At 35.0% G+C, this 70,586-nt stretch overlaps 7 protein-coding genes, 4 long non-coding RNA genes, 1 other non-coding gene and 2 pseudogenes across 12 annotated transcripts in view; 7 read left to right on the top strand and 7 right to left on the bottom strand.

Moving 5' to 3' along the window:
* The first annotated feature begins 1,209 nt into the window (after positions 1-1,209).
* On the top strand, positions 1,210-3,937 carry LOC104701222 (THO complex subunit 4C). The gene is made up of 7 exons (XM_010416869.3): positions 1,210-1,416; positions 1,693-1,944; positions 2,730-2,879; positions 2,970-3,038; positions 3,127-3,317; positions 3,404-3,472; positions 3,553-3,937. The coding sequence occupies exons 2-7, from the start codon at positions 1,732-1,734 to the stop codon at positions 3,728-3,730; spliced, it is 870 nt and encodes a 289-aa protein (XP_010415171.1). The 5' UTR covers positions 1,210-1,416; positions 1,693-1,731; the 3' UTR covers positions 3,731-3,937.
* A 144-nt stretch (positions 3,938-4,081) lies between these two features.
* LOC104701221 (glucan endo-1,3-beta-glucosidase 2) lies at positions 4,082-7,248 on the bottom strand. The gene is made up of 4 exons (XM_010416868.3): positions 6,540-7,248; positions 4,806-6,059; positions 4,676-4,703; positions 4,082-4,395 (listed from the first exon to the last, which is right to left on the bottom strand). The coding sequence occupies exons 1-4, from the start codon at positions 6,640-6,642 to the stop codon at positions 4,242-4,244; spliced, it is 1,539 nt and encodes a 512-aa protein (XP_010415170.2). The 5' UTR covers positions 6,643-7,248; the 3' UTR covers positions 4,082-4,241.
* A 2,348-nt stretch (positions 7,249-9,596) lies between these two features.
* Positions 9,597-10,486, bottom strand: LOC147941377 (uncharacterized). Its single transcript, XM_087456637.1, has one exon. The coding sequence runs from the start codon at positions 10,484-10,486 to the stop codon at positions 9,623-9,625; it is 864 nt and encodes a 287-aa protein (XP_087312763.1). The 3' UTR covers positions 9,597-9,622.
* Positions 10,487-15,972: 5,486 nt separating this feature from the next.
* Positions 15,973-16,723, bottom strand: LOC104701218 (uncharacterized). The gene is made up of 2 exons (XR_753781.2): positions 16,556-16,723; positions 15,973-16,253 (listed from the first exon to the last, which is right to left on the bottom strand). It is a non-coding gene; the product is annotated as an uncharacterized LOC104701218 (long non-coding RNA).
* A 7,743-nt stretch (positions 16,724-24,466) lies between these two features.
* LOC147941376 (uncharacterized) lies at positions 24,467-25,526 on the top strand. Its single transcript, XR_015560847.1, has 2 exons — positions 24,467-24,562; positions 24,763-25,526. It is a non-coding gene; the product is annotated as an uncharacterized LOC147941376 (long non-coding RNA).
* A 5,739-nt stretch (positions 25,527-31,265) lies between these two features.
* On the top strand, positions 31,266-32,764 carry LOC104704653 (E3 ubiquitin-protein ligase RSL1-like; annotated as a pseudogene).
* Positions 32,765-35,466: 2,702 nt separating this feature from the next.
* LOC104701217 (uncharacterized) lies at positions 35,467-38,588 on the bottom strand. Its single transcript, XR_015562122.1, has 3 exons — positions 38,309-38,588; positions 35,708-35,991; positions 35,467-35,631 (listed from the first exon to the last, which is right to left on the bottom strand). It is a non-coding gene; the product is annotated as an uncharacterized LOC104701217 (long non-coding RNA).
* On the bottom strand, positions 37,854-37,946 carry LOC147941375 (small nucleolar RNA U36a). The gene has a single exon (XR_015563035.1). It is a non-coding gene; the product is annotated as a small nucleolar RNA U36a (small nucleolar RNA).
* A 260-nt stretch (positions 38,589-38,848) lies between the features above and the next one.
* LOC104701216 (copper transport protein ATX1) lies at positions 38,849-40,144 on the top strand. The gene is made up of 3 exons (XM_010416865.3): positions 38,849-39,094; positions 39,554-39,629; positions 39,809-40,144. The coding sequence occupies exons 1-3, from the start codon at positions 39,086-39,088 to the stop codon at positions 39,952-39,954; spliced, it is 231 nt and encodes a 76-aa protein (XP_010415167.2). The 5' UTR covers positions 38,849-39,085; the 3' UTR covers positions 39,955-40,144.
* Positions 40,145-49,069: 8,925 nt separating this feature from the next.
* On the bottom strand, positions 49,070-50,346 carry LOC104701215 (transcription factor MYB20). The gene is made up of 2 exons (XM_010416863.3): positions 49,919-50,346; positions 49,070-49,832 (listed from the first exon to the last, which is right to left on the bottom strand). Exons 1-2 carry the CDS (start codon positions 50,179-50,181, stop codon positions 49,226-49,228), a joined length of 870 nt encoding a protein of 289 aa, XP_010415165.1. The 5' UTR covers positions 50,182-50,346; the 3' UTR covers positions 49,070-49,225.
* A 7,830-nt stretch (positions 50,347-58,176) lies between these two features.
* LOC104704652 (subtilisin-like protease SBT3.17) lies at positions 58,177-61,260 on the bottom strand (annotated as a pseudogene).
* Positions 61,261-63,234: 1,974 nt separating this feature from the next.
* Positions 63,235-66,645, top strand: LOC104704650 (subtilisin-like protease SBT3.16). The gene is made up of 8 exons (XM_087456594.1): positions 63,235-63,606; positions 63,717-63,808; positions 63,923-64,020; positions 64,123-64,940; positions 65,029-65,324; positions 65,414-65,528; positions 65,627-65,804; positions 65,899-66,645. Exons 4-8 carry the CDS (start codon positions 64,434-64,436, stop codon positions 66,465-66,467), a joined length of 1,665 nt encoding a protein of 554 aa, XP_087312720.1. The 5' UTR covers positions 63,235-63,606; positions 63,717-63,808; positions 63,923-64,020; positions 64,123-64,433; the 3' UTR covers positions 66,468-66,645.
* LOC147941374 (subtilisin-like protease SBT3.16) lies at positions 63,490-64,286 on the top strand. The gene is made up of 4 exons (XM_087458495.1): positions 63,490-63,606; positions 63,717-63,808; positions 63,923-64,020; positions 64,123-64,286. The coding sequence occupies exons 1-4, from the start codon at positions 63,490-63,492 to the stop codon at positions 64,284-64,286; spliced, it is 471 nt and encodes a 156-aa protein (XP_087314621.1).
* Positions 66,646-69,400: 2,755 nt separating the features above from the next.
* Positions 69,401-70,586, top strand: part of LOC147941373 (uncharacterized) — a 5,377-nt gene continuing 4,191 nt past the window's right edge. The window contains exon 1 of the long non-coding RNA XR_015561184.1: positions 69,401-70,586. This exon is cut by the window's right edge and continues 1,169 nt beyond it. This is a non-coding gene — a long non-coding RNA (uncharacterized LOC147941373).

Raw genomic sequence — 70,586 nt, 5'->3', positions numbered from 1 at the left:
ACCATGCAAGAGTATGCATCTACGATGGTAAGAAACTATGTTGTGCCAAAAGAAGGAAGAGTGCGATAGCTTCCCAAACATAATTCTACAAATTCTAAAAAACCATATCATCTGTCTATAAATTCTCATGATTCTAAAAATATATAACATAAGCCTTCAATAAAAAGTAATATAAGCCTTAACACCTTTCAAGAGTTTTGCAACTGAAATAATGGAACACTACAAACCGGGTAAGAACAACACTCTACGCAACCATATCTATACCATGTAATCTAATTAAACAAGGTATAATATCACCAAAATATTTATAAAATCCAGATTATATGTCATATGTGCTAATAGTGTAATTATAATCTTCACTTTTTGTCTTACCAATGAATTTATCAAAAGTGATTTAACTTAGAAAATAAACTAAATTCAGATTTTTGCAAACACTAATTATTCTCAAAATAAAAGGAAATAAAATGATGTGAAAATGGATTTACCAGATTATTTTAAAAAAAATGTAAAACATTTAGATACAGAATTTACATAAAGGCCAACTCTATTTCAAGCGGTTTGAAACTCTAACTTGATTGTAACATGTCAATTAGAAAATATCATATGATGATTTTGATATGTTTTTTAAACTTTAGTACTCATCATAAAACTATTCATAACAAAACGTAGGGGTGGACATTTAGGTTCAAATAAGATATCTTGGCTTTCCAGATTTAGAGGTATAGTATTTGTTCAAGTATTTCTAGATTTTAAATTTGGGTCGAATTTGGATGGAGGATTTAAGGTTTGGATTTGGATTATTCGAAAATTCCCAAAACTCAAAATTATAATATCTAAATTAAATACGTACAAACTAGTCAAAAATACCTAAACTATCTAAAAACTTCAAAATATTTTTTACACAAATTTACAAACAAGTAGTTTAACTACCGAAAAAATTATGTGAAAAAGGATTTACTAAATTTTGAAAAAAAAAAAATTGTAAAACATCTAAGACTGAAAAGGCTAACTCAATTTCAAACTGTTTGAAACTGCAAATTGATTGTAACATGTCAATTAGAAAATATCAGGACGGTTTTAATATGTTTCCCAAAATCTAGTCCTTCTCGTGAAATTACTCATAACAAAACGCGTAAACGCATTAGCTGGCATCTTCCTTTTTTTCTGGTAATTGTCTAATTTCAGAAAAAGAAACAAAACGCCCCCTTTAAATCAAGTAAATTTACAAAATTACCCCGCTGACCTAGACCTATATAAAATTACCTTCACCTCTCGTCTTCTTCTCCCCTCTGTAACCCGTAAAAAAAAAAAAATCTCATTCATAGCTGTTTCCCCCCCTTCCTTCATCAAATTCTCATAACCAAAACAATCCCCAGAAAGCTTCGATCTCACGATCTGTCTTCTTCTCCTAATCTGGTAACGTTTCGATTCTTGATTCATCTGATTTTAGCTGATTGATTTTTCCGATTACGAATCTAGATCTAGGGCTTTGATCCATGTCAATGAACAATCGTGTTCTAGGTTTTATGAATCTGTTGCTTCGTATATTTTGATTTCGAGCAGTGAATACGAATCCGATGATCTCATCTTCCTAGATTTAAGTTTCTTTTTTCCGTATGTAATCGTGTAATTATTTGATTTGCTTTTATGGATCTTATAAGAATCTCATCGAGATCCTTGATTTGTGTACAGGTTTCGAAATAGACCTTTGAATTTAAATTCGGAGTGAAGATGTCGTCAGACGCATTGAACATGACGCTTGATGAAATTGTCAAGAGGAGTAAGAGTACAAGGTCTGCAGCTGCAAAGTCTGCAAAGTCTGGAGGAAAAGGGATTTCCCAACGTGGACGTGGACGTGGTGGACCTGTAGGAGGTGGTGGAAGAGGAGCTGGACCTGTTCGTAGAGGTCCTCTTGCTGTTAATTCTCGGCCGTCCATAAACAAGGCAAGCTCGAAAATCTTGATTGGAAATCTGAGTTTCTGTGTGCCACCAAATACCGAAGCATGCTATATAAACTTTAAGATGGATGGTCTCTAAAATGATGCATATACCCTTACTTCTGATGATTACAAGAATCTCTTAGCGTCTTCTAGTTTATGGGGGACAGTTTCTCTTAGAAAAGAATTGTTCCTGCAATTAGTGGTTTTTATTGGTTAAAATTCTGGGGACTTCTCGACCGGCATATGCATAGATGTGGAGAAGTTTTTGGTTGATATAGTTTTAAGGAGGAGCTCCTCCACTAAGCTAAGTTGTCCACATAGGGTTATCTGGTGTGCAACACAGGGGAAAAAGCTTGCAATATGTGTGGTTTTAGGGGGGAAATTCAGAAAATTTCACTTAACAGTAAATATGATCTATGATGGCTTATCCCTTTTAAGTGGGGGAGATTTTGCACTATGCATGAAGTTCACGATGGTTCATCTGGAATTTCTTCGGAGTGATGGCTGTCTCAGTTTTTGTTTTCATTGGTCCAAGGACTTCGTTTTTTGGCTTCAGAGACTGACTGATAACACCATTGTGATTCATATGAAGTTAGACAAAATTTGCATGTTTCCCTACGTTTCATTTCGATGGTTCTTGACTACTACTTCCTGGAGATCTTTGCTTTCACTGCTTTAGTACTTTCAGCCAAATGGGTGTTTTCTCCTCTTTGAAGCAATTTGTTGATTAATGTGGCTTCAAGATTCTACAGACCCTTTTAGCTGACTTTATCTGTTCTACTGGATTAGCTTGCCCGCAGGAAGAGGAACTTGCCATGGCAGAATCAGAATGATTTGTATGAAGAAAGCCTGAGAGCTGTTGGGGTACCAGTAGTGGAAGTTGGAACCACAGTTTATATTACCAACCTTGATCAGGGAGTGACGAATGAAGATATAAGGGTATAGCCTGACATCCATGTTCCAGTGCTTTTGTTGTTTTTGGTTCTGAGGAGATTCCTTAAATTAGTTTGTACTTCCTATGCAATCTAGGAACTCTATGCTGAGATTGGAGAGCTGAAAAGATATGCAGTTCACTTTGACAGGAATGGGCGTCCAAATGTAAGTTCTGTTTTCTTTTTGCTCTGGTTTTATTTGTTCTTTACTGCACTGCTGTGATATTTGACATATGATGTTCTGTGCCATACAGGGCTCGGCTGAAGTTGTATATATGAGAAGAAGTGATGCAATGCTAGCTATGAAGAAATACAACAATGTACTCTTGGATGGAAGGCCCATGAGACTGGAGATTCTGGGTGGAAGTACTGAGGCTGCTCCTGTTGCTGCTCGGGTTAATGTAACTGGATTGAATGGAAGGATGAAGAGGAGTGTCTTCATTGGGTATGTTGCCATCTATTGGTCTCTTTTATTTACAAGAGAATAGTAATGAGTTTGTGCTGAAGTGAATATATCACTGGTTCTTGCAGACAAGGAGTTAGAGGTGGGAGAGTAGGAAGAGGAAGAGGTTCAGGTCCTTCTATGAGACGCCCTGCAACGTAAGTGTTAAAATGAGCTTGCATTGTGGCGGATCATGCATTGGTTTTGTCATCTTATTCATATTGTTTATTTGTGGCAGCCAACAACAAAACCAACAGGGAGGTGGTCGAGGTGGGCTTCGTGGTAGAGGCAGAGGTGCCGGTGGTGGCAGAGGGAATAAAAGCGGCCGAGGCGGAAAGAAGCAGGTGGAGAAGTCGGCTGCGGACCTTGACAAAGATCTCGAAAGCTACCATGCTGAAGCTATGAACATCAATTAAGCAAAGCAAGACTTCACATTTGTCTATGTACTTTTGTGTTCTTTTGTTCTTGTCTCCTACTAATACCTCAGATGTGCTAAAAAGTCTGGTTTGGTTTGGTTTCGATTAGGATGCTTTGCTTTTGTTCTTCTCTTTTCTTGCTTCACTTTTACAGTTCCCTCCCTTTGGTTATTGAAGTAAAAGAGATTTAGTTTGTAAATGAAAAAAGCTCTTACTTTAGTTAATTCCAATTGCTAAATTGTACTTGAGCTGAATTAGGCTCTACATAATTTGTTTTCCTCCGAATTTGTCATTTTGTTTTCTTTTTAACATGTTCCAACAACACTTGCCTTATATCTAACGAACAATACGTAAAAAAATTAAGACCATTAAAATGTTTTCTTGTGTTTTTGTTGTGTACAAAAATTCGAATCCAACGCAAACAGCCTCAACTCTAACTCCAATCCCACCCTAAGAAAGTTAAAAGAACACTTCTCCGGAACCAAAAAAAAAAAACAATCTTATGTCCGAATCACAAGACATTAGCAACGTTCAAAACTATCACTGCGAAAATGCTCCACATACCCCGACTATAATACAACTCGTTCTGTATTCCAGAGCTCGTCGTCGAATTTGCCGATGGTGCTGTTATGTTCACTGACGTCCCGTTTCTATCGTTACCGCGACTGCAATCCAATAGAAAAACAATGATTAAAGATTGGTACCGTTCTTTTAAATCCGAAAAACCAAAAAGCTAATCTGAAGTGGACACGAAAACAAGTTTAAACACTTGGTACTTCCATGGAGGCATGGATATGAATGTACTTCCATCAACTTGCTTTCAAGATTTCTCAGAATATAAGTTATAACTGATAAAATTACAACCAGAAGCGAAACTAAACCATAACTAATGGAGTAATCGAAACCAAGATAAGACACAAGAGTTCAAGAATTAGGATGTTTTACCTTCCTGCAAACACACATGTACCATGACCTGCATTTGAAACAACCAAGCAAGAAGAGTTAGTGTTTTTGCTTAGTAATTGTCTCTAAAAAAATGTAATGTAATAATTAAATGAAGCTTGTTGTTACTTACTTGGATCAGTGGTAGTGATGCTAGCAACTCCATTGAAGTCACAAGCATCAGGATTATTCCCAGTCTGATGATAATAAGTATCAAAAGCGTAGTTAGCATGCGCTATCACATTATCCGGTTCATAACAAGCCTCTCCTTGCTTAATAGGTGAGCAATCTATCTTTCCAGGGCCACAAGCCCAATCAAGAGCTGCTTGAAGCATCTTTGGATCAGCACCTTCTCTTGCAGTACAGTAAGTCTGGTTCGTTGTATCGTTAGCTAGAACTGACCCCGAGTTAGTCAACCTAAGTATGTAAGCCGGTTCACCATTTGCATTAAACAAACCCCAATTCTTTTCTGATAAAGATCCTGGTTTCGTATCTTCGTTGTATAGCTCGTAAATGTAAGTACTCACAGCGATCCCCGGACGCTTAGGTGTTCCGGTTTTGTTGAGAACATGTCTTATGAGGTTGCTGTTGTAAGTGTTGGCGTTATCAAGTGTAGCATCAGGCTCATTGGTCTCACCTTTCGAAGGCCAGCCTGACTCGGTTACCAAAACCGGAACGTTTGTGAAGTTCAAGAAAGCCATAGCGAAGTAGGTCGCGTCAACCATTGCATCAAAGGCGTTTGAGTAGCGAACAAGTGTGTTGGCATCAACAGCTTCTTTGTTTGGAGGAATCGGTTTGAAGAGCGCGTAGTCTAGAGGAATCACGCCGTTCGACTGCATATAGTCGTAGTAAGGATACACATTCATCATCAGGTACGAGTTTGTGGACTGCAAGAAGCTTAGTAACGGGACGATAACCGGATTCAAAGAGCGGTTAAAGAAGGCTTGCGAAGGAGGGAAAGGGTCAAGGATCAATGAAGTGGATAAAGGAGTGGAAACTTTGATCAGACGGTCAAGATTTGCAGAGAGCAAAGCAGCGTGAACGTTCTTGATAGCACTGACAAGAACAGGTGCTGCGTTAGAGAGACTAGTTAAAACCTCTGAGCCAACAGAAATGGCGGTTATAGTCGTGGCAGGGTAATGAGCAATGACGTTACGTTTAACCCAATTAGCTGCTGTTGAGTTGGATTGGCCAATGCCAAGAAGCTGGTCATTAGGAACTGAGATGATAACTTTGATCTTAGTGTTTGCTAGAGCAATGAGCATCCCGGGGTCAGCGTCATATAGTCGGATATGTCGAATCTGTTGAGCTTTAAGAAGAGCAACAACTTGTGTTGGATGTGGCATATCAGAAAGATCAGTCCCTATGTTCACTCCAATATAAGCACCTACAAAAATTGATTTCAACAAGAAAAAAAGCCATTTAGCATCAACATAACAATTTTTAAATCTTATCCATGTCAGAGAATACAATACATCAAATCCATTAGAGAGATACAACAAGATATGGATTCCTAGACCATTACTGAACAAAACTGTTCTGTCTGGTCAACACAGTAGGCATTAAATTATTTTGTCTTGTAATAATTTTCTGGGGGACATTAAAAACAAAGCCCACCTGCTGCCAAACACATACTGCCCATTTAATATCATAACCTACCACTTTCTCAAACAGCACTCAATGATACAAACACATAGATAAAAAACCAAACAATACATACAAAAATTACTTTACATTAAGAGAGCAGCCAGATTCTAAAGCTAGAAGAACATAAAACACATGCAAAGATTAAAACTTCCAAATTTGGGACTAAAAGATTGAATCTGAAACTTCAAGGACCAGGATTGAAACAGATACAAGAACTCACCTTCGTCAGCTGGAGTAGGAGAAGGAGAAGGGGAAGGAGCAGCTGAAGAAAGAACTAAAAGAGAAAGAGACAGAAGAAGAAGAAGATGGAGAAGAGAAGCCATGGAAAGAGAGAGAGAGAGAGAGAGAGACTTTTTTTTTTGGAGAATCTAAGATAACCCAAAGAGACAAGAAACAGAGGAAGGGGCAAAAAGAATGGGTTTTGAGTCTAAAAATGTTAACTTTGTGAAGCCACAAAGAAAGGAATGAGGGAAATTGCGTGGGATGATGTATAGAGAGAAAAATAGGGTTGAAGCTTTCTGAGGAGAAAAAGGACATGAAGAGAGAAAAAAAGTTGGAAAATTTGTTGATTATATCGAAAGAGATAGAGAGAGAGAGACAAGACAGAGGTAACGGTGGAACGAACGGTTCAGATTTGATCTTGAGATTTCAAATGGTCAAAAATGAAATCTAACGGGTCTTGTAGATTGAATGAGACTTACACAGTCAGAGTGATACTGTGGCAAAGAAAAAGCCTAGAACTTTGGGTCATAATTAGTTTTTTTTTTTGGTTAATTACTTGAATATTCTTTAGTGTTTAGTTTTTGAGTATAATAGTGTGAAACATAGTACACGAGAAACTATGATATATATATATATATATATATATACATTTGGAAAAAGAAAAAAAATGAATGAATGTAAGTTTTAAAGAGCACAACTTTTGGTGTAAGAACAAGTTGTGTGCATTGGACAGCAAAATAAGATTGGTAACTACGAAATAGCCGTTGCCACTCTTTTGTTTGCTTCCCTCTCTCTCTCTCACTCCTCATTAGATTTTGGTACCTTTTTGTTCTTGCTTTTATGACTTATTCTGAAATTATTATCTGTTAATGAATTGATTCGTTTTCTTTTCCTCTAGTTGTGAGTTGTGTGACCCCTACGGTATAGAGCTTTACAAACAAAACGATGTATGTGTTTGGGATGAAGCTAACTTGATTGTGTATGTAGTTTTGTTAAATCTTTTGACGTTTATATGGTCTTATTGAATTGATTTAGAACCTAGTCTCTACAAAAATTAAATACTAAATATGAGGTGTTGGATATTTTTCCCTTGCTTTTATATTACACAAGAGTATTTTTTTCCTTTCTCCCCTTTGGGATAATTTTGAGAAAAAAAATTAATATGGTTTGTTATGGTGTTAGGAATGTAAAGTGATATTTTATTTTAGTATTTTCTCTTTACTAGAAAAATATTGTTCACTAAATTATCATGTTGTTAATATTTTTTGGTGTTGCATTTTACACTTGCAAATAACAAAATAACATGTTCCTTTGACTTCAAATTTCTTATAATTATATGTTGGTAACTTTTAATAAGAAACACACATCTGATATTTGGTAGATTGATTTTATTTAGTAAATTAAATGCACATAAGGTAAACTATCTTCACTGTCTTCTTTTGTTCGACAATAAAATTTAGATTGTCAATCAAATTAGTGCTTACATTAAAACTCTAGATCTTCATATATATATATATATATATATATATATACTAAAACTTAAAAGTCTAAACATATTGAAAATTACCACAAAAATAAGTTTATATCTTTCCAGTACATCATCATAGAATACAATAGCTAAGTATTCATTTTAATTCCTTACAAATTCTTTGATATTCTTTTCAATTGGCAAATAGTGGTCTTTTCTTTTCAAACAACTTTAATAACTTTTTGCTCAACTTTCGCTCAATTTACACAACCTCATCAATCAAGGTAGTCGAGAACGAAGCTCTCATTGATTTTGCATTAAAAAGAAGAATGTAAAAATCAAGAAATGTGGACTTCGTTTGGGAACCGCAAAACACTGTTCTTGATTTGAATCTGAAATATTTAATGTTTGACACACCTAATGTTTTTACTGATTATGTGATCTAATGTTTTTACTGATTATGTGCAAGTTTATCAGTTTTAGAGGTCAACACTTCCCATTGATATGAGAAAGACACAAAAATTTACCGCATATACATAAGACATATGAATGCTATGTTGTAAAGACTATCTGTTAATTATGGCATACGAGACTACATAAAAACATATTCTATATTATAAAACATATGAGATAAATAATTTCTCTTCTTTTTCCAATTTAATCATCATTCCACACATAACTATTTTGTTATATTCCTACCATTTATTTATATTATTTTTGTTTATGACCTTTTTTGAAATCGTGGAATCGGTTGAAATTATTTTTGTTAAACACAAATAAATATACCATTTATTTATATAATTTTTGTTTATGACACACATAAAGTGGAATTGATTGAAATCCTGATGGAATCGCGATTTCTAAAAAACAGAATTTGGAAGCACAAAAAAAAAAATTGAAGCGTCAAATATATGACCAATACATTTGTAATTGACTTGAATTGGTATATGTAGGTATTTTAATTCTGAGTAGAGTCCATAGTTATATGTTAATGGCGTTTGAATCAGAAGCACTTTTTTAGTCAAGAACGAGGGACTGGAATAAGAAACGAAGAAAAAGCAACTAAGATTTTTAAATTACACATGTAGCGTTTGTATTTCAGTTAACTTCAGAATTTGTATTTTAAAAATTGTATATATAAAGAAAATAAATAGAGACCTTGCCCTACTTCACTACCCATGAGTGAACATGGTAATATGCACAAACTAGACTAATTTCAGAAATAAATTAAGAAACTAACCATGAGTGAACATGGCTTATCGGATGAAATTTCCTTAAGACATTCTTTTTCTTCTCTTTTTGATATCTCTCTCCTCATCTATCTCCATTGCATCAACAACCATCCTCCCATAAATTTTGTTTCCTCGATCTCTCTCTCTCCATAGATCTAGGTTATCAAGTGTTCTCCTATGTTCCCTCTTTCAACTTTGGGTTTTTATACATAAAAACCACACCTATTTAAATATATATCCTTCGTTAAAACGACAACTTTCATTAAGAGTATATGATTATACATAGTAGTAGCTCATACTATCTAAAATGATCAATGTCATATAATACAATGTGAAAGAACCATTTCTCTTTTTTTTGGGACCAAAATGTCCATTTAACCTTTAGTCGACTATTTGAAATTTCAATGAATCTTTAGCCTTGCTACCTCTTCCTTTCTTATAACCTTTCAAGTCTTCAAATTTCTCATTTTTTCTATTCTTAGAGCTCTTGAGTAATAGGATCTCATCATTGTAACATTCTATGGATCCTTCGCTTATCTGGTCATGATCGATATCCTCCCTTTTATAAGGTTCTTCTGAATTTTCAGTTCGATCGAAACAATGATGATTGGATCCTTCCACGTACTCAATCCAATCAAGGTAATCTCTCTTTGAAGCAAAATCAGAAGGATATTTAGTTGATTTTTCTGATTGATCTACATGATTGCTTGGTTTAACAATACTGTCTTCATGTTGATGTTTCTGACCATTTTTGCTAGAACCATCGAGTTGGTCCACACGATTACCCGCACCTTTCCTAGTGGATCCTTCATTATGGTCTGTACGATCACGACCCCTAATCAAATCTTCAAGATGATCCATATGACCATTTTTAACTGAGCCTACAAGTGGATCCATATCAACACGATATATGTTTCTAATCGAGCCGTCATCAAGTTGTTCCTTGCGTTCGCGACCACCATTCCTAACCGAACATTCGGATACGTGGGATTGATCGTGACCATCCACATGAATATTCTTTCCATATTCCTTCTCATTTAACATCAGCTTACGATGCATGCACTCCATAATCTTTGTAACCTTAGGTGTCTCCTTTGTTTCATTACTTTCCGCACTTTCCGAGGAATGAATTTCGCAGAAAAGCTCTCCACCATCTTCCTCTGACTTCATGGATCCGTCTTGCCGGAGCCGGTGCTTATTGAGCTTCATATATTTCATCGAAAGTTTTTTGGTTATTTTCTTCATTTTCTTTTAATCGCAATAATTGATTTTTTTTTTGTCCCCGACACCTTATAGGGTAAAATATAAAAAAATAAAATAGAAAAGTGACAAAAGTTGTTTGTAAAGATAATGAATACCCAAAAAAAGTAATTCATTTTGTGTATTTGCTATAATTTAATAATAAAACACGGTTTTAACTTTTAAACAGAACACAATTGACAACTATCATGTCAAGATTTAACAAGAATTTACCACACAACAAAACTATGTCCTACGTACGTGCCAATTTTACCAGAATTTCAAGATTTTTTTGGCAACTACCAAAATTAGAAATGAAGATAAAATAATGCTACGAGTAATACATATTTTTTTTTGAAAATCTAGTAGTTTCCCCTATTTTAAGAATGTGAACCTATCTGGCTATATATGCATAATGTATAAATCCTTCCGCCACTTGTATACAGTTTTCTCTGTAGCATGAGTAATCTAGCACTATATGTATTAATCTGGTTACAAAACAAATAAACAATAATTTGTTACAACATATATGAACCAAACTGCATTCATATATTGTATGTATAAATTATTCTACAATACATGTATAATGCGCGACTACAGATATTTCACATAAAAACTCAACTATTTACATTTTTTTTTTGTTTTGGAATAGACTAGGTATTAATATAAATTGATTGATCAAATGAAAAGGAGTCGGTTATAGAATGAAATTTATAAAATAAAAAGATAATTAAACCAAGAAATATTATCTATTAGTATTAACTAAAACGTGGAGTTTAAGAAATTATAAATAATTTGTTATTTGAACATAATATATTATTATTATTTACCATATACTTTTTTAAAAATTCAACCAATAAAAAACAAGTGCATAATACAAATGATCATAACATACTAATTAGACATTAATTTTACATTGAAACTTTAGAAAATCAAATAAAATGAAATAAAGAAGAACTTATAAAGTATATAACAAGCTTAAACGGAAGGAGTATATATTTGCATGAAATGAATAACGTTCCCAAATTACATCAATCAATACAATGAGTAAAGAGTAAAAGATAAATTGAAATGGTGACAAAACAAATCTTGATAACTACCCGAATTCTTTTTTTTGTGCAACTTAGATTAGAATTAGACAGTAAAGTTACAAGGGGACGAAGCCTATGCGAACATTCCCGAACAGCAAAGTTGAAAGATAAAGCAACTAAAACACAAAGCAAAGCAAACATAGAGAAACAAACTTGAAAAAGCTTGATAGGGCACCAGGAGAAGTATTGAAACTAACTATCACAAAACACCCATGAAAGAAGTAGCAAACAATCAATACATAAACATCGACTGGATTAGAGTTAGTCACCATACATTGTGACGTTAAAAGAACTGCCTCATACACGGACAGGTTGACGCCGAAGGAGTATCCGGTGAATAAAGATCGCTGGAACAGAGCAGAGGCTGAGCCAACAGAGATAGTTTTTGGCTGGACGCAAACAGGTAAGGTTACATCAGAGAAGTATCTGATGAACCAATTCCGTCGAAATTGAGCAGAAAACGAACCAACAACGATGGTTCTCAACTGCAAACAAGAGGAGGCCGGAGAAGTATCCGAAATTTCTAACCTTGCAACAAAGTGGTTCAAGAGAATGACCAGCCTTAAGCAAAGAGAAGGGGACACACTGCTGGAGAGGTTGAGAAGAGGACTGATTCATCAACCGAGTGAAGGGGCCGACCCCAAATAAGAGGCCCACTGAGATGGATGAACACCTTCAGGGGAGCAGCGGGAGGGGGGAGGAGGAGAGATAACCACTCTCCATCGTACTCACTGGGAAGACGAGAACCATAGAGCAGCAACGACCGAGGTGAAGTGAACTCGTCATCTGGCGGATCTGGGGGCCTTGGACAGGAGGAGCCCATTGAAAGCAGGAAGAGCTGAACCAAAGTCATGGAGACGGAGACAAGTTTCGCCGGCGTCGTAGATCTACCGACGGGAGAAGAAGTGGATCGATTAGGCAGCGAGGAGGACGGTGGAAGAACACCGGAGGATGAGAAGGACCATATCTTCGGTGAGCGGCTGCCTCGGGCTTCGTGCCTGGGAGAAAAAAACTAGGGCGAACTCTCCATTTAACCCATTAATCCTGTAACCCGAATTGTTAATTATAATTCATAAATGCTCATTGTACAGTAATTTCATACATAAGGAATAAAGACATGTGGATAGTTCATTAATTAAAGACTTGAGCCAAGAACTGATCATTTTGACGTGAGTGGTCCATAGTTTTTCTCATTTAGTGTGATCAGAATGAAAGAAAAAACAATGGATTTTGTCATAAGGATGTGAAGGACGCCTATGGAAGAGGATCAGGGAATGGACAGTTAATATTGTTCTGTCGATGTGTTTTCCGGAACAATCGTCCCAACCTATTGGAATTCTCCTTTAATTTAGGCCGGAAGTTTCACCTTCTCAGCTATCATCAGGTCAGTTCTTATTACTTTTGGGATATACATTAAGAGGCCTTGACCATGTTCAATATCGTGAAAATAAATTCAAAGCAATTAGCTAAACTGATTATAATTGATAATAGATCTCAAACTGACATTACACAGCATATTGATGGAGTTGCTTACTTTGTAGTACATTCTATTGCATGTAAGACACTCTAAGATAGATCCGAAGACATAAGGAGTCAAAACCAATCATAAATACTGGATATGCACGTAACTTCTTGTTTTGGTACAAATAAAACCGGAAATGAATCTAGTAGCTTCATTTTGTTGGTCATGATCAGGTGTAGATCCTCGCTAAAAGCACATATTTGTCAAAATGTAAAATTAGTACCTTACATTTCTTTTTCTCTTCTCTTGTTTTGCAGAACATGTGAGGAATGGCTACTCCAAGTATTTACCTCTATCAAAAGCAATAAGTCATGGAAACCTGGAAGGTGTAAGGGACTTCCTAGATAACAATCCAGAAGCTGACGTCATGGATGTCTAGACACCTTAGAGACACCATTGCTCAAAACTTGTAGTTGTGGGCAACTAGACATTGTCAAGAAGTTGCTATTACAACGACTGACACTTGAACAAATTTTGATACCGATGGAAACGTAATCCCATTCTCCCCTCATGCCGCTCTTAGTCGCTGCTATGACCGGGAATTTGGCCATCACAGAGGCCTTTGTAAAAAAAAGCCCTTAACTCCCTGTGATTCCAAGCCGATTAGGGTGTGTTATACCCGTTTTTTTAAGCAGCTACTGTAGGACATAGGGAAATGACTTTTTTTTTTGTTTTGTTTTGCTAAAAAGTTAATATCATATAATGAAAATTTAGGTTTTACAAGGAAGAACCTATACGAGTGGACTTTGCCAAAAAAAAGAAAAAAACAAAGATACACTTAGAAAGCTTTGAGATACGAATTAAACCAAAAAAACCTGGTGGGCTTAAATCCAGAAGGCCATCAGATTTCGGAAATTCTTTCTTTTGCTCTTTGATGAGATGGAGCTGATGAATCTGCTTGAAGAGTGTGTGTGGCGGGATAATCTGTTTGTTGTGGATGAGGTTGTTTCTCTGTCTCCAAACATTATATATTAACGCTTGCCTTAGAAGTATCCGTAGAGTGGATGGAGATGAACGCTTACTTGCCTTTGCCCAGAGCAGAAGAGCAGACCAGTCTATGAAGGTAAGTGTTCCGCAGCTTGATCTTTGTAATACCGATTCCCATATGACTTTGGTGTACGGGCAATTCAAAAAATATGGTCTCTAGTTTCAACTACCGTTGAGCAGAGATGACAATTCATTGGAACTTGCAAACACCATGAAGCTAGACGAGATAGAGTTTGTAACCTAGTCGAGATTTGCAATCCAAAAGTTGAAAGCATGCTTTGGAGCTGAGCTTTTAAACCATACAAGTTTAGCCCAATCCTTCTCTAGCCCTCTAGGTCGTAAGCTGGTCGTTTAAACCAGTGGTTTGTGGTTATGTTTTCCACTAGGTTGTTAGTTCTCGTATGTGTTCCTGTTAGAACGAATATTAAGATGTTGGTCATTTGTTTTATTGATTTGTGACATTAGCCGGTTTGTTGGTTTATGATTATTTGTTTGGTTTTTGCTGGTTTAATTGTTGTTTTGTGGCATGTTAATTTGGGGAATTCATTAGTAATTATAGGGTTATTAATTAATAAATTAAAAAAATGGGTCAGGTTATTTTCGAAATTGTCAAAGTTAATATTGGTTTTAGTCTATAAAATGACCATCCATTGAAGTTCGAGTATAAAAAGGCATTGGATAAATTATTTGGGTTGATTTTGGTTGTTTTTCCGCCAATACAAGTCTATCAATAAACGAACCGTCTTTCATGTAATTGATACTCCCTCTGTATCACAATATATAATGTTTTAGGATTTTTACATGAATTAAAAAAAACATTTAATGTTTAGCCATAAGTGTATTTATTATTTATAATAATATATTTTATAACTATTAACCAATAGTATTTCATCAAACTTTTAAATTCTCATTATTTTTAAAATTTACATTTTCTTAGCATTAATTGATAAAAGTATACAAAAAATCATTTTATGTGATACAATAAAAAATACTAAAATATCATCCTTTATGATACAGGGAGTAATATATTCTGATATAAGAAATTCTTTTCTCCTTCTCTCAAGGCGATAACACAGCGAACAATTACCAAACTTTCCCCACGGGATATTTGCTTTTCGGGCGGCCTTAGCCGCCGGATCTCTTGATTTCTTTAATAATTGTTTACCACAACAATAAAATTTCTCCTTTGATGTATCCATTGTCACCAATTTCGTCTTTTGGTGGAAAATCCAATCGTCGCTTCTTTCCGTCAATCTGCCGTTTCTCCCTCTTTATCAATGGTTGTTCCTTTCGTTAGTGATTTCACTAATATTATCATATCTATATTGTGCTATCACCGGACAGTTGGGTAGAAAGATAAAGTGGTTAATTCGGATTGTTCATGGTGTTTTCTCCCTTAGGGAGCGAACTTTTCCTGCAAAAGCACATCGATATTGGCGTCGTAATATTGATGGTTTCTATCCGATGCGGTCTATGCTCGGTGTTTGTCTTCCATCGGTAAATTCCAGCGGTGGTTGTGTTTTGCAATTTTCTTCTCGGATAAAATGTCGGTTTATACCGACTTGGCCGTGGAGTAAGGGTCTGATAGTGATGCTATTTTTCTGTTCCTATGAAAGTGTCTTAACGGTTAATTGTAAACACACGGTACTGGCTCATGTTGTTTGATAAGGACAGAAGACACAAGGACAATGTTAAAGCAGCAGAGTTCCTATGGAAAAGCATAGTCATGGGCGTTCGGTTTAACCGGTTTATTCAGATCGGTTTATTCGGTTTTGCAAAAATTCGGTTTCTAAAAAATCCCACCGAATAGACCCGAAACAAATTTCGGTTCGGGTCGGTTCGGAAGTCGGTTTGTTCAGATCGGTTATTGACAAAAAATTCTGTTCCGAAGATGAACCGAATTTTTTCGTATTCTATTTATTCGGCTTTTTGTTCGGTTTACTTTTTGCAAGAAAAAATATTTACATCGCAAAAACCCAATAACAACAACCCAATTGACAAAATTAAAAGGCCAAACCTAATCAAATCTCAAGCCCAATCCAAATTACAATAAAAAAGCCCAAATCCATCTAAATCTAGGGTTTTTGGTTAGGCATCGTTTCTAGCTGGTTCCGCCGTGTGAACTGTCGTGAGTCTGTGCTTTCAAGTTCTTCACCCTCTGTCTCATTATTATCTACCAAACCGTCATTAGATTTACAAAACTCAGAAATTTTAGCATTAGATCTATGTAAACAGATGTAGAAATAAACAAAACAAAACAAAACGACCCTAATTAAAGTTAGGTTTTAAACTTTGAAATAACCATAACAAAGTAATTAGGATTTAAGATTTGAACTAATACCTCTGGAAAAATCCAGAAGAATAAAGAAAAGAGATAATAATCAGAAGAATAACAACAAAGCAATCGACTTGAACAAAGTTAGGGTCAGGTTTTGACTTTGAAATTGTTTAGAAGAATAAAGAAGAACAGCTTACCAATAGTAAATTAGAGTTTAACGAATTTAGACCAAAGGGATTCTTCTATTGACAACAAGAGATGAGTTGTAGAAGATATGATGGATTCAAAGGTTTAGCTTTCACCATTTTTTCGCAGAGAGAAAAAGAAGCAGCCGCAGGGAGAAAAAAATGAAGGGAATTAGGGTTAATGAAACTTTATTCCTATATATATTTCGGTTTATGTAAAACCGATCGGTTTTCCTTTCTTTACAACTCGGGCGCCGATAACCGAACCTTTCGGTTTATCCGGTTCGGTTTAATCGGATTCTGCCGATTGCTCAGGACTAATGTTAAGTCAAGATAGCCATATCTTTATTGGAATGTTTGGAAGGAGAACTGGCAATGTTGATTTTCTGGAGAAGATAGTGCTAATGGTTTATATTGAAGTCAAGTTAAGGTTTATGATATTTTCAAGGACATTGATGCGGACTAATTGGCATCAGAAAGTCATACTGCCAAGACTAGGTTCAGGCGTAATGGGTTTTACTAATACGATTAAGAAACAACCTCAAGGAAAAGAAAGGCAAAAAAATCTTACTGGAGCAAAAGGGTCAGAAGAAATATTACGAATACAGTAAGTGTTTTCGTTAGGAATAAGCCGTTTTCGACCAAAACACATCGTGAATATTTTTCTTTGTATCTTTTTCAGAAGATGGCGCACATAGTTGCTTGTGTAATAATTTATGTTCTGTAGTCTTGTATAACTTCAACTTTTTAACTTTGATATAATGGACTGAAATTAGCTGGAAAAAAAAAAAAAAAACCATCTTCCATCATGTGGCTGTACTGATTCGATAAATTAATTAAAAAAATTGTATATTTTTTTTAAACGGAAATGATGGTTTTTTCCAGTATAACTAATAATAAAAGATGTTATTATAGTGAAAATTTACAATTACATATTTTTTCGTTAATTTTTTTAGTTAGATTTTTTGTTTGTTATATAGTATTTGATATTATTAAATTCATAATAAAGTGTCAGATAAGTTTGTGTTTTATATTTAAGTTAGTTTAATTTTTATTTAAAAATAATTATAACTATATGCGGAACTGTAACATCCGCGAACCGAAATCCCGGTTTAGGGATTGCATCGGTCGATGCAGGTTGTGCATCGGTCGATGCAGGGTTGAGTTTCTGCGTTTTGACTTAAGTTAAACGCCGCATTTTGGATTAGGAAAACCCTTAAACTCGAGTTTTGTCTCATTAGGCGTGTTTAGCCGCTTTTGAGAGAAACGAAAGAGAAAGAGAGGAGTGTTCTTGGTGAGTTCTTGGATTGGAAGCTGTTCCTGTAGAGATCTGTAGCTGGGATCGTTGTAGGAGCTTCCTGAAGGTGTTTTCTTGTTGGTTTAAGGTTCAGATTCGTCTTGGCAAAGGTAAGTGCAGGACCATGGCTTATCTAAGCTAGAGCTTCTCTGATCTTCTTGTTTATGTGTTGTTAGGCTTGTTAGATGGTTAATTGGGACGTTAGGAAGCTTTCTTGTGGCTTGGGATCGAGTTTTGTGGTTGCAGGAACAAAGATCCGGCGAGAAGCTTTGGGGAACACGATGCTCGGCATGTTGCATCGGTCGATGCACTTTGTGCGTCGGTCAATGCAAGTGCGAGGACGGCGCGTAAAACCTTAGGGTTTTCGTGTTATGTCGAGCATGCGTCGGTCGATGCAGTGCGAGTGTCGGTCGATGCATCCCTTGTGTCGGTCGATGCATCCCCATGTGGTGTCGGTCGATGCATGTTGGTGTCGGTCGATGCAGAGTCCTGGTTTGTTATTTGTTGTTTGTTGATTATTGGTTGATGGTTAGAGATGTCTCTATTGCTTGTGTGTATAGCCTAGTAGATGGGAGGATCGCCTTACTGAGTGTTTATAAAATACTCCTGCATTGCAATTTGTGTTTGTGATGCAGGTAAAGGCAAAGTGTGAACGTGGAATCAAGGCAATGAAGAGGAGGATGTTCTAGGGACTCGATTGGATGTTGTCTGGCATTAGTAGGTTGCTAGAGTTGGGTCTTTAGAACTTGCTAGGTTGATGGTTTCTTGTTTCCTGTTGTTTGATATTGGAGTATTGTTATATTTTATTATTGGTTATTATTTATTGGATTATTGTTTGGATATTGATATCTGTTATTTTCGCTGTTGGTTGTGCTTGTGGTTAGGTGGCTAGTGGGTATGAGATCACTAGTTGTAGTTTATTATTATTATTATTATTTATTATTTAAAAAAAAGTGGGTCAGGTTGTTTCAGGAACAACATTATTATTAATATTTTAATATAATTTTAAATTTAGTTATGGAATATGTTTTGAAGACCAAATATTTTGATTGGGGAAAAAAAAGACCAAGTATTTTGTCTTAGAATATTTATGGATTAAGTTGATTATACAATTGCAAATAATGGTTCATGAATTTATGTCAAATGCAATTCCAAATATGTGAGACAAATGATAAAATTTATATTTATAACTGAATTTGCAAACATATTTGGATGTGTCAAATGTTAATTAAACCATCTCACCTTATGCTATTTAACCCACCATGTGTTATAAGGATTACAACTCATTCATTCATATCATTTGGAAGCTCTTAAAATTAATTTATCTCTTCAAAATAAATGCTTTTAATTTTTTCATCAATTAAATAGTTTTAATATATTTTTTAAAAATCAAAATAAATTTATACATTTTAAATATGTTAATTATTTACACTAAAGTAAAATCTTTATATATTAATACTGGGTAAATTAATAATCGCTATCAATTAATATATTTTTCGGGTCTCAAGTTGGACCAATGTAATTTTGGACACAATTTGACAATATAACAAAATAATATTTTTTTTCAAAAAAATTCTTTGTAAAATATATGGTATCATCAATAATATAAATTAATAATTATATAAAATTGTCAAAATATAATGATGATAGAGAAGCTTCTCTTCGGAGACAAACTGAACCTCAACGGCCAAACTGATTTGGTTGCGGTCAAGGAATTTCCCAGTGCAGAGAACAAAATGATATTTAAGACTGACTCCAAAGTATCAAAGTGAAAGCTGAAAAGGATATTTTTGAAAATGGGTATACTGGAGCGATTGATCGTTTGACTTGGGATGAAAGTACAGATGATCGATTTACAGTGAAGTCGGAATATGCTCTGCTTACTCAGGAGGACAGACCGCTACAGAATATGGAGAGTTTTTTTTTTACAAAGTTTGGCATGTTGTCGCACCAGAGAGAGTTCGATTGTTTCTTTGGTTGGTTGTGCAACAGGTTATCATGACGAATATGGAGAGACACAAGCGGGATCTTAGCGACACGAGTATTTGCCATGTTTGTCGCAGTGGTGAGGAGACGATTGTTCATGTGTTACGGGATTGCTCCGCTATGGAGGGAGTCTGCCGGCGTTTAGTTCCTTCACGCAAGCTGCAAGCTTTTTTTTACACAGTCCTTGGTTGAGTGGATTCATGACAATTTTTGTGATAGGATGGATCGTGATGGGGGAGCATGGGCTACTCTATTTGGGGTCACGGTCTGGTGGGGATGGAAGTGGCGGTGTGGGAACATTTTTGGTGATGGAGGGCAATGTTGTGACAGATTTCAGTTTCTCAAAGATTTGGCTAGGGAGGTGGCTTTAGCTAATAATGCTTTGCAGGAAGGAGAGGGACCCGGGTCGAGAGAGGTCAGACAGATTGCATGGGTGTCACCGAGTGAGGGGTGGACGAGACTAAACACGGACGGGGCTTCTTCAGGATAACAGAGGATGGTGGCACGAAGGCTTTTCTCTGAACATTGGTATATGTTCCGCGCCTTTGGCGGAGCTTTGGGGTGTATACTATGGGTTGGTAATTGCGTGGGAGAAAGGGATTACACGGCCGGAACTTGAAGTGGATTCGGAAATAGTGTTGGGTTTTCTTACGATAGGGATTAGCGATACGCAACCACTGTCTTTCCTAGTATGTCTGTGTTATGGCTTTTATCGAGGGACTGGATAGTTCGTATTTCTCATGTGTATAGAAAAGCTAACCGTCTTGCCGATGCGTTAGTCAACTATGCGTTTAGTTTACCATTAGGCTTTCATTTATTGGACTTTGGTCCAGATTATGTTATTTTGTTTATGTTGGATGATGCTTGTGGCTTGTCTAGCTCACGTAGTGTTTGTGTGTAATAGTTTTATTTTTAGTTGAATAATATTTGGGAGATCTCGTCTCCCCCTTTCCGACAAAAAAAAATAGTATTTTTAACAAATGTAATATGCTTTGAAGACCAAATATTTTGTATTAGATTATTTGTGGATTAAGTTGATTATAGTTACAATTGCATATAATGGTTCATGAATTTATGTCAAATGCAATTCAAAATACTGTTTGTGAGACAAATGATAAAATTTATCAATGAATCTGCAAACATATTTGGATGTGTAAAAAATTAATTAGACCATCTCACCTTATGCTCTTAACGTCATACATTTTAACCCGCCGTATGTTATAAGGATGGGGATTACAACTCATTCCTTCATATTACTTGGAAGCTCTTAAATTTATTTACATTTATGTCAGTTTATTATAACTCTTCTACAGGCACCGCCGGTGACTAAAGCTCATGGAGCTGGTGCTGTAGGCATCAAACAAATATATAAAATGTTAAGGGCATCATTTTCAAGAATTGTGCTGTGGTGCAGTAGTCAATCCCATTTAATTAGTCTTAGAGTTCTCCAGTTTGATCCGTTCCTAAGTCATTTTGGGGTTTTTTTTCTTTTATTAAATAATAATAGGTTAAAAAAAAAATTTGCTTTAGACATCAAAATCTATTGGGCCGGCCGTGCTCTTCTATGTAATCAAATGTAAGAAAACACAATAGACATTATTTGTTTTCATACAGTGTATACAAATATTTATTTTTTACATTTAAAACAAGACATAAAACAAAAATATTGAATACATGTATATATCTATCAAATACGTAATGTATCGTGTATTGGACAAGAAAGAAAAGCTTAATCAAAACTATTGTTATTCTAATAAAAAATGGCGAATTAGGTAGGTAACCAAAATCACAATTGAAATGAAGAATATAGCATGTTAATCGAAGACATTAAGTGACTGACCAAAAGGCAATGTGATTTTACCAGGTGACACACACGAAACTACACACGCTGCCACGATCGGTTTTATTGGGACGGTTCGTGACTGTCATGGTTATTCTGTGGGCCATTCTCATGGACCACCTTCGACTGGTTTCGCCCTGCCTTGGGCTCATCAGGTAATCGACTCGAGATCACAAGGATGGCCTAATCCCTTCTTCTATGTCTGATCCTCGATCAACGTCAAACACCCCAAACCTATCGAGTGTGTTTGCGTGACTTCTCCAAAGGGACTCGTCAACCCGAGTCCTGCACCCCCCTCACTGAAGCACGACACCTGCCCCAATCAGAATGGTCCCGCAGAAGCAACGCGACAATCACAAATTGTTCCAAGAAAATGGGTCGTGACAATGCGTTTAGAAAGAAACGAGAAAAAGACAGAGGTTGAAGTGAAAGTGAGGAGAGAGAAAATAATATAATTATTTTATAAATATTTTTTCTTTTTACCCTTTTTATTTGTATTTATGTTTTATGTTTACAGTAAATTAATTCAGATTTTATAAATCTTCTAAAAAAATATAACTCTTTTTTCTACATATATTATGATTTTGAATTTGGAAAACTGACATAAACTTACTCAAAAGAAAGTTTACCAAAAAAAAACTTACTCAAAAGAAAATTTATTGTGTACATAAATTACAAATAAAATAATATAAAAAAATAGTACATAATCAAGTATGATGGTTGAAACTGTGGTTTTAATGATGGTAGTGATGGCACAGATTGCTATGATGGTGGTAGTTGTAATTTGTAGTATATATTAAGATATATAGGAAATCTAACACTAAAATCAAACACAAATTAAAGAATAAAATCTTTAAAAATTTACAATATAGAAAATCTAAACTATCGAAATAAAAGCGTAGAACCGACATAAATTATGAGCAGAAGTAGTAGTAATAGTGGTGGCTGTTGATTGCCGTGTTAATTGCATGGAAAAAAATTTATCCTCTAAAAGATACAAAATAAAAAACCCAAATTATCAAGTTAAGCCGCTGGATGCCAAATAAAACGTACTATAATTAAATAGTATAATATGGAATAAAGCATAGTAGTGGTGGTTGGGGCGGCGATGATGAAATGGTAATAATGGTGGTAGTAGTAGTGGTGGTCGTGACAATAATGGTGGTAAAGATGTTAGCGTGTGCGATAGCCGGTGGTGATGTTAATGGAACTAGTGGTGGTAACAGTGGTAGCCGATGACTGCCGAGTTAAATGCATGCAAAAAAAAAACTATATCCTAAAGAATAAATCTAGAGAATTTTACAGAATTCTTTTATTTCTCTTTTAAACAGGGAATACAAATATTCCATCTAGATCTATTATAATATATAGTCGAACATATAAAAGAAAACAGTTGTGGGACAAAAAAAAATAACGCATACAGGACAAGAAGAGTATCATGTTCCAAAATATATACATCTATATATACATTTTGGGTTATATACTTTTATTTGTACTTATTTAAAAACTTATTTGCAAAGTTGATCCCTAACAAAATTCCAAATAGCATTACTTCAGATTTTGTTTCCTCAATATTTTACATTCCATTCCAACTAAAAAAATTACAGCAAAATCAATATGGAATCAAAAACTATAATATATTTAATTGTACCTTCTATTGTGTATTGAAGATATTTTATCTCTCAACCATTTGCAAACAAATAAAACAACACTTTGATTCCTATTTTGTTTTCCAAAACCTGTGAGTTTTGATTCTTAACGTAAGAAGAACTTCGATTCACATTTAATTAAATATTATAATTAATATATATATAAACTTAATAGATTTTTAAAATATTACGAATTTGTAAAATTGAAAAAGTTTAAAATACTATGTAATATGGTGATATAGTAGATGGGTTATAAAAATGACATGTTGGAATAAAAAATATCATTAAATTTGTACTAACACTGGTTAAATCTTTATTTTATTATTTGTCAACACTATTAATATTAGAATATTTGACATATAAAGTTAAGTTGATTTAACTAAGTTTGCGTAAAATAATTAAATCATTAGGAAAAATATGACTTAATAATAGCGTATAAATGACTTATTATGTATTTAAATACCTTATTTCTTGTTATAATAATTAAAAATCAAAATAGAATCTCAAACACTAAACAAAAAAAACTAAATATAACAAACAAATGATCATGAAGTATATTGCGGGTTAAAATTTTAATATAAATATTTAGCCGCACAAATGGTCGAAAAATTTAGTTATTCTTCTATTTGCAAAACATCCAATATTTAACAAACAAATACAATATAAAATATAAATAATAAAAAAAATTATATGCACGCGGTGCACCGTGGGTTAAAATCTATTATAGGTTAAATATGTAAAATAAATGAAACCGAATCCAAATTTGATTTAACAGTCCTAAACAAACTGTTGGAAATGTCTCGATTAGTTTAGAATGATATACACGTGATATCACTCAACTTAATTATATTTTAATTTTTTTCTTATAAATATCACCCATGCAGGTCTGAGCAGAAGTTCATGTGAAAAATTTCCAATAATTTAAAAAAGTATGCAAACATAATCGTACGTACATGTACGAATCTAGTTCATATCACTTGGAAGCTCTTAAATTTATTGATCTCTTCAAAATAAATGTTTCTTAATATCATCAATAAAAAATATATATTTAAAAAATCAAAATAGATTATTTATACATTTTAGATATGTTAATTATTTATACTATTAAAATTAATATTAAATTGTTTACCTTTTTGATAATAATTAACGAAACTTCATTTCACCCATTTCGTTCTCCAACGAAGCTATGTCTGATCCGCCGTTCTCCAACGATAGTATATATGGACCAGACTTTGATTCATACATACGTAAGATCTCTCTCTCTATATATATATAATCTAGATCTCCTGCTCGAAATTGTTTGTCTATAATCTGGATTAGCTTTCATCTGATCGATGTGTCATGGTAAAATAGCGTATCTAATCGTTTATCTGTTATAGCAAATCCCTTTATGATCTTATTTTAATATTTCCTGTCTTGTAATTGTGTATTTGTTATCCTTTCGCAGATGGTAAGACATGTGTCCTTTGGAACGTCGAGGACTACCCAATCCCTTCTGGTTCCGATGATCCTGTTTCCATGGGGAAGAAAATCAAAGCAAAACTCGTGGAGACCAAGTATCTTGGGGAAGTGTCAATGAAGGCTTACGTTGATACGTTGTCGGATGAATTGCAACAGAAATTCGATGATGCCGGTATCTCAGTCAGTCTCATACCGCAAGGTGAATGAATATATATATATATAATTTCATTACTTTTTCAAGGTTATTTATTTATTATTTGTTTTTTAGCACTACATTTTTGGTAGGGTTTGCATTCTCGAATCTCGAAGTCTACTCCGCTGATAGTGGACGCTTTGGGGTGGGCACTGGATAATCCTGCACCAGCAAATATGATTGTACTCTCAAACAACATGGCAGAATTTGGAACAATTATGCATTTTGAATGTATGTACAGGGTTGGTTACGGAATTGTTTTGCCCGATACTAGCTGCGGTTGGCTACCTCCTGACACGGATTGGCTACCTCCTCTAGAAAAGTCAACCTGGTTTTTGGAGGACCTATTTGTTATGAAGCGGTAGTGAGAGAGAAAAAAGAGAAAGAAAGAGGCCTCTAATTTCTAGGGAAAAGATGAAGGATCTTTGGGAGCTCAAAAGTTTGTATTTGTTGATGAGTTGGAACGTTCTTGATTAGTCTGCCAACATGTGGCCTTTTTATCTAGCAATATATGTTGAGACCTTGTATTTGCTAATGATAATTACTCGGTTTCTCTCCATTCCATGTCCATATTGTCTAAAGCCCAAAAGAATGTTTTTCTATTCCTATTTCCCATCAACATACTCACGAGAAAAAATAATTGTTGAATAGGTTCGCAAATCTTGGCTAATGATTATGTCCAAGATGGTCCCTATGGATTTTCATCAGAAGCAGCGAGTATGACTCATCTCGGTGAAGCTAGATGTATATATATATATAGTTAGTCAGTGGGGATGTTCCAGTCAATACTTCTCTCGCAACAGCTGATGCAACTCAGGTTAATTATCAGTGCTGGTCAATCTGTTTCTCATGATATGCCTTTTGTTGAGAATGCTGATGTCTCTATGCATGGAATCAAAAGCCTAGTCGGAAATGGAATTGAAATGAGTCATCATTTTCTTTTTGAGACTCCTAAAAGTGGAGAATGGGGAAAATATACTCTCACTGAGGCAAATAATTTAAGAATATATTCAGCCTGAAGGCTTAAGTATTGGTTGCATAAAGCTCCTCAGCCACACAACTCACATATGCGTTTTTTTTTCCAGAATAAGGTTAAGACACCAGACCAAATTATACTGATTAATATATGGCAAACTTGTACACATAGTAGGAAGAGGCATACATATACAAATAAAGAATAAAGTTTGTGTCTCATTCCGTGTTGTATTACATAATTTTTATACACTAGAAAAAGATCTTGAAATATCTTATTAACAATTAATGTACAATCGTAATCGTATCTTGTTACGTGATCACGGGGATCGAAGCTTGATGCGCAATTTACGGAGCTGGTTCCTCTCAATCTGCTAAAACTATCCCTCAAGTTGGAGCATGCAGATCCTGTATGTCCAAATTGAAATAGAACTGCTTGAACTCATGTTTATCCAACTGCTTTGTGAATATGTCAGCCAGCTGTGATTGACTTGCCACGTGAAGAAGGCGGATGTTTTTTTTGTGACGACTTCATCGCGGACAAATTGACAGTCGATTTCAACGTGTTTAGTTCATTCGTGGAATACTGGGTTTCAGGCTATGTGAATAGCGGCTTGACTGTCACAATGAAAGAGCATTGAGGCTCCGTGTGAGACCCCTAGAGACTGCAGAATTCGCTTCAGCCAAATGAGTTCTTGAGTTAACTGTGCCATTGCGCGGTACTTGGCCTCTGCTGATGAACAGCTGACAGTCTTCTGTTTCTTCGTTTTCCAGGATATAGGAGACCCGCCCAGTTGTATGAAGTACCGAATAACAGAGTGTCGCGTTAGCGGGCAGCTTGAGTAATCGATGTCACTCCAGTCGGTGATCTGAAATGGCGCGTCAGATCGTAAGAAGATTCCCTGACCTGGATTATTTTTCAAATAATGAACCACACAAAGTGCAGCCTCCCAATTATCCTTGCTTGGGTGTTGCATAAACTGTGCAAGGAAGTGAACACAATATGCCAAATCAGGTCAAGTGACAGCTAAGTAGATGAGTCATCCAATGAGACGGCGATACTATTCTGGATGTTGTAAACAAGGTGAAGTCGAGAGTGCTAGCTGATGAGCCTATTCGAGCGGAAAGGCCACTGGCTTCGCATCAAGTTATCTGACATCTGAGATGATATTAAGAGTGTATTTACGCTAACTTAGATACATGCCGTAGGAGCTTCTTGTGACTTCAATGTCGAGGAAGTACTTCAAGGGTAACAAATCCTTCATATGGAAGCAAGAAAAAAAATATTCCTTCAAATTTTCCATAAGTTGGCCAGTACTACCTGCGATTATGAGATCATCAACATAGATTAAAACATGAATCTGATTTCCCTTGATATCCATTGTAAACAGCGAATAATCATATAAACTCTGTTTAAATCCATATTCTTTAAAAGAAGTGGTCAATTTTGCAAACCATCATCGTGGACTCTGTTTTAAACCAAAGATAGAATTTCGTAGACGACATACTGACATGAAGCCTTGAACCCTGGTGGCAAACGCATGTATATTTCTTCAACGAGGTCACCGTGAAGAAACGTGTGATGAACATCCATTTTACAGTAGTATCCAAGAACAAACGCATTGTCCCCATTTTTGCGACGGGAGAAAAAAATTCGTCGTAGTCGATACCTTCGATCTGTTTGTTGCCACGCGCTACCAAACTCGCTTTGTGTCTTTCCAGAGTTCCATCAGACCGATATTTGAGCGTATAAACCCATTTACAACCCATAGACTTTTTTCCTTTTGGCAAATCTACAATCGTGAATGACCGATTGCGTTTGTGACCCTCAATTTCAGTGGACATGGCGTTGTTCCACCGTTCATCTGCCGAAGCTTGTTTGAATGATTTGGGCACCATACCAGAAGTAATCGCTGCTAAAAAAGCTTGATGTTCTGGTTAAAATCTTTCACAATCAACGTAATTGGCCACGGGGTAGAGAGATGTCGAAACATCGGTTGTTGTTGTCGTTTTGGAACATGTATGCACCACAATTTTTTTGACTTTGATCGATCTTGTTTTCTAACATTGACCTCGGCCCAGCCGTTCTGGATCCACAGGAACCAAAGGCACAATGAGTGGCTGTGTCGTCGGAGCTGGTGCCTCGGTCTGCCGGCGTGTGTTGTGAGATATCATTGTGTCGCTATCATGGAGAGATGTTGAAGACAAAGTGGCAGATGGGTTTGGTAAAGGTCCAATAAAAGATGGGTTTGTTACACGCCCAATAGTAGTTGGTCTTTGAGTGACAGACCCAACAAATGTGTAAGCTCGTGAATGGCCCACTCGACTTGCATCGTCCTCTTCGTGAAACAGAGTGGTTAAAAATGGCGACATATCCGCTGCCTCCTTTATTTCTTCATCATTAATAGAGGCATAAGGGAATTCCGTTTCACAAAACACAACATCTCGTGAAACAAAGAACTGAGCTTTGTCAAGGTCGTACAAACGTTAGCCCTTTTCCCATACGGGTATCCCATGCAAACAGAACGACGACTCCGAGAGGCAAATTTTTCACCCTTGTGAGACTGATCATGAGCATAAAACAGGCTTCAAAAGACTCAGAGATGTTCATAAGAAGGTTTGGCATTGTACAATCGCTCATAAGGAGTAGCCTCATGAAGAACGGAGCTTGGTATCCAGTTTATTAAATAACCCGCCGTTAGAACACACTATCCCCAAAATTCCATTGGTAAGTTAGCTTGGAAGCGCAAAGCTCAAGCAATATTAAGGATATGCTGATGCTTTTCTCAGTTCTCCCGTTCTGTTGAGGAGTTCCAACGCAAGACGTTTTATGCATTTTGCCTTGAGTTTTAATGAATTTACTCAAAAAAACAAACTCAGACCCATTATCACTCCTTATCGTTTGAACCTGTGTGTTAAACTGACGTGTAGTCATTGCTAAGAAATTCTTAAGCTGGTTTGGTTCCTCATATTTATTATTCAACAAGTGTATCCACACTTGCAAGAATAATCATCGACAATAGTTAGAAAGAACCGTGCACCGGAACAAGTGGGAGTCTTATAAGGTCCCCATAAGTCACAATGAATCAATTCGAAAATCTTTTTCGTTTTATTCTCACTAATCGGAAAACTTGACCGTGTTTGCTTAGCGCGGAGACATGTATCACACGCTTTATTCAAAATAGTAGAAGGAATAGCATGAGAAACTCCAGACAGCAGACCCACGAATTTAGCAGCTGGATGACCCATGCGATTGTGCTAGAGCTCAAATGACTTTGCATCTCTAACATCAATGGATGCAGCATACTCCATACTTCTAAAGTGAAAGGTCCCTCCCATACGCTTACCAACTCCCATCACCGTACTCGAAATACGGTCCTGAACAACAAGGAAATTATCAGCCAACTGTACTACGCATTCTCATCCATCAATTGACCAAGCGAAATCAACTCGGACTGAAGTTTCTCAACATAATAAACAGATTGTAGAACCAAATTTGGCCCAAGCCTAATAGAACCTTCTTTTACAGAAAGATGTTCTCTACCATATGCTAACATAACCCTAACCATAGCCATATCTTTAACATTCGTTAAGATATCTAGACGACCTCTTAAATGATGGGAGGCACCCCTATCCATGATCCAAAAAGGAAGAGAACACGTACCTGTCAATTATTCAGATTCATTGATCTTGCCGGCATTGAGAAGATTTTTAATGGCTCTTCATTGAGCATCACTGATTTTCACCTTATCATGATCATTATCAGTGACTACATAGCTATCATTCATGAAGCTCGGTGGAATGGCAACCTAAACAGCATTAGCAAATGTCATACCACGACCATGTCCTGCACCTCCGTTGGAACCTCCACGTCCACAACCTCAACTTGGTGATGCGCTAGAGCGTGGCATATTCCCCCCCCCCCCCCCCCCACCACCACTCCGGATATCCAATAACTTTGTAGAAACTATCACTTGGATGGCCAACACAGTATCTTTCTTCTCAACGAAAATGTTGCATAGCATGAACTGCGAATGCACTGACTTCAGCAGTTTCCTCACGACTATTGGTGTTGTTCTTCACCAAATCTTCTTCCTGGTAAACAATATTGTAAACCTCCTCCATAGGTTGAATCAGAATTCACGACAAAATAAACTCGATTGCACCGTTCGGTAAAGTGTGTATCATCAATTCCAAACAAGAACTGGTGTACCTTATCTTCTTCACGATCTTTTTCCTGAAGCGTGTCTAGACCACACTCGCATTTCCCGCACTTCCACATGCGTAGAGGACGATAGCTTGCCATGCTGTCCCAAATGCGGGTTAATTTCCCAAAGTAAGCCTCGATAGTGAGACCCCTTTATTTATAGCATGCAAGATCCGCCTTGATTTGTTGAACCCTTGGTCCATTCGTTACCGAGAACCTCTTCTTCAAGTGGTCCCACAGATCTTCTGCAATATTTCAATGAGAAATGTTGGAGCGCAGAACTGGATCGATGGACATCTTGATCCATGACACAAGCAGCGCCTGGATAGTCCACCAGTCTTCTACATCAGGAGATCCTCCGTCAGGTCGTGGGATTACTCCATTGAGGAAACCAAATTTTTTCCAAGAGCACAGAGATAACTTCATACCGCAAGACCGTTCATCATAGTTTGTACCCGTGAGCAAGGGGTGCGAGATCACCGCTCCAAGATTGGCAGCCACCGCTAGGTCATACGAAAATATGGTATGTCAGACCTCTGTTATCGTTATCGTCGAAGTAGTTATCATTGTCGGGTTTGAGGTCGGGTTCATCGGTGGGATTGATCCATCATTGGTGTTTGTCATTGTCGGGATCAATTAGTGTTTCAGAGAAAAAATAAAAGGCAAGATTATCTCTGCTCTGATACCATTAAGAATAAAGTTTTTGTGTCTCATTTGATGTTGTATTACAGACCGTTTATACACTATAAAGAGATCTTGAAATATTTAGTTACAATTAATGTACAATCATAATCGTATCTTGTTACGTGATCACAGAGATTGAAGCTTGATGCACAAGTTACAGAGCTGGTTCCTCTAAATCTGCTAATAACAAAAAAGACTGTTTGATCTCGATCTTAAAAGCAAGCATTCATTCAATTAAGTAGAACAGGGTTGTGAAATGCTTTAATCCAATTTCTTTAGCTTGTTAGCTTCGATCCGATTTCTTAGAGAGAAAGCTTTATTGAATTTGTTTCCTCCTTTAAACAAATTCATTGTGTGAAACTCAGTTTCTACAATCTAGTGTTTAAAGATGGTGATTTAACATGGGATGTGGTAAACAGAGCATCTGGAGCTAATGAGCCTAACTATCTTACTAGAGCCAAAAAAAGCATCAGCACAATCCGCAAGTAGAGCTGAGAAAAGGAAGAATATAGCCTCAAGCTCCAATCCAGCTCCAAGATTATTTCAAAGGTCATCTACAACTCCACTAACCTTGAATGATGAAGATGATGAGAATGAAATTGAAGAAGATTTCACAGGAGGAGATGAAGACACTCAAGTGGGTGAAGAAAATGTTGAGTAAGGTGATGAGGAGAATCATGAGATGAATTTCAAGAGTTTTAAGTTTAAAACTTTGTTTGGATTAGCTGTTTCTTTGTTTTTTTTTTCCAGTTCTCTGTTTAAAACTTTGTTGGATTGGCTTTTTCTTAGTTTTGTTTTCAATTCTCAGTTTTACTATCATTGGATTGTCTCTTTCTCTATGTTTCAAATGATCCATATTTAGACTCACAAATTGAGCAAAGAGATCATGATTATGACTAACCTGTACATTTTATTGTGTAGACTCGCCTCATGCAGCAAAGGAGGCGGGGAGCGATTGGCTCCTAGGCTCAAGGCGCAAGCCAGAACTTTTTAGCCTCACCTCGCCTCTCAGGTAAAGTTACACCAAACAAGTCTGTTATATCAAAACTTTTGGAGCAAGTGTTTATTCTTCAGACAAAATTCAAGTCTTGTCAGGCACTTGTTGTAAGCAGAGACATCAATTTTGTCATTAAGCTAGAAAAAGATGCCATAGCTTCCCAAACTAGATGGTGTGAAGGTAACTCCGAGTATGAGAGTTGTTCGGTCTACTACGCTTACGTTTCACCTAATGATAAGTTTGAGGTGCGTGACTGCTTCAACTGTATATGCGTTACGTGCATGAGGAAGTCGTTCTCATCCGAATAACTTCTACAAGGGAACACATCAATTTGCCCTTACTCGGATTGCGAGAATGATCTTATGCCAGAGGACTGTAAAGGTTTTGCTGATGTTGATGCTATTACTCTTATGATCTAGCGCAAGAAGGAGAAGACCATCTCCGTTAAAGACAGAGTCTACTGTCCCAACCCTTCTTGTTCCTTTTTGATGTCGGACCTCGGCCTCATTGGGCATGTACGCAATAATAATCCTCGGATATCAGAAGCACGCAAGTGCATGGAGTGCGGCTTGTGTTTCTGCAAAAAGTGTCATGTTCCATGGCACTACAAGAAGACCTACGATGAGTTCAAGAAGTCGGAGTCTTACCTGAAATCTGACGCGACACTTTTGGAGTCTTTTGTGAAGATACAGGGATGGAAAAATTGTTCCCAGTGTCAGAGCATCGTTGTACATGGTGGCGGGTGCAAACAAATGACTTTCAGGTATTTGAAATTTGTTATTGAGCATGGTTTTATATATTATGTGTTCAAATTTAACTTTAACTATCTGCCTTTTAATCCTGGCAGATACTGCAAACACGAATTTTGTTACACATGTGGGGCTGCATGTAAAAAGAAGAAACTGACATGTAAATGCTTGCGCTCAGGGAAATAAATATTGAAGGTTTGACTATATATAGATCATTCCAAATAGTTTATTATATAACTTATAAGACAAGATGGCTTGTTTTGATGATGTTGAAGATATTAGTGATATGCTATTGTGTGTCTGAGAGCCCAATGTGAATTTCTTTGTGAACACTCTAGTTTAGAGGAAATGAAAACATAACAGTGAGTTGAGTTGAGTTGATAAACAAATCATCAAAGATTGAAAATGATTTTTTTTTTAATTCGTCCACAGACAGCAGATTCTAGTGATTTAATTAGAAATGAGAAAAATGTCATCAACTTCATGAACTCACTCATTTCGGCCATGACAGGCCATTTTAAACATAATATTTCATTGACTTTCCATTTTAAACATGAGCTTGTGTTGACCACGACGAAGAAGACATGTCGTTAACTTAGTAAACGGAGCAATTAACTGGGGTTAATATGTCGTTAACTCTCTCTGTGAAGTGTCACAACGACATCGTTTTGTCGCAAATTGAAATCGCAAAAAAAACAATCAAAATCCTCAATTCCACCCCAAACCCCTAATTATCAGAACGACATCCCTAATTCTCAATCTCAAATCCCCAAATGCCAAAAGTGAAAAACAAAGGTTTAATTATGTTTGTCGGAGGAGGAGAAGGAGGCTCGGCTCAACCTCGAGATGAATCACATAGCTTAGTTGTCTTTGATCAAGCTACGTTAGATGAAGCTCTGCCGCGAGTCGACTCAGATAGTGTTGTCGGAGACGGAGTTCGAGCTCCACTGCAAGGTGACCAAGAATTACAACGCCTTTTCTGGAAGATAGCACGCAGCTACACTACAAAGGAGTTCACTGACCATATGACAGACCTCAAGAAGTAAAACCCTCAAGCTTACACATCTCTGCAAGCTACAAATCCTGTAACATGGTCACAGGCTTTCTTTAAGATCGGTACATGTTGCAATGACAACCTCAATAACCCCAACTAGATTTTCATATTGTTTCGTTTTTTTCTATGTTGTCTGAACCTCTATAGGTGTTGTCTCAGTTTTTTGTTTGTTCTCTGAACCTAATCTATATGTATTGTCTTGGTTTTTTGTTGAACCTTATTTGGAACATGGTTTGAATGATCCAAATGACAAAAGTCTTTCATTATCCAACTAGTATTACAAAGACAAGGAAGAAATATTACAAGACAACGACCGAACACACAAAACACATGATCAAATACACTAGTAACCAAGGACAAATTTCTTTTTTTTTTTCGTTTTACATATTAGGATCACAATGGCAATGGCACCAATACAAACACACACCAAGCAAAAAGAGCTCATAAACTTCCATTTCTTAGTTTCTCTTTTGTTCCACATTCCATCTTCCTTCAATTCTTCGATCTGGGCTTCCAAATCTTCAATCTTTTTGTCAATGATGGAGAATTTTGGTAAATCATCTACAACCTCCTCTTACACACTTTCTTCAACCCATTTAAACAAGTGGTCCTGAAACACAAAAACAAAACTCAAACCTTCAAAAACACTAAATAAAAACAATGCAACTACTTACATGTCCTCTCTTTGGACAGCGGAAGAAAGGTCTTCCTGGGTCTCCTGGGTCTCATGGGTTTGCTTGTGTGTTCGATGTGTAAAGTACAACATCTAAGCCACAATGACACTTCGAAGGAAACCGTGGCATCCACGGCCTCTGTTTTCACCGTACGATTGCCCAGAAATTGCAACTCATATTTGTAGGAGAATATGGAGATGAGAGTTTTCGATATGCAGATGAGAAATCAAGCTTAAGAAGAGAAAAAAATGTCGAGAATTTGGTGAATGAGAATTAGGGATTTTGGGAAAATTGGGGATTTTGTTTTGTTTTTGTAAACGAAGCGTGCAACAAAACGATGTTGTTGTGACACTTAACAGAGAGAGTTAACGACATCTTAACCCCAGTTAATTGCTCCGTTTGCTAAGTTAACGACATGTCTCCTTTGTCGTGGTCAACACAAGCTCATGTTTAAAATGAAAAGTCAATGAAATCTTATGTTTAAAATGTCATGTCATGAAGTTGGTGATTAAAATGGCCGAATATGTGAGTTCATGAATTTAATGACATTTCCCCAATTAGAAATCTAATTAATGCAGATTTTATCAAACAAAGAGTTTTTGTTATCATGATGTTCAACAGCCGATTCCAGTGATTTAGAAATCTAATTAATGCAGATTTTATCAAACAAAGAGTTTTTGTTATCATGATGTTCAACAGCCGATTCCAGTGATTTAGAAATCTAATTAATGCAGATTTTATCAAACAAAGAGTTTTGTTATCATAATATTCAATGAGCCTTCATATAAGGTACCCCTGTTCAAAAACGCGGCCGCGGAGACCAATTACGCGCCGGATAATTGCTTGGCGAAAGAGGTCCGCCGCGATTTCAGCCAAATCGGAGTAAAAATCGAAAAAAAAGGTTGGTAAATTTTGTCTTCTTTGACTTTAAATAGTATGATATAAGTTGGATCTATTATTTAGTTCTTGAAATGAGTTGAATTAGAAGTGAAATCACTGAAAAACAAGTTGGAAAATGAGTGGCGCCATAGTTTAGGGTTGCAGGTATGTTGATGTGCGGAGAAGATGATGCCAAATGACCACTTTGCCCCTCATTAATAAAATTGACAAAAAAAAACACAAAACTCACTTTATGAGAATCGAACTCAAGACATGTTGACTGTATGTAGTCACACAAACCACTGGACTATGATTAAATCTTTCAAATGTTATACAATTGTAATCTATTATAGATAAAAGCCCTAAAACTAGTCCCCGATTAATTCCCGATTTAAATCCGATTTTCCGATTAATCGCTATGCGCTCCCTCTCCGCCCGACTAACGCCTAGTGATTTTTAAAACAGATTAAGGTACCATAGCATGACCATAAAGAGACTTAACCATATCAGGTACCACCATACCTCCATCGCAAACAAAACCTTCATTCAACGAAACCATGAGATGACATTTACATGTCGCCTTCTTCTTTTTCCACTCAGCCCCACGGGTGTAACAGAATTCATGCTTGCAACGATTGTGAGGACCAAAACAAGAAATTAATCTCAGTAAGTATCCAACATAAACTTTACACAATAAAAAACCCCACAAGAGACACTATATCAGCAGGTAGGTCATGTGCTTGCACCCTTGAACACACTCCATTGTGGCAAACACTTTTGGCATTTCCTCCATCCTAGTCTCTTGGCTGCAGCTTCAAAAAGTCTTAGTCTTAACAAATGCATCACAACTCATTAAAGCTATTCGTAAAATGTTTTGTGTGTGGCTCATAATAAAAATGTATTTAAGATAAACTAGAAAGTTTAATAAGTTTGTTCTTGATTATTTAAGCTAAATTAATTTTTTTCTTCTTTTTGATAAAAGGTTTTATTTAAAAAATCTTTCTTACAATTCTATTTTTATAAAAGAAAAAAGAAAGAAAAATTATTTCATATATTTTTATTACTTTTTACCATCAAACATACTACAAAAAATATACAATATCAAAATATCTTAACTATTGGATAAATTTATTAATAAACTCTATATCTCTTTGAGAATACAACTACAAATACAATGATCAGTAGTAATGAAAACATGATACTAATGTGAACATAATTTGAACAGTCTCAAACAACTATTTTTTTAGTGTATCAATTTTAATAATTGTGTTGGATATTCCTTTTTCATTTACAGAAAAATCCAAAATTTTGATGTGAATTGAATGTTCACCCTATTAGAATAATTATATAAAAAAATGTTTTCAATCATTCAAATTATATTAAATTTATTAGAACCTGAATCATTTTCTTGCAAGTATTTAATTCATTTGTTTTCCTCGTTTTTAGTTAGACTAACCATTATTCAAATTACTTAGGGGCTGTTATTGGAGAGTTGATTTCTAAATCCATATGAAATTGTAAATTCAAAAAATAAAAACACATAGATTTTGAAATAACATGTTTTATTCTTGGATTTGAATCCTTCTATTTTACACTTTCAAATCCATTTAAAACATAATGTGGATTTTGAAATCCAAAAACAAATCATTAAATAAATAACATGGGATTTTAACAAGTATTTGTAAATCATAGAACCAATAACACAAAAATTTAATAAGTATTTTAAAATCTATAATTGAATAACACATGATTTTTGTTTGGATTCACTAAAATCATAGAACCCATATTTAGATATTAGTTTATTGAGATTATAGAAAAAATGTTAAAAAGGATACGCTTTGTCATCAGAGTCGAACATGTTGGGTTTGGACAGTAGACCCTATCTAAAAGATCGATCTTGTCCTCCTCCTCTCGTTTGATCATACTAGTAATTTGATCACCATCTGTAATTTTGTGGCAGAAGTACTGAGTTGCAACCAAACAAATGAACACATTACGGTTGTTCTCCATCGCCCTAGACTCTCTACAAGATGCTTTCCCATGCAATCTAAGTAGAAGATGTGCAAGCAACCAACAAGCATAAACATCTCAGGAGCTGAAATATCATCCTAGCAATCTATGGGGTTGCTTGCACCACAACTTTTTTTTCTTTTCCTTCTTCTTCTTCCCCAAAATCTTTCCTAAAAAAATCTTGATCTTTCTTCAAAAATTAGGTTCTTTGTTGATACAGTAATCGAAGTTGTAATATGTTATTTCCTGTTTTTTTTTCCTTTTCCTCTTTCACGGTATGTTACTCTATTTTGATCACCAAGTGTATGATAAAAATGTTTATGTAAAATCAAAGAACACGTATAAGTTTCAAATTGATCTTTAAATCTCCTCAAAATTTTGTTTTTGTTTTTAATAGAAGTAAGAAAAAGGTTTTTTGGAAAGCTATTGACTTGACTTTTTCTTTGGTGTGTTGTGTGGGGGCTTATTACTTAATACTTTAACAGTATGGTCTTGTGAGTAGGAAAAAATGTTGGATTTGAAGAGCGGCTTCACTAATCTTTCACTAGTATGCTAAATTAATACCCATGCTAGAGCAAGAGCACGTTTGTTCAGTTCTCGATTTGGGTATTAAGAAAACAAAACAAAAAAACTTTGAAGACGAGAAAACAATAAACTAAGGCTCATATTAAGAAATTCAACAATGTATTTTTACCGTATATGCTTCACTGACCAAATCTCAGAAGCACGGGTAAGTTTATAATCATCGCCCATTAACAAAACAATAAAACGAAGATTGCTAACAAAACACTTTTTCGTCGTAATCAGATCAGCCCAGGAGGCTCTTGCTAATAATACTCATATATAGATAAAACCTAAGAGATTGAACAAGACAAATCTAAAGATCTATGAACTGTAGGAAACAGATCAATGAAGAAGATGATCTTAGCTAGAGGCATGGTCTAAAACTCTAAGATACAAACAAACAGATCAATTAGCAATTCCCAATCGGTTAACACCATAGAACCCTAATTTTGCTAACTTCAATTCCCAATTCGTTGACCCCTGATTTCTTATCACATCAAATAACCCTAATTCATCATGATCTAAAAATGAAATCATAGAAATTCTTACCAATAGAAACAGATATCATGAAATCGCCGATGGTGCCACCACTGGTGGAGATGATATTAACGACGGACAGCAGCTTTTTTCCGACAGTTTCACCTCAATATTATCTGCAACTTCAATATATGTTTAAAACAGAAAACTAATAAATAAATTCAACCATAAATTTTGAATCTTTCGCAACCCCTCAATTTCTAAACTAAAAATTGAAGAGAATAGAAGAAATCCCCAAATCGAGAACTGAACAAACGCGAGTCAGGGAAGAAGGACTCGGGAAAGAAAAGAGAAGAAAAATGGAAGAAACGAGGTCGTTTTAACCAAAAAAAAGTTTAACAAAATATGTTTAAAAAAAAAAAAAAATTCACAAAACGACGTCGTTTGTTATGTGACGTCTACGTCAGAAATTGTTAATGGTCTTTTAATACCGTTAAAGCTTATGTATGTATAAACACAGTTTTATAATTTGATGGTGTGAATTTAAGTTTTAATTAACTTAATGTATGAATTTAGACAGTATTAAAGATGATGTAAAAATTCAACATACCCCTCACAGCTTAGCTGAGATACGAAATAACCGATTTTCCTCTACTTCAACTTCACGCGGACACGAACTACTCAGATGGATAATTTACTCTCCTTGTCCTTATTTGATTATTTTTATTATTTTAAATAATTAATTAACTAATATATAACAAAATCATTGATACTAGTTTTTAAAAGCTCATTTTTCTCTCTCTCTCATACAAGACAAGCCTTCTTCACACTGTGGTTGAATCGAAAGCTATGTCTCAGGTAAATTTTAATCGCTCTTTATTTGAAATTCCAATTTCATTATCTGGGTTGTTATAAAGATTGTTCCTTTATCGTAATTCGATTAGGGTTTGAAATTTTACAATCGACGGGTCTGATCTTATTTGGATTCTTTCTCTGTTCGAACGATCTAGATATGATTTGTGAGTATTTTACTGTAACAATGATCTGTGGTTGCATCAAATCTATTGAAATGACTAGACTTGAGAACTTGATTGGTTAAAATACTAGTGAGGAACACAGATCTTGAATCTGAACAAAAGGGGTGTGATGTCTTGTGTTTGGTTTTGAGATATGTAAGTCTGTGTTTCAAAGGGTAGGTTCACTTTTATTAGCTGAATCTGATTCTTGTGTAGGCTAGAGCCGTTTGAAAGGTTCTGTCTTGTTCGTTTGATCTATGTTGCACATAAGTGTGGGTTAGTTATGTTTTGTTTTTTTTAGACCGTTGTGCTCAGAGTGGCTATGACATGTGAGGGATGTGTTGGAGCTGTGAAAAGAGTTCTTGGGAAAATGGAAGGTTAGTTTCTTCTCTCTTTGGCTATTGATGTTATGGTGTATCTCAAAAAGCTTTAAGACCAATCTCATTTCAAAGCATTTTGAGATTGTCAATCTCGTGTAACTTGCAATGTTTTCAGTCTTCTTTTGCTTCGATTTCAAGAGCATGTACATCATCTCTTCACTTGATTTTTGTTTCAGGTGTGGAGTCGTTTGATGTGGATATAAAGGAGCAGAAAGTGACGGTGAAAGGCAACGTGCAGCCGGACGCTGTTTTGCAGACGGTATCGAAAACCGGAAAGAAAACAGCTTTCTGGGAAACCGAGGGTGAAACTGCCAAGGCCTAAGGAGAGAAGCAGAGCATTTTCATGTGTCTCTGTTTTGTTTTAATAAAAACTATGTGGAGTGTTGATCTCTGGAGCTACCCGTTCTGTTTTTTAGTCATTGAGTTGTTGTCTTTTGTAACATTTGTTTTTATTAGACCTCCTATCACTTCCCAATATCAATCTTTCATCAAATACAAAATCTTTTGAATTACCTTTCACTGGTCACGGTTTGGTGGTTTACAAACAAGTTTGAGACAATGTGCCAAACGATGAAAATATTTGAGATTACCGTTTTGGTTGTTCTGTGTCAATGTCATCTTCAGTTTTGTCCAAACAAGCACAAGTAGCAATACATGGGCTTAGTGTTGGTTGAACATTGAGAACATATCTGATAAAGCCTTGGCCAAAAACTAAAAGAGATGCAAAACTGTGTATATTGATTCTTCTTTATGGGATTATGCACCTATTGTCTCATGTTGTGGTGCTTGGTATCGATAGATAGAATAGCGTGGGCCGCTCTGTTTGAAGCATCATTTTTGAAGATCCATTATGTAAAACCTTTTTCTTGAGCTATTAGCCATATGACATTTATTTATCAACTATGTATATACATAAGAAAACTCTTCGATTGGTTGTCAAATCGAAGGAGTTTACAAAGAAAACATCAACAATTCTTAATTTAGAAGCGTTAATCAGCCTATCTTAGAATTGTTTTAGATTATGAAAATAAGCTCTAAGTAAGCCAAACTTGTCATAAAGGTTGGAGAAAGAAGACTACTCATCACTCATCAGGAGACTTTGTAATAGTAACTAACTTCGAGCACTTTGTCTCAATACCATGATACATTATATTGTTCGATTAAGAATAGTCACTTTCATCTATTACAAAGCTTCCATTCACGAGTTTAAAGGTAACAAACTCCATATCTATGGAGACAGATGCAAGTATCATGCAACCTAGTTTTAATGCGTGGGTCTGGATTAGTATAACATTTTGACAAAATCCGAATCATTAAAGATGTTTTTTTATGAAGCAAAACTAGACTTATATTATGTGTCATGAAATTGTGGATCCAATATATATCCTGCCGCCGTGTTTAAATGATTATTATTATTTTTTTTTTTTTTGACAAATTCGTTTAGTAATTGTTTGTTATTTATTTGGTGGTGATCTTTTTACTATTTCACTCATCTCAATAAAAATTATATATAAATTCTGAGGTTAATAATGACACATTTTCACATAAACTTTATTAATATATATGCGCTTAGTATATGCGACGATTATAAGATCAAACTTTTACTTTATATTATACACAAAAAGGTAAAATTGTTATGTGAGTGTTCATCAGCGTATATGAAATGTATTGTACTTTTTGATACACAAATTTTATATGACATATTTATATTTTTTTGGTAGGAATATGACATATTTATATTGTGGTATATACATTTTTTTCATCTGTTTTATTCCTATAATATTATAGTTTAAGATAATAATTTAAATTCTTATTCTAGGAATATGGTGAGAGGATATCATGTGTCACGATAAAAAGATATTGGATGGGCCATTATGGAAGACATTATCATCATTATCTGCCTGCCCCATCCAGTTATGTCTCTCCACCTATCTCCACTTCCTTAATTATTCACCATGTACAACTTAATTACAAACGTACGTACACAAACACACAATTACGATATTAGATTAACCAATAACAATTCGACGTTAAACTATGGGTCCTATATATTGATAGTGGATTAAGAGCTATGTGAAACAAACGGATCATACGTACCAATAATATATGCAATTGACTATTTATTTTAGCATATATATATATATGTAACTTTACGTTAGTTGACTATAAATATATGTATGTTATAAGTACTATAGTAGCAAAGTTGGTCAATTCTTATATATATATATATATATATATATATATATATATTCTTAGCTTATACATAAGCATATTAGTTCTTTTGATAGTATATTTAGAGGGGTATTCAACTTGATCTTTTAAGGATTTGGTAGGATTTTAATACTTTAGAATTTTGAAAGATTTTAGTAAGTTTTAAGAGAATTGATTGTGTTTTAGAGTTTTTTTTATTTTTTAAAAAAGAAAGTGAAATGTGATTTTATGAAATTTGATTATTAAACTTTTTGGGTGATTTTAAAATATTTTTCAACACAATACCAAAAGAAAATCAGATTAATAGTTAGAGCTATCTTCAGTTCACGTACGATGGTGATGTTTTTTTTTTTTGCGTCAAATAATAATCTGATCGAACTCTCCTTGAGCTCAAGGGAGAGAGAAAACTTCAACTTGAAAAGTTAAAGTACAACTGGAAAAGGCTAACAAACTCATAGTTCCTGACGTGAACCGTCGTCATCTGCGAGAGGTTATGCTTCACGTTGCTTTGTTTCACCTTTCGCTGCTGAACCTCCTCGATAATGGCCGCCTCCATCGTAGCAACAACAATCACAATCGCAGCAATCATCTTCACAACCACAATAGCGGACAGCTTCACAACCGCAACCCAATGATGAATCTCCATTGCAGTTAGCTATGTTCCTCGAAGAGGTTTGTGAACATTCCGGCTGGGGAACTGCTTTGTTGGAGAAGATTGGATTCAAGTGGTTTAGTGTGGTGATGATAACTACCTGGAAACTGATTCAAATCGATAGAATTCATTATCCCTTTATTCTGCCTCTGGTGATGTTGCGGCAAACCCAGAAAACTCGACGGCTCAGGCTAAGACCGGTGGAGAAGGTGGCTGGTGATTGCCGGGGTTTTTTGGCTTCAAAATCTTCAGTCTTTTTCTTCTCTCTGAAATCTTTCAAAATTCTATCTCTATAGGTATGATTTTAATTGTCATACTTTTCAACTAAAAAATAAAATAAAGTTTCCTAAAATCATTCAAAGTAGCAAGCTTAAAAAAAGTTGTGATATATTGAATAACAAGAGATTTCAAGTAAGTTTTAAAAATTATTGATTAAATAACAAGAGATTCTGAGTTATTTTAAAGGATTTTACATAAATCTTAAGTTGAATAACATAAGATTTCATAAGATTTTTAAAAATCCTCAATTGAATAACAAAGGATTTTAAAAATACTTTAAATATCTTTTAGAATGTCAAATTCAATACTCCCTCTTACTAATTTCAACTCTTGACCTTAAAGTTAGGTAATTGTATATCAATAATAATTGCAACCATCAATTTTAAGATTAACTAAATATCTTATATATATATATATATATACAAATTACATATGTTACTTTTTCATTACTAATTTTAATTAGTGTATATTTTCTTATACCATATTATAATGTAATTAGTTCCCAAACAATGCCATTATAATAGAAAGGATTTTTGTTTTCTTGTGGGAATGAATGTGGTGTTAAAACGTGTGCATATTTTGCAAAACTTACCTTCCACATAATAGAGAGGATTTTTGTTTTCTTTTCAAAGTTTTATTGTACAAGTAAATATATACTTTCAGTTCATCATGTTAATTCACTGGCATATATGTAGTGGACAATATATATATACACATCGAGCTTTAGTCTGGTACTATATATCTCTGCATAGTAAATCGTACGTGGGAACCGACCTTAACAGTTAACACTAATTAACAACATGAACTCTTATCTTGTTTGGTATAGTTCGTTGAACTCGAATAGTAAAGCATGCACCGACCATGACAATATAAGAATACGGCGCTTTGTCTATTTTTAATTCTTTTTCCTTTCTGTTTCTCTTCCTAGCCAATGATAATAAATACATTAAAACTAACAATTTTGGAGATATAGAACATTTTGACAAGAACCAAGTGTATGTGCATTGTTCATGGTTAAATTGGCTCAGTATAAGTTAAAATATGTGTTACATTTTGAGAGGGGATGAAGATGATTTGCGTTTGTGAACCCGTCACAAATATTATCAAAAATCTGAAACTTCCTAACTATATTAAAAGGAAAAAAGAAATAAAAAGAACTTTCAGACAAAATTGACGTTACTGTTCTCTCTCGCGAAAACATAAGAGGACCTAATTCACGTCCTTCTCTCTTTAAAAAACCTAAACACCCTCTTCCTTCTCTCTAGTCAAAACCGCTGTCACCGCTAAGGTTGACCGGCTCCGGTGACTTCTTCAGCACCGGAGCTGGGTTTTTCTCTTTAGTTTTCCTTTGTTTCTTTCTGTGATCGGCACATCCATCTTTTTTTTCCAACGGCCTTAGATCTAAAATTTTTAAGCTTAGATCTTTCTAACCTTGGGTTCAGCTTCTTGGCTTTTGATTTCTCTATCAAGTTTAGCTTCAGATCTGGCCGGTTCATGGCTGAGGTAGTCTCCAAAGTTCACTGCCGCTGATGAAGAATCTTCACCAACGCAGATCGAAATTTTCTTTCTGTTTCTAAAGATTCGTTCTTCGTGAATAGTCTCTAGGCTTTGATAGTGTCTCACCGCCCTTGGTAGCTCCTCCGTGAAGCAACATAAAGGGTCGCACGGCTATGTTCATTCGGTTCTAATTTGTGGTAAAAAAGATTCTTGTAAGTTGATTCGTTGTGTGTTTTTTCTTGTTTCAGATTTGTTTTTAAATATCTTCATAAGTTTTAGGTTTTAATTTTCTTTTTTAGATCTGTTGATTTTGTTCGAGGAAGTAATGAATGGATGTATATATAGTTTGTATATTTGGGTTGTTTCTCATTAGCTCGCTTTTTTTTTGCTTTAAGTCTCTCGGAGTATTTATGTACTCGCCCACTTTAATTTCTGAAAGGATTGTTTTCTTTGCCAGCTATTTGTATTTCACTCTCAAAAACACTATGAATGAGATCTTTTTGACGAAAAAAAAAAAAGATTGACGTTACTGTTTAGAGCTCGGTGGAAAGAAAAAAGTGCCTTTAGTGGTACTTATGGAATAATGTATTTCTATATAGATAGGTACATATATAGGGGCTATGGCACATTCCATGACATGTGTCCCTTTTTGGAACCTTAGTTCAAGCTTTCGAATTGATTAATTTATAGTTTCGCTAAAAATAATTATAATTGTCATATTTATCAACATTTGGAGATAAAGTGACACACCGGCTCACAATAATATACAGACAGAAAATTCAATATTAAAATAAACGCGTGCCCACAATTGATAGCTAGAATATTCATAATGAGTATTTTATTAAATTAAAGTTGTGATTGTCGATATAGAAAAAGCGTAATTGAACATAATAAAGTAAAAACTACATGTTGTACACTATTCAGATCAAATATAATAATTTATTATATGCGGTTTTCATCAAAAAAAGAAATAAAAAAGACTTGCGAATTTGTAGGTGTAATATTACACAGGACTGCACATCAACATCTCAACCAACTTTTATCCACCGGTTTTAGTAAAAATCCGATACAGTAATTGACCATTGGACAAAACCTTTTTTATTTATTTTCTTTTGTTTACTAAAATTTATTATGTGTATATATTTTTCCAAAAATCACATATATACAAGTAATAGGTTATGTATTTCATTATTAGTGCATATAATATTTTATTATAATAAAAGTTTGTGTACAAAGCCAACTTAGTTATATTTTTTTTATTTTTAAATAATATTTACAAAACTGTTACTAATTTATTAATAGAAATATTATTCTAAGAGATCAAATATATAGATATATATATAAGATATATTTATATATATCTTTTTGTAAGTAGCACAAATGTTAATAAATTATAAATAATGTTTTTAGTTTTGCATAAAATATATCTACATAATAGTTTAAATAATTTTTGGTATTTAAGGTTTGAAATATTTTTTCATTAACACAAAACAATTAATAATTTACAATTATATTAATTATTTATTATTGTGTACCGCTTATTCTAAAACCGCAATTTTGTTTTCACCAATCAAACATTATTCTGTACCGCTTATTTTATACAAACCGCACTTGTCCTGCAAGTATATTTTTCCCGCACGTACCGCAGTTAAACCGTACTGCACTGTAATACCGCTTTTCCCGCACAACCAAAACCACAGTTACCATTCGTACCTCAAATCTAGAAAAGTTATAATGGTCACGAATAGCAATGCAAAACATGATGAATGAATTTTTTTAGATGTGAGAGTTATTCGATTTAAGAAAACAAGACATTGATTTGTAACGATAGATTACAGTGATTTGAGAGTTGGTGATCCAATATTACTATATGAGACAATTCTAGCAAACGTAGACAAACAAAAGGAAGAAAAGTTCTAACTAATCCAGAATACTAATTGCGAAGTCTTACGAAAAAACTTGTGAGAACATCAAAACAATTATTAAACGTAGACAGTCATAATGATAGTATTCATCACAAGCCAGTTTACCAATTGGTGTCTCCCTATACAACACACCACATTTTGTTGATGTTTTTTTATTGGTTATTTCTTAGTTTTTTTTGTTGAATGTTTTTAGTCGTATTATACCCCTAATAAGATCCTAAACATCAAAAACTTTACTACTACATATCCATTTTGTACAAAAATATGAAATCAAAAGAACTAAGAGAATGCACAAGAGTCTTCTCATTTCATGATTAACGTACGGGCCGAGCTCTCTCATTCCACACAAAACACAGACTCCTAAGTAGCTTTTTTCTACCAACCAATCACTTTTTTATTTTTATTTTTAAAAAATACCTTTTCTTTTTTCCAATTATAAGTGAACAATTGGATCACTTAATTTTATTGCTGTTAATTCTCTCAACCAATTAGGTTTCAACATTCTCAAAGCTCATTTTTAGTGACTTTTCTATCAGAGTAATCAAGTATCAAATGTCCACTAAAACTAAAAGGATCTACCAAATCACCTTCAAAACTAAAAAAAGAAGTCATATCCACAATAATGCAAGTCACTATAAACTATAACGTATCAATTAGTTTTGACTGTTTTAGGATGACGCGGTTCCTATAGGACAAAGTGCTTGGTAGAAAAGGAAATACATAAATCACATCAAGTTTGACTCAATATATTAAAAGAAAAAAACACACACATACACACCATATTCAACTCTCTAGTACTCTAAAATAATTAAATTATTAGGTCAGCATGACACTAAGCCTGAGTAATACACGCACATCCACATGTACACATGCATGTGTGTTTCTGCCAACACATACATTCGATGTCGATAAAGGCTTCTACAATTTTCTATCATTCCGGATTCATAATGAGCCATCCACTCATAATCCTTACGAACATTAGTTATGTGTCTACAAGTCTAGTACATTCTGAGAGATTCTTAAAAATGAAAAAAACACCATATCTACAAATCTACAATAATAAATACGGTGAATTTAATGTACTATTTGTTCGAAAACACACGGGGAGTTCATGTTTTTTTTTTAATTTACAAAAACGTAGTTTTTCAACTTATTTATAATATTTATCACATCCGTATTTTTTGCAAATAGTCACCAGTATATGAATACATATACTGTAATAAATAAGATAGAGGTTTTACTTTAGCTTAATTAATAATTCATAGCTAATCTTTTTGCTTAAATTTATGTTCATAAACTAAATAAATTAAGAATACTTACCTAGGTAGCGTATTCGTAAATAGCTCATATATATCTAGTGTAGGGTTAACAAAAATTATGAGTTATGACTACGTCTATCCTTCTAGTTCGATCGTTCTGTTATTTATAGAAGGTCACACAATTGTCAAACTTAATCTTTTTACTAAAATGCATATTAATATCATATAAATGAAAAGTTTTGTCTTACAAGTTTTTTTGGCAAAAAAGTGAAAAACTAGAAATCAATACAACAATGATGGTACTAAGTCTGATTCAGTGCAACTAAAGACTCATAAGTTTTCTGAAGCGCTTATTAAGTCGTCTTGCTAGATTCTTAATCTCTCGGTAAATGTCTTTGAAGATTCACTGATGGCAGTACATAAGCTTAGTTGTCAAACTTAATCTATTTTCCACTTTTCTTAGAACGCCGTATACAAAAATACCATCATTTTCATTTGAATAATAAGATGTGCATGCGTATAGATTTTTAAAGCATCGTTTACGAGTCAAAACGTAGGACCGAAACAAAAAGACGTATAAAGAAGATGGGAACATCTTCAAATGAAACGTATATGAATTGTGGTTGGAACGAAGTCACTTTACTCGTATTCTACGGTTTAAGATTACAAGCAAAAACAACCTATTTAGATGTTTCTAAGTGAAGACAAAGGCAAAGATGTCCATGAGCTACCTACCTTTTTTTTTTTTTTTTTTTGGTTTACAAATGCTTCAATAACCCTTCTTTAGTCATATTCATTTTTAATAAATATATATTCACTGTTCTGTTATTCTAATCATTTAAATAATGAAAGAGGCAACCATGCAAAAAGAAAATAGAATTTTACAAAATAGCTTCGTAATCTATGGTGGACTTTTCAACTACTGTTCTACTATGCAACACCTAGAAATTTTTCTAAAAGATTATATGTTTATATCTTTATTTAAACCAAGACATAATGTGATTTACCTGGTAGAGTAAAAGATTCGTCGTTTAATTTGTATCCCAAGTTTAATGCATCAGTAGTAGACTTTCCCAAACCAAATTTCAAGGTTATTACAGAATCATGGGTCAAAAAACATATCATATATCATATGTGGATATAGGTGCGGAAGTCTGTAAAAACAGAAAATTTTAATATACAATGATCAAAATACATATAAGATTATATATAATTTATATATAAATCCAAAAAATATTATTTTATGAAAAGTTGAAATATAATAAGTCCGAAAAACCAAACTTTGTTGGCACTGTAATCTTCAAGACCTTTACACCTCATCTCTCTCACCTAAAACTAAAATCATGTAAACCTGATATAATTTGTTCGACATCGCAAAATATGCATGTTCATATAAACTGAAGAGGGCTTATTCAAACTGAACAAACGAGTGCCACAAAGCCGAAAAGAGTATTATTAATATTGCTGAAACTAAAAAAGAGTGTATTATTAATATTTTTCAAGTGATAGTAAGCCTGAATACGTGGGACTGTGGGAGTATGGAACCCAAAATACAAAGCAAAAAAGAGAAAGTCAACGAGACAATTCTCTCCAACTCTTTTGGTCGCTACAAAATAAATATATATATTTTTTTATTTCTTCCAAATTTCTCTCAGCGTTTTTCAAATTTCCCACAAAAAAAAGAGAGTAAAGAAGGTATATTTAGGTTTTTCTGTCCCCCCCCATAGTTTCCATTTTTTTACAAAAGAGACCATTTACTTTAAAATGAATTCAAACCAACCCAAAAGTGGAAGAAAGCAGCAAATCCCAACTGCTAAAGTCATCAACATCCCACAGGCTCATCATATTGTTCTCTATAATGTTGTCCACACCATCATTATAATGATTATTATTACTATTACCATAATCGGACCACTCGAAATCCGGAAACTGCAAATCCTTATAGAAACTCGAATCATTAGAAGAATTCGAAGGCGTGGACGTGGATGAAGACATTGTTGAGTTGCTGCAGATAAGCTCTAAAGACTCTGGCTCAATAAGAGGAACATCTTCGACACCATACTCAAGATTCATCGCATTGAATTGATCATCATCTAAAGACTCTTCAAGTCGTGACGTGTTCTTCGTGTTGCTTTCTTTGGTTAGACGATAACTAGTTGGTTCCTCAAGATTCTTCTCGGCTGGTTCTTGTAAAGGCATTTGAACTTTCTGCAGCTTCTTGACGGGTTCTTCGTCCTCTTGTTCGACGATAGAGAGTGGTTTATGCGTGAGAGGGTCGATCCCCATTTTTCTTAACTTCTTCTTGATATGAGTGTTCCAATGGTTCTTGATTTCGTTGTCTGTTCTTCCCGGCAAATGAGAAGCTATCTTTGACCACCTTCACATACCAAAAAAAAAAAAACGAAACCTCAGAAACATAGCATATATCGAAACTTGAAGCTCAAGTAAGAAAGTTTTTTTAACCTGTTGCCGAGTTGGGAATGGAGATCAATGACCATCTTCTCTTCGTAATCAGAGAGAAGACCTCTTTTAAGGTCTGGTCTGAGATAATTCGTCCAACGAAGTCTGCAACTCTTACCACACCTAAGTAGACCAGCAAGCTTGGGAACAGCTCTCCAACAACATTGTCCATTGGTGAGGATGAAGTTCATGAGCTTCCTGTCTTCTTCTGCAGTCCATGGTCCTTTCTTCAACCCTACTTTATCACAGCATGGTTGTCTCCCCATTTCTCTCTCTCCCTCACTCTGTATACTGTTTCTACGACTCTTTAGGTTAATGAATAAAACGGAGTTAATACTCTGTTTAATTTTTCTATCTTTCTCAATCTCTTGTCGTTGTCCTGAGAGAGTTAATGTTATTGCAAGTTGAAGAGAGAGTTGGGTAAGCTTGGCAACCACCTATATATATGCATACATATATATATATATATGTATAAGGAGAGCAAATAGAATGTAATAAAGTTTTAGCACTAAGATTTTATAATTCAACCTTTTCAAATCTGGTTCACACAGGTGGTCCATTTTTCCTTTTTTGTTTGGCCAATTTGTTTTTATAATTATAATTCATGGATATGATAATAAAGCTTTACTTTTTTATTATTATCTTGTTATCTTAAATTTTTAAAAGGAAAAATTCTCCAAAAAAAACGCCAACTATTTAATATTTGCCAGAAAAAAACATGAACTTTTTTCGTTGTCAGAAAAATACGCAAACTAGTTTTTAGTTGATAAAAAATACACGAACTATTATTTTTTTCCAATTTCTCCTCCTCTCCGTTACGACCGTTAACGGCATAGTGACGGCATTACTATTTAAAAAAAAATTCTAGAAAAAAACACCAACTATTTTATCATTGCCAGAAAAATACATGAACTTTTTTTTCTTTGCTTGAAAAATACATAATTTTTCCATTAATAATGTTAGAGATCATAACTTATAATTTTTCTTGCTCTCTTGAACTTCATACAAGTATTCAATACTATTTAGGATAACTAAATTCAAGAACAAAAATTTACAATTAGATTAATCAATTTTCAAACTTCTCAATTAGTATTGTTTTTGCATAAATAAATGGTGAATCTGGTTCGGTTGAAAGAGTTGATGTCCCACAAAATGGCTATACTCATTTGATGATTTACACTGGCTATAAATATTTTATGAAAGGTATACAAAGGTTTACAAAGGTGGAGATATTATGAAATTTTAGAGTTTAAGTATTGATGAAGTTTTAAAATTTGTAAAGTCGGTATAAATCCAAAAACAACACTAATTGAGAAATTTAGAAATCGATTAATTTAATTGTGTATTTTTGTTCTTGAATTTAGTTATCCTAAATAGTAGTGAAAACTTGTATGAAGTTCAAGAGAGCAGGGAAAATTATAAGTTATGATATATAACATTATTAATAGAAAAGTTATGTATTTTTCAAGCAAAGAAAAAAAAGTTCATGTATTATTCTTGCAATGATAAAATAGTTTATGTTTTTTTCTAGAATTCTTTTTTAAATAGTGACACCGTCACAATGCCGTTAACGGTCGTAACGGAGAGGAGGAGAAATTGGAAAAAAATAATAGTTCATGTATTTTTTTATCAACTAAAAAATAGTTTGCGTATTTTTCTGGCAACGAAAAAAGTTCAGGTTTTTTTCTGGCAAATATTAAATAGTTTGTGTTTTTTTTGGAATTTTCCCATTTTTAAAAGGAACTGTGTGTGTGTTACCTTATATTACTTCATCAGTTCCCTTTATGAGGTTTTTAGGTTAAAACCAAAAGGATTAAGAAAATATGATTTAATACATAACAAAAATTAATTCAACCAATGAAAACAAATACTGGTTATAAAGTATCAAATAAACATAAATTTTGTCTATAAAGTAAAAAAAAAAGAAAATAATCTGACATAAATAAAAACATTACTATTGTATTATTAGGAGTATAATAAAATGTAGTGTATACACTAAAATATATTCTCTCTGTTCCTAATAGAATCATATTTTGGGTGTTTTTTTCTGTTCCAGAAAGATTCATATTTTGTATAACACTATAATGTATTACTTTCATTTATAATCAATAGAGAGAGGAGAAAAGTCAAATTAATATTATTAAACTAACAAAAATTAATAAAAATGATTTAATTACTTTTCTTTAATTTGTATAGAAAAAAACTAAATCATCAATTTATTAGAAACATCAATTTAAGTTGATGTAGATTACAATTTTTTTATGTCCCATAGTTTTCACTGTTATTTATTAGTATTCATAATTATTGAAATATTTTATGTCAAAGTGGTGCATTATATAGTTATAATAAAGTAAAGCTCATGGCTGGTACACGAACAAGACGACACGTGGAGAATGAGTAGAAGAGAGGAGTGGACGCGAAACGTTTTGGTCGGAAAGGGCCATCTCATCCGCTTTTTTGTATGTCTTTGCTTCCGTCTAAAGTTTGAGATTCTCTCGTGCGTCCTTAAAAAGTCCAGAAAACCAACAAAATTAAAAGCCAAAGATGGATAATGGGAACTATTTTAATGAATTCATCTGTCACGCGGAATATGGTTTTATAATCAAAATGATATTATAAAATTTTGATGTTAATGAAAAGTCTCTCTTATTTTGAATTTAATTTTTACTAATTGAAATATTAGATTTTAATTTTTGGAAATTCGATGTGAATCGAAAAAGAAAAAAAAAACATATTTACCACAAAAACAGATACGAATATATACGATCGTAGTCACTTGGGAGTTGGAAGTTAGAAGTTGGAAGTTTAGTTCATAGGACAAACGGGGTAAACAAAATATTAGGATCACCATAATTTTTAAGTTTTTAAAAGACATTTATTTCTTTATTTTAACGTAATAGTTATATTCAAGGTTTAGTTTTTTTTCTGTGTGGTAAAAGATGATTGTTTATAATGTACTTTTACATATCCCTAAAGCTAATATCATCAGGTTTTGGATAATAAATATAAAATGACAAAGATAAAATTGAAAGTTTTTGGATTGAAGTTAAAGTTATTATTGGAACGGTCCCTAGTGACACCAATATGACGACGACTCAACGCTCAAGTTAATATCTATACCAAGGCAATGGAAAACAACTTATAAGTTCCAACTTTTGATCATATCGTAAGGTTTTGATGGTACCATTCCCTATATAATAAAACGGAAGTACACAACATTATTTTGTAAACTATATAATTTTAATAAGTTGGTTACAAATAGGTTATATATTAATGATAGATTAATTGGTTACAAATAAATTATATCGAAAATCTTAAAGAGAATATTCTACGACTGTTTAGCGTCTAACACCTGAATTAGATACAATACTGTTTTGCGACTCCTTAGCAACTCTCAATTTTTTGAATTTGAAATTTCACATTAGAGAAATGTTAACATGTTTCTATACACATTTCCAATTTGAATTGATCAATATCAACCATATAAACGTTGTCAAAGCTTTCTATTTCAGTATTTAGACACAAAAATTTCATAATATCTAAATCATTGTAAAGAGTTACATGTTATTTCATAAGAAGGTTTCTAATTTTATGAAAATTGCAAAACAAAGAAATGAAAACAATATTTAAAAGTCATAAACTATTTCATATACTCTACAAGACAATCATGAGTCTATATTGTTGATTGATATCAATAGAACTAGTCAAAAATGATACATTCCAAAAATTTGTATTGTGACTAAAGTCGGTGAGTCACAATACGGTAACAATTTGCGACTGACTTGTTACTAATTTTGCGACTCTTGCAATTTGCCACTAACTTGCTATTAACTTTGCGACTACTGTGCAACTTATTTTGCGACCGTTTAGCGTCTAACACCTGAATTAGATACTGTTTTGCGACGTTTAGCAACTCTTGATTTTTTGAATTTGAAATTTCACATTAGAGAAATGTTAACATGTTTCTATACACATTTCCAATTTGAATTGATCAATATCAGTCATATAAACTTTGTCAAAGTTTTCCATTTCAGTATTTAGATACAAAAATTTCATAATATCTAAATCATTGTAAAGAGTTACATGTTATTTCATAAGAAGGTTTCTAATTTTATGAAAATTGCAAAACAAAGATATGAAAACAATATTTAAAGGTCATAAACTATTTCATGTACTCTATAACACAATCATGAGTCCATATTGTTGATTGATATCAATAGAACTAGTCAAAAATGATACATTCCAAAAATTTGTATTGTGACTAAAGTCGGTGAGTCACAATACGGTAATAATTTGCGACTGACTTGTTACTAATTTTTCGAATCTTGCAATTTGCGACTAACTTGCTATTAACTTTGCGACTACTGTGCAACTTATTTTGCGACTGTTTAGCGTCTAACACCTGAATTAGATACTGTTTTGCGACTGTTTAGCAACTCTCGAATTTTTGAATTTAAAATTTCACATTAGAGAAATGTTAACATGTTTCTATACACATTTCCAATTTGAATTGATCAATATCAGTCATATAAACTTTGTCAAAGCTTTCCATTTCAGTATTTAGACACAAAAATTTCATAATATCTAAATCATTGTAAAGACTTACATGTTATTTCATAAGAAGGTTTCTAATTTTATGAAAATTGCAAAACAAAGATATGAAAACAATATTTAAAGGTCATAAACTGTTTCATATACTCTATAAGACAATCATGAGTCCATATTGTTGATTGATATCAATAGAACTGGTAAAAAATGATACATTCCAAAAATTTGTATTGTGACTAAAGTCGGAGAGTCACAATACGGTAATAATTTGCGACTGACTTGTTACTAATTTGCGACTGAGTTGTCTAATTTTTATTATTTTTTGCCAAGGTTTAGGCGCGTAATATTCCCCCTTTGTCTTTAGTATGTGTCTCTTTTGCGACTACTTTGCGACTCTTCTTCGTTAATTACTACGCAAAGAATCCATTTAGGGTTTCTTTATCTCTTTCTATCTTTTGACTAAGTGTCGAAAACCTCTCAAAATCTCTTTTCTTTCTCCTCTTGTACTCTCAAATCGATCAAATCTCTCCTCTTCTCCTCTCAAATATCTCCTCTTTCTCAACTCTCTCTAATGGCTGGTAGGGTTGCGGAGGCAAATCCTCTGGAGGTGTTAGGGGTCGCAGAGGCAGATCCGCTGGAGGTGTTAGGGTTTACAATGGTGCAAGTACAAGGGAACCCAGTTCTGCCGCAGTTAATCGGGCCTCCAATGGTGCGACTTCACGCGGAGATCGAAGTGGTGTCGGAACGTCGTCTCACTCCTCGAATCCATCAGCCTCTCAGTCTGTGACTAATTCAAATAGAACTATGCCATCCCAGTTTCCGCCAAGGACACAACAATCGCCTCCTGCTCCACCACCGCAGGTTGCTTCTCCACCATCGCGGGTTGCTTCTCCACCACCGCGGGTTGCTTCTCAATCACCACGGGTTGGTTCTCAACCACCGCTTCTTGCTCCTCAACCACCGCTTCCTGTTCCTCCACTCATACAAGAACAACGAGACCTAAACATGGAAGAAGATTACGAAGAAGAAAACCTTAATCCCAATCCTGCCGAAGAAGAAAACCCTAATCCTAATCCAGCTCCAAAAGACTACCAAGATTTGTTAGATGTTATGCTAGCTCTTCCAGGCCGACAACATCTCCCAGTTCTGTCTGTCGATCCCATCCCCGGCGTTGAGACTCTATGGTAATTTCTCTTTGCTCTTAGTGTTAGGTTGAGACTCTATGGTAATTTCTCTTTGCTCTTAGTGTTAGGTTGAGACTCTGTTTTTGTTTGATTAAGTTTAGTGAAAGACTGCTTTGTTTGATTAAGTTAGAGGTTGTGTTTGATTGAGATTGAGATTGTTTGTTTTGAGATTGAGATTGAGATTTTTTTTTTTTGTTGATTAAGTTGAGATTGAAATTGAGATTGTTTGTTTTGTTTTGAGATTGAGATTGAGATTGTTCTCTTTTCTCTTAGTGGTAGGTTGAGATTGATTTTTTTGTTGATTTTGTTAGAGGTTGTGTTTGATTGTTTGGTTAAGACTGATTGTGTTTGATTGTTTGGTTGAGACTAATACTCTGTTTTTGTTTGATTAAGTTTAGAGAATTTATGCTTAGTTGTCTTGAAGTTACATCCGCTTAGTGTTTGATTGTTTGGTTAAGACTGATGTGTTAATTTGTATTGGTTAAGACTGATTGTGGTTAAGACTGATTTTGTGACAGGTTTAACAGACACAAAGGAAAAATTTCTCGGGTGATTGCTGGAATATTTAGAAGGAAATTCGATGGTCCTTACTACAGCTGGAAGGTTACTCCTAAACCCATTCAAGAGAGATATTTCAGGAAATTTGCGGTAATGTCTTATAGCTTTCAAAGTTTTATTATCTCTCATAATTGACTTAGTATCATCACTAACTTAACTCAATTGTAATATGTAGCGGAAGTTCTATTGGGATACTGGGATTACTGAGCTTGTTAGAGAGGGGTTCTTAAAGATAGCCAAGAAACGATTGAAAGACATTGTTAGTCAAGCTAAAAGCAGTGGTAAACAACCTGTTTGGATTACCAGTGCAGAACTGTGGGCTGAGATGTGTGATCATTGGAACGAACCTGATGTAATGGAGATGAGCTCAAATGCCTCACAGTGCAGAAACTCCGATTGTGGTGGTCTTGGAGTCCACAAACACCTTTCTGGTCAGAAATCATATGTGCAAATTCATCAAGAAATGGTAATTTAACATTGCTTCCATGATTTTAACACTCTAAACACCTTGCTTCCATGGTTTTAACATTTTACTATTTCTTTGTAGGAGGAAGAATTGGGCCGTCCGGTATCATTTGCAGAAGTGTTCATGAAGACACATACTCGAGCTAACAAATCGTTTGTTGATCAAAAAGCTAAACAAGTAGCTGAAGCTTATGAGAAAACCTTAGAGGAGAAACTGTATGAAGTGGACGATGATGGTCCAGAAAATTCAGGGAATTCTTCTGAACATTCAAGTCATCGTAATCTCAGCATTAAGGAAAAAAATGAAATCTTTCTTAAGGTACTCTCAGCATTGCTTTCTTAATCCACATTTTGGTTTTCATAATCCGCATGGTTACTTTATTAATACTTGTTTCTAGCCTTGACTAATGAAGTGCTTTTGTTTTTTTTGTTTTAGTGTACTCAAACAGATGAGAAGGGAAACCTTTTTGGTTTTGGATCTCTGGTTGAGACACTTAGAAAAGGGAAAAGGAAAGAAAGCTATGCATAATCTTCCCCATCAACACCAACACTTCTCGAGCTTCAAGAACAACTTCGCAACAAGATAGCTCATCTAGATGCTGAGAATGCCCAACGTGATAAGGAGCATCAAGAATCTCAAGCTTCTCATCTACATGAAAGAGAAAGATCCAAGATTTGAGACTTTTATTGCTTCCTTGCGACCAACCGCACCTGAAGACTCCACACCTGAAGACATCATACCACCAGCCACCGGGTCAGGTACTCACCAGCCACCGCGTTAGACACAACACCAGCCACCACATCCCCTTTCTCCATTTACTCAAATTCTAAACATTAATTTTAATTTGCTTTAGGATGATCTTTTTGGATAATGAATGATTATGATACAATGATGCTTTTTTTTTTTTGTTTGTTGAATGATTATGATAATGATTTGGTTTTGAATTTTAAATAATTGTGATTTTTTCCAAATTTGAGAGATAAAACAGTTTATTATATGCTAAAATGTCACCAAATTGCGACCAAATTTATTTCTGTGAAACTATCAGATAAGTGGCAAAATGGTTATTAATATATGAGGACTACTTTGCGGCGACAGATACGGAGTCTTAAAATGGTCACATAATTTAATCACTAATTTGCGACAGACTTGTAACTATGTTTACGACCGAAGGTTCCTAATATAAAGAGTATGTAAAACGTCGCTTATTGGCGACTATATAACGGCGTCGTAATCCAGTCGTAATTTTGAGACCATTTTGAGACTCCACAAATTTACGACTATTTTTTTGCGACTATCTCAAATAGTCGTTTAGTAGTCGCAAAGTAGGTGTTTGCGTCTGTTTAGCGACCAATATTGGAGTCGCTAAACGCATGTTTTCTTGTAGTGAACGAAGAATATATAGAATATATGAAATTAACCAAAATAATAGCAGAATATATATGAATCATTACCAAAAAAATAACATAAAAATCCCTATATTAGTTACAAGTGAAAAAAAATGATTAATCATAGCTCTTCAAGATCTTTGTTCGCACGGCAATAGGAATAGTGACGTTATGTACACCATCAGTCCAACACAAGCTACAAAAATAATAATCACTGTTCACTCTATGACTCGTTTTCACTCTCACATTAAACGTACTCTTAGTAATGTTGGAAGCGAACACAAGAGTCTTCGGATTCACATCAAGCTCTATACCAAGTGGAGACTCAACCAGGGGTTTGTAAACCGAATCAGCCGGTCCAACATTTGTCACGGTTCTAGTCAATGTGACCTCTCTAGTGAGACTTGGGATTATGATGGAAGGCATGTTGAAATCGAGCATAGTTGGCAATGGAGAAGGGCATTTGATAGGTTTACCAACTAGTTTGGAGATGGATCCGTCATCGTATTCCGCAGAACAAAGGTAATGAACATAGTCATTGATGCCCATGTCGTAGATGAGGCCCGGGTTTGCTACTTTCTCTGGGTTGATCAAGCCACCTCCATAGTCGAACGGGTCAGCAAGTTTACGCGTTGATCCCTCTGAAAATATTTGTTCTCCAGATGGATCAGTCCTCCATGCTTCATTTCAACAAAGAAAGTAATTAAATATGTTTGATTACTTGTTCAATCAGAATTAAAAGATATATTTGATTAAAACCCCACCCGAATCAAATTGATCCATAATAGATTCCGTTTTTATTTGGTAACACTTTTCTAAAACTAAACCATTAGATAATTTAATTATATCCAAGCATATCTTATTTTTGGTATATAGTTTTTAGAGTAAGAACTACGAACCTGTTGTGACAAGAGCGGATCGGATGGCAGCTGGAGACCAGCCAGGGTGTATTTGTCTGAGTAATCCAACAATTCCGGACACAACAGGAGTCGCCATTGATGATCCCGACATTAACGTATACACACCACTTACAGCAGAAAGAACATTAACACCCGGTGCTGCTATATCTGGCTGCATTATCATACAATAGAGTCCCAAAATTTCATGAACACTTGGATCAATGTGTTTCGAAAAAAAATCAGCAACAACAACAAACGAAAAATAATTATATTCAGTTACTAAGCAAACCTTCAGAATTGCTGGTGTAACTGAATTAGGTCCTCTAGAAGAGAAATAAGCCACCCTAGATGCAAGAGGCTGGCCACTGAGTGTCTTGGAAGGGCTTATTTTTGCTTTAGGCGAACTACATAATGTTCTCATGTGTTAGAGAAAAAAATAATAATAATAACAAGAAAGCTACGTAATTAGAGAAACTTGGTTTAAGATTTATTACTCTGAGGTCTGGATGTAGTATAAGATGTCAGTTGCATACTCGTAATCTACAACGGCGCAAGGAACATCCACACCATTGCAAACCGTAGGATTAATTACAGATTGTGCATAGATTATACCAGCACATCCAGCTTCGAGTATGTTATCTGCTTTTTTTGCCGCCGTAGCGGTTGGGGTAAACGCAAGTACGATGGACCCTTTAGTTACCCCTTCTTCGATATTGGTGTCCAACAATTCAATTCCGTTCTGAAGCTCACTAAATCCAACTTCAGGAAATGTGTTTAAACCTTCAGCCTGGAATAGTCAGAGAGGATAAAAAAAGAATCACATTCTGGCCAGAAACTAATTAGGTTTTTAAAACCTCTGAATAACCAATAATAATTATATATATAAAAAAAAAAGATTAAAAAAGTTGCATCATACCAGAACAGTTAGATTGTTTCCCAGAGTAATTGGTACAGGGAAAGAACGGTCGAAGGATGTTGCGGCGACGGTTATGATCCATGGAGCAACATTATCAATGGTTTGAGCGTCAGGTCCTTCGTTTCCAGCAGAAGCAACAACGGGAATGCCTTTCATCACGGCTTGGAATGAACCGAATGCAATGTCATCCATATCGACATCGAAACTCGCTGGGGGGTCATTACCGATTGAAATGGATATAACATCAACCCCGTCGCGTATGCTGTGATCGATTGCTTTGAGTAAATCAGCTGTAATACATCCAGCACGTCTCCAACACGTCTTGTACATAGCTATACGTGCATGAGGAGCCGCGCCTCTAGCGGTTCCTACGGCTAGTCCTTTGTAGCTTGCATTAGACACAAAAGAACCAGCAGCAATTGCAGCAACATGTGTCCCATGGCCTTTAGCATCTCTTGGGGACCTAAACTCTCTTTATGATTCGAAATCATATTCTGCCTCAGAATTTAAAAGACCTTCAGTGAAGAACTCGGCCCCTATAAGTTTTTTGTTGAAATGTTTTTTGGGGTCAAATCCATCTCTAGACATACATTTCCCTTTCCAACGCTTCGGGATCGGTCCTAAACCTGTGTCATTGAAAGAATGTGACTCTGGCCATATCCCTGTGTCTATGACTCCAATAATAACTTCACTTCCCATCTTGGTATCATGTAGAAGACCTTTTGGAGATGTAGGAGAAAGTCCTAGGTAATCATATGTCCTCGTTGTTTTCGGCCACATTACTCGACTTGGTACAACAGAAAGAACTTCGGGATGCACTGATACAAAACAAATCAGACTGTGGTTTCATAGCTTCTTCTTTTGAGTTTATACGGACAGAATCCAAAAAAATATTTGAAGTACCTGAAAGGTTCTTTGCTTGAGAGGCGGTAAGTTTTGCTGCAAAGCCGGAAAAACCATGCTTGTAATTGTAAACTATAGAATTCTTGGCAGCTTCTTTGCTATATATACGTCACAAAACATTAAACAAAAAATGATTATACCCTCATTAATATTCTCAATATTTCACTACATTGTAATATTCATACCTTCCAAGAAGTGGTTCAAGAATTTGGTAATGTGATTTAGTAACCAGCTCAGGGGTATTATGTTGCTTTGCTCCCAAGTGTACAATATGAATCTAGGATTATCGAAAAAAAAAAGAAAAAAATACTTCATATGCCCCTTGTAGTATCATTACTCAAAAGATGAAAAAGTAAAATAAAATAATACCTTGGTCATCAAGCCATTGAGTTGTGCCGCGGAGATAAACACTCCGTTCAAGATTAACACGAGGCTGATGACTAGAGAACTTGTATGATCTGCAATCAGAAAAGATTTGCCCATTCTGGGTTTAGAGGGGGCCGGGTAGGTATAATAACAACCTTTCCCCTAACAATTATTCTCTTACTGCATCACAAGTTGCTTGAACATGTCTTTGTTTTGTCTCATATATAAGAAACGTTAAACTACATAAATAATCAACTGGATTCTAAAAATATACATAGCCATGTACCAAATACAGTTAAGAAATAAACAAATTGTTACCATTTAAAAAGATATTGAAAATATCATATAGTTACTCTTATTTATACATGCTTAATTTGGGATATTTTTCTTCTTCTTTTTTGGTATTCAGATCTACCTAAATTACCTAATTAGTTAGCCAGGGGATTAACAGTTAAGAGACAATGTTGAAGAATGACTATAACAAAAACAACTATTTAAGAACATTACCTCACAAAACACTCTTCCTCACCATCATCATCATCCATATTACTTATTTCTCCTTAATTCTGACTTGTTATGTGTTTCTTTAATTAGTCATCAGAGGATGTTTCTTGCTTCCTTTCCCCATCATCTTCAATGGAATGAATGATCTGGTTTGAGCAATGAGACTGCCTTAGATGCGGTGTTCTCCGGGTTATATTGTACTCATATATAATGTTATCTATAAATAGATATAAAAAAAGAAAAAGAGAAAAAAAGCAACCTTCATAAATGAAATTATAAAAGGGAAAGAAAACTTCATACTTTTTTATAAGAAGTAACCGTTTATAGTGCTCAAAGAAGACAAATAAACATTTTTTTAAACCTGTATAATATTTAAGAGTACCTAACGATTTATATTTTCTTCATTGTAATCAGCTTCACTAAAGAAATGACCCAATTTCAGATGTTGTCTTGTAACGCCTCGATCATCACTTTTTACTGAGTTCTATGTCTTCACTCGGCATGTTCACCTATCTTTATCCGAGGCGTAGTACCTTAAGCCCAAGTCCAAAAAACTAGAAAAATTCGTTTACCGATCCTATAAATCACCAGTGATACTTTTGTGTGTATTGTTTTCATTGGTATGGTAATGATCACAATTACCCCCACCCATCCTATAATTACTCTTGCTCGATCACGCTAAATTTTGGATTTCTTTTATGATGATTGCCAAAAAATTGTTTTAATAATATAAGTAACCAAATCAATTTTTTAAAAAACTTTTTCACATGCACCACTATATTTCTAAAAACTGTAACGTTTCTTTGTCTTCTAGAAATTTACCTAAAAAAGTTCCACATACCCAAAACTCTAAAACCAAACTATACACATGCAATACTTTGGTCACTACACATTACCTACATTAGCTATTGTAGTTTCTTTCCAAATGTAACTTGAAAATGTGATCTCTGGGATTTTCCCTTGATAGCTAATGTAGTTTCTTTCCAGTCGAACTAACAACACTTGGTCGAACAACACAAATTTCAGTTCAACGTACGATTTAAGTTTTCGTTTTTCCTTTAGACAGAGTTATGATTCGACCAAAAATGTAAAATGTAATTTATAATAAACCCACGATTTTCACATTTAAAAAAAAAATGTGAATCGATCTAAACACTTAGCCTACTCTTTTTTTTTGTTGTTTTTGGATATTTCCTTGACCACAAAACTTTCAAGACATATGTCAAACGTTAGATATTTCATATGACATATATAAAAAATATATTTTACGCTTCTTCGAACCTTTAGACTTCGATTACACATATTACGAGTATGTATAATGTATGTTAGTCCTTTTCATGGAAATTTTAAATTTGGACGGTAACATAATAACATAATTATAATGACAACAACAAGCCTAAATTATTAACGTTCCTGAACATTTATAAGTTATGACAAACATATAGTTCGGTAACGTACGTTTATAACTCCTAAGAGTGTACGTTTATCAAATTAATTTTTCTTAAACCTCCTATTTACAAACCAAAATGTAAATAGTTTTAAGTTTTAACTCGTTTTAATTTCACACTGATAATACGTTTTCGTTCTAAACCACAAAATTAGCTTTGGTGGTATGCCCAACCTTCGTTGTAGTCTAAAAAAAAACTCCCAACATTCTTAGACGAATGCTTCAATTTAAATACGAGATGACTTGATCAACACAATCATAATGCTTCTGGGATGAAATCAGAGAGGACATTGTTGAGGTGGTTCAAGAATAAATAAATAATTATAATCTTGGAAGATTCTTCTAGGAAAAGAATCTGCCTCAACAACAACAACCCCGTAAATCTTAGAGATAACATGGGGTTGTCTTCTCTGATTGTATCTAATAATAAGAAGCATTTTGTAGTTTTGTTCATAGGTTTAGTATTAATTTTCCAGATAGCCTTAATTACTGCTGCTAATGAGGATAGCCAGGTATGTAATCAAACTTTCGCTCTTTTTATTCGGCAGAATCATTGCGAATAATTTTGGCTATTTTAGATTCTTCGCGATTTTAATTTTTTTTCGATGATGTTTATATGTAGATTTACACTGTGCATTTGGGTAAGAGGCAACATGATGATCCTGATCTTGTAACTGAATCACATCATGATATTCTCGGACCGCTTCTTGGAAGGTAATGATGAATGAGCATTGGCATATATATATATATATGCTTTCGATCGATCGATGTTTTGTTGCGTCAAAAAATATTGGTTTATGAATTTATATGTTTTGACTGATAATGCAGCAAAGAAGCTTCTCGTGAGTCTATGATTTATAGTTACAGACATGGTTTCTCAGGCTTTGCAGCGAAACTCACATCATCTCAAGCAAGAGAACTTTCAGGTAAAAATTTGAAACGTTTATCTTTCTTGTTGAGCAAGAATTAGGTCAAACTTCGAAGTGAAACTAATCGAAATTGAACTTTATGTTTTGGATTTTTGTAAGAGCATCCGGATGTTGTTCACGTAACGAGAAGTAAGAATATGAAACTGACAACAACAAGGGTTAACGATTACTTGGGACTCACTCCAACCGCTCCAACTGGTCTCTTACATGAGACTGATATGGGAAGTGGAGCAATTATAGGAATCGTGGACTCAGGAGTATGACCAGACTCACCATCATTCAATGACAACGGTCTTGGACCGATCCCGAGGCGTTGGAAGGGACGATGTGTTTCAGGAGAAGGGTTCAAAGCATCGAGCTGCAACAGAAAGTTGATTGGAGCTACTTACTACTCAAAGGGTCTCAAGGAAATGTACAATGGAAAGCTCAACATTACGGAGAAAGACGAGGTCATGTCCCCTCTAGACAAAATCGGCCACGGAACCCATTGTGCAACGACAGCCGCAGGTTCTTTTGTCCAAGACGCGAACTACCTCGGCCTAGCTAAGGGAACCGCGAGAGGCACTGCCTCAAAGGCCCGTATAGCCTCTTACAAAGTGTGTTGGAACAACATAAAGTGTTTCACACCAGATATTATAAAGGCCATGGATCACGCCATACGTGATGGTGTCGATGTACTATCTCTCTCGATCGGAGATGAAATACCGCTTGCTTTTGAAGTTGATCGGGATGACTTTTCTATCGCTGCTTTCCATGCTGTTATGAAAGGAGTTCCGGTAGTAGCTGCAGGAGGGAACGATGGTCCCGATTCTCAAACAATCTCTAACATTGCTCCGTGGATCATAACTGTCGCGGCTACAACCATGGACAGAGAATTCTTCACGCCCATCACTCTTGGAAATAATATAACCTTACTGGTACGTATTGGTTGCTTGCATCACAATCAACAAGAAAATGTGATCGTTCATTTAACTCTTTCTTTTATGGAATATATTTCATTGTTAGGGTCAAGAAGGTGTATACACTGGAAAAGAAGTTGGATTCTCTGAGATCCTTTACTTCGAGGACCTGACAAAGGAGGATCTTAAAGCTGGTATAGCTAATGGAAAAATCTTATTTTCCTTTATAAGAGGAACACTTGCAGAAAATTTTGGGGTTGTTATGCAAAAAGTAGGCGCTGTTGGCCTTATTATTGCGATAAAACCAACCGATAGTGTTGTAACCGAAAGGGCTGATATCCCTGTTGCCTATGTAGACTACGAACTTGGGATGGATATATTATTGTACATGCAAACAACCAAGTATACGCTTCTTCTCCTTCACACAATTCTCTCTAAAATCCATTTGACGTACTAAGAAATTTTCTCTTTTTCTTGAATGAATCCCACAGAAAGCCTATAGTTAAGATCAGTCCAACCAAGACATTCGTTGGCAAACCTTCAGCTACTAAGGTTGCAGGATTTTCTTCTAGGGGTCCCAATACAATATCTCCTGCTGTTCTTAAGGTAAAGTATAAACTCCTTATTTACTTCTTGCTCTCTTACACTCAACTAGTCTCTCACGTTACTGATGAACATACCTTTTGGATTTTTTAAAAGTACAGCCGGATATAGAAGCACCAGGTTCAGGTATACTCGCAGCCATGCCATCATGGTCAGGATACGAATTCCTGTCAGGAACATCTATGGCTACACCTATCATAGCCGGAATCGTCGCACTTCTTAAACAAAACCACCCTGACTGGTCCCCTGCTGCAATCCGATCCGCTCTCGTTACAACTGGTAAACATACACACATAATATTTATTCACACGCAAAAATATTTGTTTCTTTCTCCACAAGAAACCCCCGCGAAATAATTATATAACCAATGCAGCATTGCAAACCGACCCATCGGGAGAGCCTATTTCAGCCGAGGGTTCCCCACGCAAACTCGCTGACCCATTTGACTACGGAGGCGGTCTCGTGAACCCGGTGAAAGTAGCCGATCCGGGACTTGTCTATGACATGGGAGAAAATGAATATGTTCATTACTTGTGCTCAGCAGGCTACAACAATACGTCCATCTCAAAACTACTTGGAAAAATATACACTTGCCCTTCCCCAATTCCATCAATGCTTGATGTCAACTTGCCTTCCATCACAATCCCATATCTCAGTAAAGAGATCACCATCACTAGAACCGTGACCAATGTTGGACCAGTTGGTTCAGTTTACAAAGCTGTGATCCAACAGCCTCAAGGTATTAACCTCCAGGTGAGTCCCGAGACTCTTGAATTCAGCTCCAACAACACCAACAAGCTTACGTTCACGGTCAAAGTCTCTACTACTCATAGAGCGAATACTGATTATCACTTTGGGAGCTTGACTTGGATTGACGATGGAGGCCACAATGTAAGAATCCCTCTTTCTGTGAGAACAAGACTTTTGCACTACAAGATCTAACAAAATTATTAATGTTGTTATAGTACCAATGTGTATTATAATTTAGTTTTCTATCAGAGGCAATGTAAATGTGCTAAGAAGCCCTTTTTTACACTTGTGTATCAAATTGGCTCTTCCATTTCATGACGCATCTACATCTACAGAAATAAATGATAATATAAAGTTATAATTGGGCCTAGACTCAAGCACGTAAACTTGCTTTATATCTTTTATGTTCAGTTCTATCTTGAGGACTTCTTTGTTTGCACATGGACCACTCGATCACTCAGGTTTTAGTTTTGGTGTTTTACCATTGTTGATTTGTTGGAAACTTTTTATCAGTGGCTCACCTCTAAATTAGTAAAATGCTTTGGCGAAATCCGGATATTTGATGCTAAATCTAGGATATAAATTACAATTGTAGAATGAGAAATGAAGAAAGAATATAGAATACTTGAAAATAAGATGTAACATGTGAGGGGGAAAAAGTGAAATAACATCAACCGTCCAATGAGCCTATGTACTAATAATAGGTAAGATTTCATTGTTTTATCTTTTGTCTCTGTCCACCAAAATCACATAAAATGACTCATTGCTAACTTCGGTGCACACATATACGTATATTCGGATTTAAAAAGAACTTTTTAATTTTTATGAGATAAAAACAGGACGTGAAAGTAGATTCTGAAATGTTTTCTTGATCATTGAGTCGCAGAACAAATATAAACCAATGATATATATTAGTCAAAAAGTTGATAAAAAGCTAGTAAAATACATGGAAAACTATCTATCTAGCTATTATCGATACATGCTAAATAGTTATACAAGAACTACAAATATAGTCACTGAGAAATATTATATATAGAACAATATATAATGATTTTCTTCTTATCTTTATACGAACCATATTGAACACTTTCTAAAAGTTTCTACTATATATAAACATACTATCTAAAAATAAAAGCTTTTTTATATAGATAATATCCGATCTTATACAACTTTAAAGACTGCGTCACTCTTACATATAAAGAAACTAAAAAAAGGAAGAAAGAGTACTTGTAAAAGTGATTCGCATCGGATTCTACCAAAGCAAAACAACTGGTTTTGTTTCTATTATAGCAAAACAATCGTATAATACTTACTTATACATGTGACTTTTTATTTTAAGATAATTATTTTGGTTTTTTATCCTAAGATATGTATCATATGCAGTAAAACAAGAACCATTAGTTTGTATACACCTTATTTCGTACCACTTCGTACGCATTGTTGGATTATGGTAAATGCTTTCATTTAAAGTAATACGGTATCTCTCGAAATTACTCTATTTATGGTTTTGAAAATGTTATTACAACCATCGGTTGTTGTGTTGTATGCGGAGATCCAACATGATTTGACTACTTCATATCTAGACTAGAGTTTAAATTATTTTTTTGGATTGATCTATTCAGAACTGAGTTTTAAACTTAAGCTCGATTTCGTTTCAATACGTTTTTTTAAAACTTAAACTGCTCGCAATTCATATAACTTTGTACGCAACGAGTTGCGTAATCATATGCTGTATATTATTGACGAGGATCAATGTATAAACTAAAACAGAGGAAGTAACCTGAATTTAGTTATACTATAAATTAATCTTTCTTAAAATTGAATAATAACCTATTTTATCAACTTATATCTGGCTGGACTTGGATGCATGTTCGTGAATCGTTGTCAAACTTATTACAATAAATTTGTATTATTACTATCGTTACATATTTTTTTTCTTAAGCTAACAACGACTTTGTCAAATAATGACACTGATACACTATGTAATTGTAAGAAAATAGATATATGTATATTTGTCTTACAATTACATTGTGGAAGAAAATAGATATATGTATATTTGTCTTTATCATTTTTTGTCAACTTCACGGATATATTTAAAATCCAAACGGAATAATTTGTCTTTACGATTTTTTTTTGTCAACCATTGGGTCACAACTGGCCGGTTGATGAGACCATGGACAACTTGGAACAAAAAGTTACAGAGCAGCTTGAACCTGAGAAGCTTCTACCGAAAGAAGAAGACGTTCTGCCAAAAGAAGAAGACATTCTGCCAGAAGAGGAAGACGTTCTGCCAAAAGAAGAAAGCGTTCTCCCAAAAGAGGAAGATGTTCTGCTGATGGAAGAAGGCGTTCTGCAGGAAGCCTTGTATGTTCTGAACAGTCCTCTAACAAGGTCACGATCCAAGAGGTTCAACCAAGCCATCAATGGACTACTTAAGAAGCTGGACAAGAAGCTAGAAGACGTGGCTCAAACCACTTTCACAATGATCACAGCTCAAGATGCTCGGTAAAGGGTTAAGTGTTGCTTATGCACTCTTTTTCTCTTGTCAAGTTTTGTCCCATTGGGTTTTCTTGATAAAGTTTTTAATGAGGCCTAAGTAACACTTTCAAGTCCTCTTTGCCAACCCAAGTCGTGGTCCAAGGCCCATTACAAAGTCTTGGCCCATTTTTCTATCTCTTTTGCATTTAATGCTTTTGTAATTTCCTAGACATTGTGCATCAGCTTGCATGAGTGAGGACTCTTGCATGACATTGCATGAGCTCGACCTTGTGCATGCTCTTGCATGTTCTTCCCCTCTCTCCTCTTCTCCTTCGTCCCCCTTCTCCTATTTAAAGACAATGTATTTCTCATTTGCAAGACATCAAACATTTCAATCAAAAGCCTTCTTTTTACTTGTTTGATCAGAGAACTGTGTAATATCTTCTCAACTTGTTTAATTCTTAGTGTGTCATTTCTAAGTTGTAATCAAGCCTGTAGTCTAAGAGACTTTCACCTCTCTTAGAAGTACAATTCATTCCCCCCTCAAATCCGCTGCATCCAATTCCCTTCACCTTCATCGCCGTTCATCTATCCTTTCCGCTGCATCTACCATTCATTCTTCATCATCACTTCGTCCATTCCTCTTCAAGACTCTGCAAAGTGTGTCCTTGGGAATAGATTCTCATCCAGGAGTCTATCATGTGGTATCAAAGCCACTTTGCAACCAGGTTTTGAGATTCCAATCGTCACTTTTTATTTTTATTTTTAGATCTGTCATTTATCTTGCGAGAGTTTTATAATATGTTTTACTCGTTCAAAAATTACAAAATCAACTTTGTTAGAACCAGGAAATAGTCTAATATTTTTACAAATTGATTTGAGAATTTTTGGATTCGTTTTCATAATTTTCCCAGATTCGTTTTCATTTGCGTGTTTTTAGAACTATTTACTTGTGGATCTTTGTTTTCTTTTCAGGTACCATGATGACGTCGGAAGAGGAAGAGTCTTCTCCATCTAGTCTTGAAAGGAGGATCCTTAAGTCTGTCACAGCAGCTATGGCAACCATGCTTGATGCAAGACTTGGCGCTATTCACTTGAATCAAACCAACCCAGAACCAAATCAGCGTCAAAGGCAGAACCAGGAGGAACCAAGACCAAACGATGAAACCAGGGAGTATTACAGTCACAGTTATTCACACAGTGGTCAGCGAAGGCGTCGACGTGAACGTCCAGTCCCTAGAGATCCATTGGGAGGTCTAAAGTTCAAGATCCCTGCCTTTCATGGAACCAGCAATCCGGATACCTACTTGGAGTGGGAGCAGAAAGTGGAGTTAGTCTTCGTTTGTCAAGAGGTCACCGAGGAAAACAAGGTTAAAGTTGCTGCTACCGAATTCTACGACTATGCCTTAAGTTGGTGGGATCAGCTTGTTACCAGCCGCAGACGTACCTGAGATGTGCTGATCAAAACATGTGACCAGCTGAAAGCCGTCATGTATAGGAGATTTGTGCCGAGTTACTATCACCGAGATCTTCATCAGCGTTTGAGGAATTTGGTTCAAGGAAGCAAGTCTGTCGAGGAGTACTTCAAGGAAATGGGAACCCTTATGCTAAGAGCCAATATTCATGATGATGGAGAAGCTGTTATGTCGCGATTCATGGGAGGTCTTAACCGCGGAATCCAAGACCGTCTAGAAACCCAACACTATGTGGAAATTGAGGAGATGCTTCACAAGGCAGTCATGTTCGAACAGCAAATCAAAAGGAAGAATTCTCGAACTAGCTACAGCACAACCAAGACCAGCTATAGCTCAGGAAAGTCAAGCTATCAAAAGG

Source organism: Camelina sativa, chromosome 7, assembly GCF_030686135.1.
Source record: "Camelina sativa cultivar CO46 ecotype springtype chromosome 7, ASM3068613v1".
In the NCBI taxonomy this organism is placed as follows: Eukaryota; Viridiplantae; Streptophyta; class Magnoliopsida; order Brassicales; family Brassicaceae; genus Camelina; species Camelina sativa.
This window is presented reverse-complemented; position numbering and strand designations above follow the sequence as displayed.

What these genes read in the sequence shown, in the direction of transcription:
- LOC147941377 (XM_087456637.1), bottom strand. Translation starts at nt 10,486, where the DNA reads ATGAAGAAAATAACCAAAAAACTTTCGATGAAATATATGAAGCTCAAT.
- LOC104701215 (XM_010416863.3), bottom strand. Translation starts at nt 50,181, where the DNA reads ATGGGGAGACAACCATGCTGTGATAAAGTAGGGTTGAAGAAAGGACCA. An exon ending in CATTCCCAACTCGGCAACAG is followed by an intron (nt 49,833 to 49,918) that starts GTTAAAAAAACT and finishes TGGTATGTGAAG; the next exon opens with GTGGTCAAAGATAGCTTCTC.
- LOC147941374 (XM_087458495.1), top strand. Translation starts at nt 63,490, where the DNA reads ATGGGGTTGTCTTCTCTGATTGTATCTAATAATAAGAAGCATTTTGTA. An exon ending in CTGCTAATGAGGATAGCCAG is followed by an intron (nt 63,607 to 63,716) that starts GTATGTAATCAA and finishes GTTTATATGTAG; the next exon opens with ATTTACACTGTGCATTTGGG. An exon ending in TCAAGCAAGAGAACTTTCAG is followed by an intron (nt 64,021 to 64,122) that starts GTAAAAATTTGA and finishes GATTTTTGTAAG; the next exon opens with AGCATCCGGATGTTGTTCAC.
- LOC104701222 (XM_010416869.3), top strand. Translation starts at nt 1,732, where the DNA reads ATGTCGTCAGACGCATTGAACATGACGCTTGATGAAATTGTCAAGAGG. An exon ending in CTCGGCCGTCCATAAACAAG is followed by an intron (nt 1,945 to 2,729) that starts GCAAGCTCGAAA and finishes CTACTGGATTAG; the next exon opens with CTTGCCCGCAGGAAGAGGAA. An exon ending in TGACGAATGAAGATATAAGG is followed by an intron (nt 2,880 to 2,969) that starts GTATAGCCTGAC and finishes TATGCAATCTAG; the next exon opens with GAACTCTATGCTGAGATTGG.
- LOC104701216 (XM_010416865.3), top strand. An exon ending in AGTTCTTGGGAAAATGGAAG is followed by an intron (nt 39,630 to 39,808) that starts GTTAGTTTCTTC and finishes TTTTTGTTTCAG; the next exon opens with GTGTGGAGTCGTTTGATGTG.
- LOC104701221 (XM_010416868.3), bottom strand. Translation starts at nt 6,642, where the DNA reads ATGGCTTCTCTTCTCCATCTTCTTCTTCTTCTGTCTCTTTCTCTTTTA. An exon ending in CATCACTACCACTGATCCAA is followed by an intron (nt 4,704 to 4,805) that starts GTAAGTAACAAC and finishes TTTCAAATGCAG; the next exon opens with GTCATGGTACATGTGTGTTT. An exon ending in ACATGTGTGTTTGCAGGAAG is followed by an intron (nt 4,396 to 4,675) that starts GTAAAACATCCT and finishes ATTGGATTGCAG; the next exon opens with TCGCGGTAACGATAGAAACG.
- LOC104704650 (XM_087456594.1), top strand. Translation starts at nt 64,434, where the DNA reads ATGTACAATGGAAAGCTCAACATTACGGAGAAAGACGAGGTCATGTCC. An exon ending in GAAATAATATAACCTTACTG is followed by an intron (nt 64,941 to 65,028) that starts GTACGTATTGGT and finishes TTTCATTGTTAG; the next exon opens with GGTCAAGAAGGTGTATACAC. An exon ending in ATCCGCTCTCGTTACAACTG is followed by an intron (nt 65,805 to 65,898) that starts GTAAACATACAC and finishes TAACCAATGCAG; the next exon opens with CATTGCAAACCGACCCATCG.